General features: G+C 39.6%; 1 protein-coding gene and 1 long non-coding RNA gene across 2 annotated transcripts; both read left to right on the top strand.

Moving 5' to 3' along the window:
* The first annotated feature begins 19,562 nt into the window (after window positions 1–19,562).
* On the top strand, window positions 19,563–71,443 carry DAP (death associated protein). The gene is made up of 4 exons (XM_027681402.1): window positions 19,563–19,732; window positions 26,147–26,243; window positions 66,556–66,598; window positions 68,619–71,443. Exons 1-4 carry the CDS (start codon window positions 19,678–19,680, stop codon window positions 68,736–68,738), a joined length of 315 nt encoding a protein of 104 aa, XP_027537203.1. The 5' UTR covers window positions 19,563–19,677; the 3' UTR covers window positions 68,739–71,443.
* LOC113966545 lies at window positions 27,554–31,137 on the top strand. Its single transcript, XR_003533868.1, has 2 exons — window positions 27,554–27,667; window positions 29,571–31,137. It is a non-coding gene; the product is annotated as an uncharacterized LOC113966545 (long non-coding RNA).
* Window positions 71,444–72,089: the final 646 nt, after the last annotated feature.

The following is a 72,089-nucleotide window of genomic DNA, read 5'->3' as shown; positions in this document are numbered from 1 at the left end:
ATATCTTCCCACGCACCGCTTACATGTGACACTTCATGCACGGCTGCCCCACCTGCCCTCCAGCCAGCCCGCCAGTCCGAAGGACCCTCACGGCCCACCCACAGCCTGTCCAGCACACTTCCCCTCCCCCAAACCAGGCCGGCAAACCTCTATGTGCTGCGAGGCTTCCCCTCTCCTCTCCTATGAGGGTGCAAAGCCAAACAGGCAAAGCTCCCCCTCTCCTTTCCTGTGCCAGGGGAGGCTGGGGGCAGGGCTGCGCAGGCCCGGGGGTGGCCTGGGATGCGTGGTATGAGAGGGGGGGCCGTCCAGGGCAGTGCGCGCTTCAAACTGGGGGGCGAAACCCCACCGAGGCAGCGTGTGCTTCTGACGGAGGGGCAAGACCCATCTGCGGTCGTGTGTGCTTCCAGCAGGGTAGGCAACACCCCTCCGCGGCTGCGCGCGCACAACAGATCACAGGACAAACCTAAAGTGCCTTTGACCGTGACCTGACAGAACCCCCTCCTTGTCTGGGGATCTGTCCCAGTGGGAGGGATAGATCGTTTGGGGATCTATCCCAATCCGAGGGAGGGAGGGAGGGTGCTTGTGTAGATAGGGATGTAGATAGAGATGGAGATAGAGATGTAGTGTAGATGTAGATGTAGATATTGATGACCGTTTTCTTCTGGTTATCAATTAAAAGATTTTATTCCGTAACCTGTCTGTGTCTGCGTGGAATGGGGAGGGAGTGCAGGGCGGCAGCGGGAAATGGTACCAAGGAGATCCATCAAGGCTCAAAGGGCTCCAAGGGCACCCAAAGGGCACTCCAGGCCTGAGTCGGTGCCAGAGGTGCAGGCACTCATGGAGGGCCCCCTTCCCCCGGGGAAGCAGCCCTTTGGCATGGGAGCCAGGACAGAGGGGTCCGTGCAGGACTCACGCACACGGCCCCACGCCGAAAGCAGCCCTCAGCACAGCCTGGGCACCGTCCTCCCGCTCTGGGGCTTTAGAAGGCTGCTCCCACTGCTCCCAGTGAAAGATATAGATTAATTTTTATTCTGGAAACTGAATTTTTAGTAAATATCACAAGCTGCTGAAGCTATGTGCAGCAGGGAGGCATCTCGGCCTGACCACAAGCTGCCATTTATCATGACTGACAGAAGCCACCATCAACATAGTTCCACCTCCAAATAAACTTTTGGATTCAGCAAAGAATAAGCTATCAGGCTTGTACTTCACTTCCTGGGATGAAACTTAAAGCTGCTATCATGCTGAGCCTCAGCAGCTTCTGCCTGGACATTATTTCTGTCACAGAATGAATCCTGCTGCTCTGAATCTTCTTCCCAATGACATCCCCCAACCAATAAACTTAACTCATGAAAAAGATTACATGGTACCCAAGGGGATGGTTCAGTCATAGAAACATTCAGAGCCTTGAATGGCAGTTTAGTTTGATCTGAACATACATGCAGCATGTGGTGAAAGAAATGTCAAAGAACCTACAATTAAATACTGACCACTCGTCGCAGCTCTTGCCATGTGGGTCAACTAGTGAGGCATCAAGGACAACCAAACCGCACTAGTGTAGACAATGGAAGAGCAGAGCTAGGCCTTCTACTTTAGACAGGCAGTTGCTGCAAATAGTTTCCAGAGGAGCTTTAAGCCAGATAACAAACCCAGGGGCACCATCATTCAAGCCTGGGTGCCAGCAACAAAGCTTCAACATCCCCTGAGGGAAACCAGCAGTCCCAATCCAGTCAGCTGTGCAGTGATGGGGCAGAGAAAAAGACAATAATTATACCAGACAGAAGGGAAGAGCCATTTTGCAAGTGGAACACAGACAACTAACACACAAGCACATTGTTTCAGGGCAGAAAAAGACAAGAAAAAAAATGTTGTGAGCTAAACAGAATAAAGTACAGTACAAGCAAGAAGTTCCTGTAAACATACAAGTCTTGATGGTAAAGACCTTAGATAAATGATAAAACACTAGGTAATATTATAGTGTTAATGGTGACTGCTTGTGCAACAGTTCTGTAACATGTTTTTCTTGTACTCTGTTCTGTCGAGCAACCTCCATGTTCCAGCTAGCCCACCACGAAGCTTGGCTCTTGTTTCACCAGACCTGCCATGCTTTTAGAGACACTGTTAAAAACATAGCCTGCTTTAGGCATCTCTTCTTAGTCTTTTGTAGGCTCAGATGGAGGACTACATGAAGGCTTTCAAGGTTGGGAGTCCACAGGACACACATCAGTGAATACTAATTAGGGCCTCTCCTTTGCAGCCACAACCCGCATGTTTGGAAAATGGCTTTGTCATGACTGACAGATGCTCAGGTATTACATCTCAGGTGATTGCTTTTCAGGTCCTTTCCTTGGAAAGCCTGATACCAAAACCCTCACACATCTTTGATGCAATTGCGGATTTTCTCTGACTTAGAACAGAACAGTTGCATTTAAATTGATTTAAATATTTAATATACATCCTCTCGGAGTGAATAGCAATGCTCTCTAAAGTTTCTTAGTTATGTACCTGCAGGAGTGCTTTTTCAATCTTTCTTGTTGCTGTTAGCTAAATGTGAGGAATGTGGATTATTGCAAGCAAGAGTGTGAGCTTTTTCTTCTGGTTTGTGAAGCTCCAGACACAATTCTTTGGTGTATACTGCTCTGCCTGACCTCCTCTTTCTTCTAAATAACATTGAAACTATTATCACTGGCTCTGTCTCCCCCTCCCTATTGTTCCTTTCTTCACAAGCTCCTTTTCCCCTGACAATTCAATTTTCTGAGTTGTATAATTTTAATATTTTCTATGGTTTTCTAGAATTTTCTTCAAAGGCCATAAAGTCGTCTCTTACAGGTCCTTCCTGCTGCTGCTTCCTGTTCTTCAGGCTTAATGTGGCTTGCATAAGTTTGTAGCAATTTAGCCAAAATGAATGAAAACCTGTGTTAAATTACCAGAGCTCAAGGGCCTGCACTTCCTCTTTATTTGGGTAACTGACAGAGCCTAAAGAAGTACCATAAATATCTCAATGCTGCTCACCACGCAGAAGTATTTTAATCTTCAGACTTAAATCTATCCACAAAACATCTTTTGCATTTTCTTTCTGCTTTTATCCAGCAGCCTCAAAGCATTTTGCAAAAAACCATGTACTAGTTTTGTGTCAGCGTGTTTTAAGAGACAAATAAAGAGAAAAGTGCATGCAGTAAAGCTGATTTACCTGTGGTGCACAGATGGAAAGTGAAGTGGCTCTTTAATAGACTCACACTAAATGTCGCAGTCACCCTGCTCAGAGAAATGCACTGCCATGTACATTTGATGATTTCTCCAATGAAGGGGAACCCGCATTCTTCTTCAGCTTCAGAGAATCAAGTGCCAGCCATCTGGCCCAAAGGCCGCCCAGTGTCTCTGAGTGGTAAATCTGTCTGAACTGTGGGAAAGGATGGACACTAACTGGCAAGACAGATTTCTTCCCTGGCATACATCAGCCATCTCCTACTATTTTGAGAACTAAGTAGGACTCTACTGTGTTGTTTATGCAGCTGGAGACAGAGGTTTTTATACTTTATGCTTTCCTTCTGAACGACACAAGATTTTCTGGGACTTGACGTAACTTTCCAGGAACCATGTAATAAAGTCAGAGCAGTCAGGATTAACAGCTGTGAGTCCCAGTTGCCACTAGCTGTACTATCAGTATATGAAAATTAGATACAAAAGACTGGTCTGGGCTTTTCTTTTTCTCCTTTTTAATCTGGAATGTATTAAGACCTCTGAGGAACTGTTAACTTTGATATCAGCTGTTTCCCCAGCTGTGTCTACTTAGAAAAAGCTTGTAAAATCTGGACTCTCCCTTTGAAGGCATCCCAGTAAGAACTTGCAATAGCCCAGCAGTGAAGAAAATTCCAAACACTCATTGAGCCACTGAATCTCTGCAACCAATTCTAACACTTTGACAAAACTAAGTTCAGTTTCCAGCAAGGAAGCTTTACTCAGTGGCAGACTAAAGAAGCCTATCTCACTAGCTCAGATCTGCCTCCTCATTTTTTCTGCCCAATCACCATCCTACATTCCTTTTTGCTGAGGAAAAAAAATTAGTAAATTTAATTAAAAGAGCTGCTAAAGCAGAAAAGAATATTTTAGTCATATGATCTTCTGAGTTCTCTCCAACATCATCTTAGGTAATGGCTTATCATGTAACATTTGCTTTATTTTCTCTTTAACAGTAGGATACTTCCAAACTTGTGCATCCCATCTGTATCCATTTTCACAATGACTGAACAAATGCAATTAGTCTGCAGTCAGCCATGTAATGGTCTCCTACTACTACCACTCAGTATTTTTAGTCCATGGATTCTCCTATTTCTCAGCTATGCCTTCTTTCTTTCCCTAGCTTACATTTATTATCAGAATTGCTTTTTTCCCTTCACTGCCATTCTGTGTTATTGAAAGAATCCCATATACTTTATCTTTTCATATTTCTCTCATGGTCACCTTATTGCAACCTACAGATGGTTGTAAAAGCAGGAAAATTTTCAGTAAAAATATTGCAAAATTTTCCATTTATTTCTTCTCAAATTCTGTATTTTGCATTATTTCCTTGATCTGTACAGTCTGCCTTCTACACAGACTCCCTTCTACTAATTATTATGTTTTTACAAAGATATATGAACCACTGGAGAAGAGAAAATCTTCATGTGAATTTATTGAGAAAGGAGTTCTGCTTCCTTCTCCCACAACAGATTTCCAGTGGTCCACTCACCTCACAGCAGAATGTGACATTGATTTCTTGTAAGTCCAGATTGCACTTCTCTTATGTTCTGAACAGAGCAGGAATGATCATGACTTTGTGTATGCTCTTCTTTGCCTATGACATGCAAACACAGCAGCCTTTCTGACTTGGCTTCAACCTGTTAAAATCAAAGACACATCACTAACTCTTCTTTCGTCTTTCGTTACTAAACATGACGTGCTCTAAATTCTATTAATTTGTCAGATGGTTCCTTCATCAAGCTAAATATGATGTTTCTCTGCTGTTATGAATATCTTACCTTCCTTAATGCTGCTCATTGAATAGGCCTTTCTGTCTCTCAATGTATTTAATTCCTAATTTTTTGGTCTGATTTTGTGCTGTATGTGGAATTTCCTGTTTGTTTGAGATGTTGGTGTTTGCTTTTTACTTTTTTTTTTCTGTTAGCCAGATAAATGTTCTTATCTCTAGCTTCTTTTTCAAAGTACTTCTCTGAAAAATGGTGAATCATCAGAACTATTTCAGCTCCTCAGTAGTGAAATACTTCTATCAGGTTTGCCTCTGATGTGGACAGTGCACATGAAGAAAGCCTTCTTCACAACAGAAAGATGCACTGACTTAATTTAAACCAGGTTTTAAACCAATCTACTTTAACGAGCGTAGGTTCTTGTGTAGACCTTCTTACTTGGTATAGCATATGCAAGCTTTTCCTTGTCCTGAATTAAAAAGAAAAGAAATTGGTTTAAGCTCAAATAGGAATGTCTATCGTATTTATTTAAAACTGCATACCTAAGGAGATGGGTGCAACTTTCTCATTGAGAAAAGACTTTGAAATATACACAGTAAGATAAGAAAAAAGTATATACATTCCCCTAGAGTATTTTTCTCTATATACTATGAGTTCCCCATCCTTTCCACATTTCTGCCTCTGATTGCAAGCACAATTTTTTAGTTGTTTCACAAAACAGAAACTTGCATAAACTTCACTGCAGCTTCTGGGGACCTCAACGATTTCAAAAATGTTCTTGTGGTTACACTTCGTATTCATCAGCTCCTATTTCCTTTTTTACCCTTCTTTTTCCACGCTGCCTCTGTGGATTGTACTGCCTCTAAAGCAATTTTGAATATTTGGACTACAGGATCTCCTTTCAAAAATTTAACCAAGCTTCTAGGAATATCTTTAAAACACATCCCCACCCCACCCCCAACCCCTTCTTACCTTTTAATAGAGAAAGAATCATTAAAAAGAAATATTCTGACAGTGGATAGAAAATGAAATGGGTTTCTACCTCTAGATTTGGCTAAGTTACATTCAGAGGCAGGATATACTGAAAAGTTACAGAAATACAAGCAGCCTGAATCTTTCATTACCTTAGAGAATAGCCAAGCTTAGCAGCAGTGATTTCATCTCTAGGTCCAAAATCTTCAGCTGAAAATACTTTCCATGCTTCCTTTTGAACAGGCTCAGAAATATTTTCTTCCTTCATCTCACTTCTCTTCCCAGCAAAAGAAATTATTCTGGTTTTTCAGTCACCCTATTTTCACTAAGCATTTCAGTTTGCACCCTTAGATCAGGTTCATGTCTGTGAACCACTTAAGCAGACCTGATAGGGTGTTGCTATTTTTTTCTCCATACACATAGGCATATTTGCTATTACATTTCCTTCCTTTTGATATCAGATTAGTGAGGCTACATTAATTATTCATTCGTCTAGGTGACAAACACTCTGTGTTCAACAGTTGATTGACCCGGTTCTTGAAGCTCAATAGAGATGTTAGTTTTAGCTATACCGGGGAGGACAAAAGAGAAAAGATACCTCAGCAAGAGTTCAAATATTTATAACAGACCATTTTCATACTGCTTCTCACAGTGTTGCATGTCTTTCACTTTATGAAACTCAACATTTAAAGAATCTTTTCATTCAGTATTAGGAAACACTTTGATACTCAAACTGGCAGAATTCTTAGGTTAAATGTTCTCCTCCACTATTCTGCTGCTTTCCTGACAAGCTCAAGTCACCAGACAATGTTTCTTCCACTTAACCCCCTATGTGACAAACTCCAAAAAGGAAAAAAAAATGTATTGGGATGCTGGGTATTGTAAAAATATTCCACTAAACTGGTTCTAAGGTTAGCTGCACCTATGGGATTAAGTCATTAGCCATAGGAAAAGAATGTTTGCCTACAGAATTTGAAATAGGTGGTTGCAAAGTTTTCTACAGTCAAAGTGCCAAAAGAAACAGAAAATGCATGCAGATCTTTAGTCATTATTTATGTTGGCTCTAAGGTTTCTTCTCACTTGTTATGAGGCAGCTGAGAGACTGTTAGAATTTCACATCCTCTTGACTGAGGATTCAGTCTAGAAAAGACTGAAAACATTCTCGGGCTGAGGTCATGGAAGAGGATCTTAGCTCAGGAAAGAATGTTACCTTTCATAATATGTTTGTTTAAACACATTTTAAGGATGTTCAAAATCAAATTCTTTTCTGTCACATGAAAAGGGGAGATTTACTCAAACCCTTAGCTTTTGATCAGTCTGTCTGCATCCCAGGAAAGCAGAGGCCCTTGCGCCTGACCAGTTTGTAGGCATTCCATTTTGGGGACTCTTCACAGAGCAGTTCACTGGACTGGAGGGTGGTTCCACTGACTTGTTCAGGGTCACACACTAAACAGAGAGAGCCCCTCCTAGGTCTCCAAGTCTTTACCCACTGCTGGCGACTGCCAGCACCCTTGAAGGACTTACATTAACATTTTACAGAATAACACTCTTTATTAATAAAATTGTGACAAGTTAAGGTTTGAGAATTGCTGGTGATAGTATCCGACTGTAAAAATATATTCAAAATAATATACTAATTCAAAGCAATATATTACCAAGCTCTAAACCTCAAAAAAGCTAGTTTGAGATAATCATTCAGCTCTCAGAGAACACAGTTCTTACCCAATAGGTGTCCCTATTGATGATCTGAGAAGACAGATTCAGCTCATTGACTATCTCAGAAGTTACACTGGAGTCTTGCGCCACTTCTTCCCACTCTTAACTTACTTTTATGTTATTTACGTTTAGGTGGAGCTTGGGTGACTTTAATCATAGATCTTACTGAGTGAGGGGTGGTCATACCAGTGGGTAGTTATCTCAGGATATTGCCTGAGATAAGCTTGGGATGGGGATATGCGTCAGTCCAAAGAGAGTGATTTTGCCACAGTTGAGATTCAACTGCAGGACATCTTTCTTTATCTCCCTTGGTTTTCAGCTGTTGTGTGATTTATCAGCTAGAAAATACCACCCAGTTCTCTCCTCTGCAAAGGCTTCCACAGAGCCTGGTCACAATGTCTCCACTCTGCTCCACTCTCCATTTAGTCCCCCTTAGATTGCACTGTGTGGGGGAGGTTGGGTGTGCCGACCATGTTCCATCCAGGGAGTAGCAACCATATCTTCCCCTGTAATTTCCGTCATTTTACCTCCAGTCATCTTCCCACATCTTCCCACAAAATTTTTAACTTTCACTTCTTAAGGTGAAAGGTGATCCTTCGCTTTGGATCTTTTTCTTGACTATTAATTTCCCTTTCCTCTTTGAAAGTGGTGTTTTCTTTCTGGCAAAACAGACACAGACATCTCATTGGCTTGAGTATTAGCAAACTTAATTAATTTATCACCAATTGATGCACTTCTCTTCCTACTTGATCAAAACTGAAAATGCTTCTTAAAGTCAGTGTGTGTTATCACTTTAATCAGAAGGGTTTATTTCACCTAAGGCTTCACCAATGTACGCCCCATCTCTCTATCATGTATGAACGCTGGACATGAGCTCTACCTCATAGGATAAGCCAGGCATGGGATGTCTGAAGAGTATCCTAAGCTGAGAGTTACATTTTTAGCATGGGCAATGATTCACTTTCGGTCCGTGATATAGTTAACTGGGATCAGTGCAGCAAGCAGGCTCTCACACAGTACTTCTCAGACATTGCCACAGCAGTCCAAGGCCACTGCAGGAACAGTCAAATCCTCCAAGCACAGGTTACCTTTGCTGGATTCTCAGCATTTGTGGAGCAGTTGCCCAGGGTACAGCCCCTCAGAGCTGAGGAGACAGCAGAAATGCCCATGTGGGACAAGGACTGGGAGCAAAAGGCCATAAAAGCCACTCCAACAGATGGATTGTGTGAGATTTTTTGATTGGTATTTTTAATTTATCTTTTTCTTCCCTACACACTTGGGAGTCATAACATATGATAAATGCCCATGAGACTAAAAAGTAGCTACATTGTTATCATATATATTTCATTTGCTGAGGGTGATGTGGATGCAGCAGAACTTTATTCCAGGATTGTCTCAAGGTCAAAGAACAGAAGTAGGAAAAACAACAGGTTTTTCCCCAGCTGATATGTGGGGCTGAGCAGAGCAAAGAAACAGGGCATTTCTTCCTGAGCAATCTGTTGGTGGAGGGATTTCCATCAGGTGTTCAGAGCTGTTAGCAACATGGAGCTATTTTCATCACCGCATTGGAAAAATATAGCAATAGAGCACAGAAAGGGAGGCCAGAGCTAACAAGCATTACAGAAGCAAAAGCATGCCAAATATGGTCTTTTGAAGGTTGCACTTTTAACCTGTGCTTGAATTTAAACAAGAATTAATTGATGGACTGGGGATAGTGGCATGAAGCCTGACTCATGGCTGTCGATAATGACAGCAAAAATGCAGTTCAGTTTCAGTGTAGAGTGCTGTCTTTCAAGTGGCTTATAAACTTTCATACTGCTGTGTCAGACATAGGTTTGAAAACCATGATTAAGTTTGTGCCACGGAAAAGGGCAAACAGGATGATAATGAGTTGATGAAAAGGCAAGGAAGTAGCACTAATCCTTGGGCAGAAGGATAAGGTAGTTTGGGGAGCCAGAACTTCCCCAGTTAATCTCTATGAACTAGAGGCTGTTTCAGGACAACCCTAATAGACAATATTTCTAGCAGACTTGTCCTTGAGGGGGAACCAGGAATACTGTAACAGCCTAGAATTCAGAATCAGTAGAGTTGGAAAGAAATGGCCTATTAAAAAATAATAAATTAGGTGGCTACAAAGAGGATTATGGGTCCCTTTACTCCTCTAGGACAGATATTGACAAAAGGATGTGATGAATTCAGAAGGATCCATTTGTCCCCCCTCTTTCCTTCTCAGAGTGTCCATAAATGTCCATAAATGATGGTGGTGACCCTCAATTAGTTCATTGATGCACGTTTTCCTTGACCTGGCAGTATCAGTCATTCTTCCCCATGGCCTTGTAACATGGCTTGCAAATTGTAACACCAAATTGGTGTTTCAGCCATTACCAGCTCAACACCATAATTTCAATTTGCTGGGATTCAAGATCCAGGGACAGTATTTCTTCAAGAAAGCAATGTCAATATGTTGTCTGGTGGCTGGTACTGCCTCTGATAATTCATCAAAATGCAGTACAAACAGTGAAATGGGAAGTGGAAAGCCTCTGTCCTCAGGATTTAGCTGGAAAGGGAGGGAATAAAGAACAATAGTACATGAAAATGTGGTGGCAGGGACTGACAAAGGATTTGGAGAAGGTGAAGTACTCGGTGCTATTTTTGCCTCAGTTTTTACTGGCATGTTCTTCTCTCAGGTATACCAGGAACCCTTGTAACAGCAAGTGGAACTCAAGCATTACTCATGGTAGAGGGTAACTAGCAGAGTTAGGGATAAGCCATCAGGACATATAAGACTGGATGGGATGCATTCCATAGTGCTGGGACAGCTGGCTGCTGTCTTTTGCAAGATCTCTATAACTTTTGAAAGGACATGGCAATCAAAAATAGGTTTCTGAAGACCAGGAAAGGCACATATCACATCCCTCTTCAAGAGGGGCAAGAAGGAAAATCTAGAAATACAGACCAGTCAGCCATTTAGGACTGTAGGGTTGACTGCTACAGGTGCTACAGGTGCTAAAGAGCTGCCATTAATACAAGCTCATCATAGGTCCACACCTTTCAGTACCTGATAGGGTTATCATCTTGTAGCCTTGGCACTCAGCTTCCCACAGTCACCATGGTGATGGGGTGATCTGGGCCAACAGCCAAGCACCTACACACCTGCTCACTTCCCTTTCTCCCACTTACTGCAGGGCACAGAGTGGGAAAAAGAGAAAGCCTTGATGCTGTGCAAGCACTGCTCAGCAACAGCTAAAACACTGCTACGTTGATACTGTTTTGGTCACAACTCCAAAACACAGGACCATAAGGGCTGCCATGATGAGAATTACCCCCATCCCAGACAGACCCAGTACAAGCATGAAAAACCAAATAATACTTTGATAAACACTTGACATAGGATAACTGGTGAACATAAAACTATACTTCTGAGAAAAGTATAAAAATTGTAATACTAGCAACTAAAAAAAATGAATTTATGTAGCCTGGACAAATGGGAAAAAGTGAAAACTGGTAAATAAACTGAATCCTTGTGCAAAGAAAAATAAAATATAGATGCATACATTAAAAACATCTTATAACCTTTAGCTCTCAGCCAGCAAGTACTTTGAAAATACATTCATTAAAATTGACATAATTCTGGAACACAACTGAAAAGCAAAACTGCCCTTCCACCATTGTTCAAATGCTGCAGTTTCCTGAGGAGAGGTCATAAAACCTCCCACCCCTAAAGAATGCTGATACTTTGCATTCTTTTCATGTAAGAAGAAAGAGGACTAGAGAGATAATAGGAGAAAAAATGTGTTAGCCTTATACCCTTGAGCTGTGATGAAATACCAGTCTACTTACATTTAATTATGTTCAGTTTATAACAAAGCATTCAGCAGAAAACATCAATAAGAATGTTGACACACCGAGACTCTTTCTAATAAGAATGAAGAATTATAGTTGGAAATCTGGCATCTAGAATTCAACTGAAAAGGGATTTTGCTGTTTAGTAATTAGTTTTCTCTGTAACATAAAGTAGTGTTTCTAAAGGAAAATTATTGGGTAGATTTACAATTGAGCTATGTGCTCAGATCAGTTCAAAGATTAAAAAATTACTACATTACTCTAGACAAAGACACATTTGGACTAAATATACACCACAATATATAATTTCTTGTCCTCTGTAACTTAATTCTGTGTTCTCTGTAAGAAACACAAATAAATAATGCATAGCATAAAGACCAGAACGTTGCAATTGATATATTTACTGCAAAGTTAACAGAAATCTTAGGTCTGAAACTAAGGCACTAAGGCTTTTCCAGGAGAAAAAGTGTCTTTTAGAATAGGTCTGACTACATTGGAAGGATAAAGGAGGGTCAGGTAAAGCCTGTGTCAGGTACTGTTGCTGTAGGGAGCTGAGTATCAACTTCACTTGTGTCTTAGGAGTGGCTGCTTGTGCCTAAGCTCCAAGAGATCCCCCCATCAGGTACTGAAAGGTGCTGACCTATGATGAGCTTGTATTAATGGCAGCACTTCAGCACCTGTAGCAGTCAACCCGACAGTCTTAAAAGGTTATTTTTTAGAAGCTGGGGCCAACTATCCATGTACTTGGGTACATGCAAAATTCCCTCTGAAGCCAACAACATTTCTATGAAAGAATAGAAAGAACCTGAAGATACTGAAATCAATGAAGTTTGGTGTCATTTACCATGGTATCTCACTTGAAATATGGAAATATGGACATGTGAAATATGGACACTAAGCAACTATCAGTTCTGTAATGAGTGCTTACTGCAAAGCTTGTTAGTCAGCCAGGTTCTCAGTTTCCATTCAAACCACAAAACCCCCACATTCTGATGTCAACTGCTGTCAGAAATAAAATGTACAAAAAACCCCACCAAATCCAATATGCTTGGAAACACTAAGAATTTAAATTAGATTGACTTTTCTTCATTTTCACTTCTGAACCAACATTAATTCTTTCCTTTATTGAAATAGCACAGCTTCCACAGGTTCAAATCAGTTGCAATCTCAAAGACAGAATGGGATGGGAAACAGAGGAACAGAGGAGTGGGTAAGACACACTTGCCAACCACACCACCTAATTCTCTTGAGCCTCATTTGGTATGTATGCCCACCAATAGCTCCCAAGAGCAACCATAGTCCCCATTCACACTGATTCTGAAGCTGCAATGTAAGTCAAAAAACGTAAGAGAGTCTGCACACTTATGCTCATGTGGAGGGAAGTCTTATTGTCTACAGAGACAGAAGAACAAGATCCTCTCTAACCGGGCAGCAATATGCCCATTACCAATCATGCCAAAATACAGTTTCTTTGCTAAGTCCCACAGAGAGAGAGAGACAACAGTGCCTCGTGGGGCCTGGCTTCTGTTTTTATCTCTGCTACTAATTTGGCTTTGGCAACTTATTTTTACCTCTCTGTACTTTCATTTACCCATTATAAGGCAGTGGATAATGAAAATTATGGCCTTTATGCATAATATTGAGCTCTTTGGATAAAAACCTCCAAAGGACGACTTTTACTTTCCCTGTTGCAGCAGGTATATCCCTCCCTCTCCATCTCCCTTCCTACTTTCCTTCTTTTTTTGTTTTTCCATCTCTTTCTTCTTCCCTTCTTCCTGCATTTCTTCTATTGAATCTATAAATTGCTTTATTAATCTTCCATATCAGAATACTTCTGTAGCAGTATCACTGTGAGTTGTGTTCTAAGGCAGAACTGCATTGCACTGCATTGGAGGAAGAATGAACAGTGATATTTTGCAAGGCTAAGTCTCTGGAAACTCACAGAGGTTTATTCCCTTTATTTTGCTTTATTTGCCTTTTAGTTTATAGTGGTGAAGACATTTATAAAGACTTTAATGAAAAGTAATAAATTTTAGCTTAATGTGAGGCTGCATTGCAATGGTGGTTTCCATTTGGGTTTTTCTTAGAGGCAGAATTCTCCCATGAAGTAAATATAAATTTTTACTTCAGCTATATGGCCAATAACAACCTGTGACTGTCCTTGAAAGAAAAGAAACATACAACAAATTATGTCACTCTAGCATGCACCATGTCTAAAACTTAACACTTATTGCAAATGGGAGGAGCAAATGTAAAAAGTAGTCATTGCAGCTAACTACTAACAGAAAAACAGAAGACTTTTGTGAAAAGGGGCATACAGAACAACTTCTTAATTTTCTACAAGCCTCCTGAATTTGATTTATATCTCAGCAGTAATCCATCATACTGAGAAATTGCTTTTCATGCTGATTCAATATTTGATAACTGCTCAGAAATCTGAGCATTTCTTTCTGAAAACATCGTCATTCCATCTTTCTCATAAGATAGACCTATAGTATACTTTTTAACAGAAATACTTCCAAGGAAATCTAATAAAACTCTAGGAAAAAATAGCATTTGAATTTTACAATTACACTGTGATTCAATTCAGTAACTTTTACCACTCAACAAATTTAGCTTGCCCCAGTGGGAACTTACTCTAATTCTAAAGAAAAAAAAATGAATTATATAGGTTTTCCTGGAAAACTGAATTAGTAAATCAAGTGAGGAAATAAATTTGTGTTCCTTGACAGAGTAACAGGGCAGATCGGGTAACAATATGGAATGAATCAAATCATCAAGATACGGAGAAATCAGCAAACATTGGCAACCCAAGCAACTTTAATGAGTGAATACAACAACAGTTAGTAAGAGAAGGGTGGAAAATTGTTATTAAAGCACGTTACTCCTTGTCCCAGACTTGTTTGCTTGTTTTCTTACAAAAACTGTTTTTCCAGGTCTGCACATTACAAGAAAATCACCTTTTTGGATGGTGGCCCACACAATCTCTGAATATTTCCAAGCAAACGATAGTTCTTAAAGCCAGCATCCTTTCCTCAATCTGGCATAGCAGTGGACAGAACTGAAACAACACTATCTGGCTTTTGCTAAAAGCTTTACATATTTCCACATAAGTAGAAAAGCAAGTCACCCATCTCGTGACTGCATCAGACTAAGCCCATTCTTTTAATAAAAATCTGCAAACTCAAAAAGTCAAAATGAAGGATTAAATTCCCTAGTAAACCCTTTGATTTGTTTTATATTTTCTCAGAAACTATCATGCCACCCTAAAAATGTCACAAAGGATTGGAAGTATTTGGAGAACTGATATTTTTATTAACTGGCAGGGGGGAAAAAGGAAGAAGGAAAAAAAAATTAGCTTCTCTGTGGCTTTTAATCTTTAAAAATAGCAAAATATTAAAACATGTAGTTGAAATAAAACAGCCAACATTTCAAAACAACTGATTGTTTTTAAGCAAAACCTTTTTGGATGCATTATCAAAATTGACTGATAGTTTTCATTGACTTGATGGTTATCCATAAATTTGGCAACACCCAATTATTATTATCTGAGACAGTATTGTCTACCCTATAGCCTAAATACAGAGCAGTTTATCATGTTTCCCAGGATTTACAGCATGCATGTGCATATGTGTGCTGGAAATGACAGCAGAAATTGTGTGGCAGAACATTTAGCTGCCTTTTAAGTGCTGAGTGATCCTAGGTTGCACTATTATAATTTCCCATTGACTTGAACCCAGAAATTGATTTTCTATATGTGTCAGTATTTTCAGAAAGAACACAAAACTTTGCTGCAGGCCTCGAGTGAAAGCACCAAAATTGCGGCCACCTGTTAAGCACTGTCTATGTTCAAAATAGACATAAATGGTGTCCTAATCATAGTTCAACAGACTGTTTATTTTTAAAATAGATTACTTACTGAACATACTTGGGGCTATAGAAAACAAAAAATAAGAACCTAGTATTACTGTCAAAAGTGCTGTGAAGGCCTGACTGCCACTGAAAGTAGTTCTTCAATGCATGCTTGCACATACTTCCCTAACTAACACTTCAAGTTTGTGGGTTTTAGGGGTTTTTTTGCTGGGTTTTTTTTGTCTGTTTTTTGTTTGGTTGGTTGGTTAGTTTTGGTTTGTTTTGGTTTTTTTTTTCCCTTAACTTAGCCTTTAGGATCTGTAAAGGACTTTTTTCCTATTTTTGGTTGGGCTTTTTTTTTTTTTTTTTTTAATTCAGGAGTTTTTGCCTGCACCATCACCACAAAAGACATAGCTTCCTTCTGCTTGTTATTTTAGGTAAAATTAGTAGTAGCTGGAGAGTACTCTTTCTTGGCTATGCAGCATAATGTCACAGACACTTGAGACATCTATTATGAGCTCTTACCCATGAATTGAAGAAGTGTGCAGTGGAATCCTCCACAAAAATGCTTATATTCTAAAACATCCAGCAGTCTTCAAAACACGTTAAAACATGAAATATTCTAAGCAACCTGATTTTACTTATTCTTCCCTCAGTGTGCTGCTACATTTGAGTGCCCTGTCCTGTGATGCTGTCATTCACTTGTTTTCCAGTAGGGACTTGTCTTTGCTACAATCTCTGGGGAAAGTGTGTCAGCACCAGGCGGGGCTGATTTGGCAAAGGAAGTGACTCTACAGCCAACTTTTTGTAACATCTCTGCCTGTTTTCCGCTGAAGTTTCCCACTGTTACTGCCATTTGTGCATGCTGCTACAAACAACGGGCCTGCTGGAAATGACTAAGTGACTGAAAAATCCTGGCATTTTCTGCCTGTCATTAAGAATGCCTCTGTATTTCTTGTACATTGGCATAACTGAGAAGGATGTTGTTCACCCTGAAGAAAAGGAGGGTCAGGGGAGATCTTATTGCTTGCTACAACTACCTGTGAAAAGAGGTTGTAGTGAGGTGGGTGCCAGTCTCTTTTTCCAGTTAACAAGTGACAGAACAAAAGGAAATGGCCATAAGTTGTGACAGGAGAGGTTTTGATTGGATACTAGGAAAAGTGTCTTCATGGAGAGGGTTGTAAAGGATCGGAACAGATTGCCCAGGGTCAACTATGTTCACCATTAAACCATGTCCTCAAGTGCCATATCCACACATTTTTTGAACACTTCCAGGGTGATGCTAGGTTGATGGTCTAACTTGATGATCTTAAGGGTCTTTTCCAACCTTAATGATTCTATGGTTCTATGATTGCTACTAATATTACGACACCACTACTAGTTAGGGAAATGCATGTTTCCTTACATCTGCCAAAGAAACCACAACTCTGTTTCACAAAATTGAAGTTGCACTCACAAACTTTACAACATCATCTCATTTAGGTGCTAGATTTTACAAATCTCAATTTATTTATTTATTTTTAAATTTGTGATTTTTGTCTCCTTTTTTTTTTGCTTTTCTTGCAACATTTTAAAACCAGAAATTGAGTAAATATCTGAAATTGAAAATCTGTCCTATGGTATCATACTGACACTTCATAATTCTTCTGCAAGCATAGAAACTTAGCTTTTGCACAGGCTCCTGTCACTTCAAGAAGGCAGTAATTATATGCACTGACAAGTATAGAGAGGTCAGTCTGCAAAGCAGTGAAGATCCTTCCCTCTCCCTCCCACAAGCCTGATCCTCTGTGTGCTTGCTCCTGCCTGACCTACCTTCAGCCCTGCCTCCCTTCCCCCTGGGCTCCTCATCCTCATCTCACCCATCAGTCCTGGCTTCCACTTCACTGTCTGAGGAAAAATATTTGTTTCCTTCTACTGCAGCACTTGCCTTGCTTCACAATTCTCATGTCACCTCTCGATCACTCTCTACTCAACTTTTTGATCTCATCTCCTTGTCTACTTAGGCCAATTCCTCCTGTTTCTCACTTTCTGTTTCAATCTCTTTTCCCCTCTTCCAGTCCTTGCTCCTTCTGCACTGGAATGGTTTGCGTTGAGATCCCAGCTTCCAAACGCAACACACAGCTGCATTTGCAGGAAGCACTCTGTTTCAGCCTTGTGTCTCTGACATACTCAGGATAGATATTGTATTTTAGCTGTGAAGCCACAGTGAGCCTTCATGCAAATGCTTGTGTTAATGGCAATATGCGAAGTCCCATAACGTTAAGACATGTTGCTGGCTTTCACAAGAGCAGCCAAAACACATCTTTGATGTAATACTTCCTCCCAGTTCATCCTCACGTACCAAATCTTTGCACTGAAATATGAAATTATTACTGATTGTTAGAGAAAAAAATATACACCTGTGGGCATTCTAATGTCATAAAGCACATTTTCTTTAATTTTTTACCTATAACATTTGGTTTAGATGAAACCTGCAACAGCAAAAATTTCTATCACCTCTGGTAACCAGTACAGCAAAATCCAAACCAAACATATATGGGAAAACCAAGAAAAACTGAAAATGTAATACTTTAATTCGAGTTCAGAGGACAGTAGACAAAAAAAATCATTAAAATCTCCATTTAGGAGGTAATTCTATGCCAGAAAAAAATCTTATCTGGATAGAGTTTGACAGAGACTAGAAAGGGAACTAGAGTAATTTGTGTCAGGCTACACAGAAGGTGATAGAGCTGAAAATACAACATCAGACTCTAAAGTGCTGCATGTGTAAGAAATTAAAGTGACCCAGCAGCAAAATGTAAGAACTTAGTTACAATGTTTGTGCAACATTTGTTAAATCTAGCTGTTAAGGATACCATGACGTGATTATATTTTGGACTGCTGCAAAAAAATCCCCCAAACTTGTATTTACTCATCACATATATTTTGGCAATGGTAACACACTTGTAACAAAGAGTGATAGCAAATAATTAAAATATTATTATATTATTTTCCCTCTAAAAAATGTGTGATGAAATATTTCTACACCACTTTGGCAGAGGGGGGACAGGGGGGCATTCAACTTCTGAACATTGTACACTCATCTTCTGGGGGACTTGCTTTCTTATATCAAATTATAAAAGAAAATCAGAATGGCCTGTATGGTTTACACTTTGCTGCTAATGTAATTTATTCAAATATCATGTTCTATGCCTTTCCATGTGACTTGGAAAACATAACTGAAGCATTTGAAAAATTTTCTTAAAACGATGTGAATCAGCACTGTGATTTCAAACAAAGGTAATGAGATCTGAAGGACAGGCAGGGTTGGCACTTATTGGGGTTTTAACCCCAGCTGGCAAATAAACATCACACAGCTGTTTGCTCACCCTCCCCTGGTGGGATAGAAGGTAGAATGAGAAGAGTAAAAGTGAGAAATCTCGTGGACTGAGATAAAGACAGTTTATCAGGGAAAGCAAAGCCGCACACACAAACAAAGCAAAAGAAGGAATTCATTCACCACTTCCCACAGTCACAGGTGTTCAGCCATCCCCAGGAAAACAGGGCTCCTTCACGTGTAACGGTGATTTGGGAAGACAAATGCTGTAACTCCAAACATACCCCCTTCCTCCTCCTTTCCCTGGCTAAAAATGCTGAGCATGATGACATATGGTATGAAATATCTCTTGGGTCAGTTGGGGTCAGCTGTCCCGGCTATGTCCTCTCCCAACTCCCGAGTGACTACCCATTCTCCTCGCTGGTGGGGTGAGGCAAGCAGAAAAGGCCTTGGCGCTGTGTGAGCTCTGCTCAGCAATAGCTAAAACATCCCTGTGTTATCCACGCTGTTTCCAGCACAAACCCAAAACACGGCTCCATACCAGTCGCTGTAAAGACAATTAACTCTACCCCAGCCAAAACCAGCACAGCGCTCTCTTCACACACATGCCACTTCACACCTATGTAGTTTGGCAGGACGCAAAAAGCGCAAGGTGTGAACAAGCCAGTTAGTCGCTAATGACGGGTATTATTTGAAGCGCCACAAGCAGCCGACTCACAATCACGCTGTTGACCGCCTGTGCCACTTTCCTTCGGCAATTAAAATAACGAGGGTGTATAACCCCGTAAGATGGCACACGCCGCACCCGCCTGGGGCGGGCCCGGCGCGGCCGCGCTGGGGCGGTGGCGGCACCGCCCCTCGGGGGGCGCGTCCTGGCGGCGGCCACGTTGACAGAGCGGGAGTGGGGCCGCGCCGTGCCGGGCACTGAGGGCGATCCGGGCGCTGGCCGTGCTCGCTGTGCCGTGTCGGGGTGCGGGTTCGCGGTGCGGGAACGGCGCCGCTGCCACAGTAAAAATGTCTTCGCCTCCCAAAGAGAAAGCAGAGACGCGGGCCGGACACCCTCCTGCTGGTACTGCCGTCGGTTCCCGTCTCTCCGCTCTTTCTCTTCCCACGCCGGGGGCCGGGCCGGGGGGGGGCCGTGGCGGCCGCGGGCTGGCGGGGCCGAGCGCCTCCGGGAGAGCCCGGCCGGGCGCAGTTCCCCGCGGAGCCACCGCCCTGTGCGCTCCGGTGCCGCCCGGGGCTGAGCAGGGCGAGGTTGGCCTCGGGCGGGTCCTGCCGCCGGCGGTGCCGAACAGCCCCGGGGGGTTCCGTATCTCCCTGCTGCCCGGGCGCCGTCGCCCGGAGCGACGTGTGGTGGCGGCGCTCTGGCCGCGGGAGGTGTGCTGCGGGATCCAGGTGGGATGGGATCCTGAGCCCTGCTGGTCATCGGCGCTCCCTGCCCTCCGGTAGACTTCCCGTTGACGCGGCGACGCTCCCTGCCCTGTCTCTCCCGGAGGAGCTCTCTGGTTGTGGACAGACCCTCATCGGGTGTGTGCAGCTTGGCGTCTCCGGGCTCCCACCCGGCAGACTACGTTGTCTTCCACCGGCATCCCGCCCTCGAAAGGCGGGGGAGGCCTGCGGAACCACCGCCTGGGGCTGGCGATGGTGGGAAGAGGAACGGGAACGGAGCAGTCTGGGCCACGGAGACGATGTTTCAACAGCACAAACTGAGTGCGAGCAGACGCACTGCAAACTAGTAGTACTGTAGTAGTACGCTGTGCATCCATTTTGCCTGTGGGCGTCACGGTGTGAGTGCCAGAGCAGGCTGCGCGCTCCTGGCTGCAATTCTGGAGGCTGGCAGGGTAGGAAACAAGTAAAGCTGCTTATGAACTGCCCAGCAAAGGAGCTCTGTCGCGTTCCATCCCGCTGCTGCGTGCTCATGGGAGAGCAGGTGGTCAGGGTAGGAGCTGTGTGTCACATTCAGTGGGACACTCATCTGCTGCCGTCCGTGGACGGCAGCTCCTCTCTGGCGAGTTTTTTTTTTAAGTGTTTCAGTAGCAACTTGAAATTCTAAATTCACAGGTGGTAAGTTTTATAGTCACATCAATTGATGAGATTTAAAGCTGAATTTGTGAACAGTTGTTGAACCCTTATTGAATTCTACTCTTTTTATAATGAGGACCTGCGATTCCTCTAAACAGATATTAGAAGTGAGAAAAAATGGCTTTGCTTTGCATGGCAAATACAGTTCAGCAGTTAAGCCAATCTCTTGGCCAAGCAGAGTCATCCCAATCCTGCAGCCTCCCTTGTCATGGCATTAGCTTTGACCTGACTTCCTGTTGAGCTGCTTCAGGGAACCAAACCAAAGCATCTTTCCCAATGTTGACAGCTTTTGTTGCCATAGCTCTTGAGCTGGCTTACCTTGAGGTACACGTCAACTTCAGAGTGAAGGGATCATTAAGACCTTACATTGGTTTAGCTTTGTCTCCCAGCTACACTGTCGATGGCATATATTTTCATTTAGATGCCTTGTGACTGTATTTTCTGATGTCGTTGCATGTTTGAGAGTGTTGCTTCAAAACCTGTCTTTTGAAACGGGTGACATTTTTAAAAGACCTGAAGTGAGCCTCTGCACAGGAAACTAGTGATGCACAGTGCAAAAGCACGACTGGAGTACCGTACAGGCTTCCTTTGCTGAGTATTTCAGTTTATTTTTTCTGTGTAAAATGTGCCCACATATGAACTGAAGAACTTTTTCAGCCTTTTAAGATCATTGGCATCCCCGTTATTTTTTGTGTGTGTGTGTAAGCATGCACCAGTTGAGCTTTGGAAGGAAGGGGATTACTGAGTCTGTCTTTGAGGTTAGAAAAAACAACTAACACTATGTACAGTATCTTCAGGAAGAAGCTAACTTCCAGGATGCTTCTGCAAGAAGGTGGTTCTAAGCCGTCTGGCAGAGGAAAGTGGCCCTGTGTTCTTTTAACGCTTGGAAAATCCACAATAAATGTGCTGACTAGCAACAGTTTTTATATTTAGTGTCTGAAGCTGGGTTTTAATCCTCTATATCAAGCTGATTTAGATCCTTGAATATTAAAACAATGCAATAGGTCAGTCTGTAAGCAAGTTTTAATAAAATGAAAGTAAAAGATTTTTTACAGAAATAAATACAGGTGGAATTGTGTTCATCAATAACAAGGAAAGTTCCTAGCAAAGATGTGAATAAGGTATCTCCTTCGATAAATGGCTTAAAGGCTCAGGTTTTGCTGCATACAGTTGTATAAAGAGCCCTACCTGTAATTACAGATGTCTTACCCCACTGAGTATGAATTTGACACATAAAAGTTAGTAAGGATTAGCATCATCAAGTTAAAAGCAAAATTGGCAAATCTGTTGTTTTTCATGTGCACTGTTGGCCCTCAGTTACTGACTGCGTGCAGTCTGTTTGTTGGCTCCCTTTCTGCATTGATCTTTCACATATGGGGGGAAAAAAAAGCACTTGAAAAGACAAAGGGTAATGAAATGGAAAGAAACCTCAAGACCTCAGGCTCCTAACAGGGTGTATGAAGTGACTTTGGACTTCTTTCTGAAATTTAAGAGGGCCTTAACTTAATCTTTATTAAATATCTGTCTGTCATTGAGATCAAATGCACCTGCACGTAATACGTTTCTGAGTAGGTTTGTACAGTCCCTCTAAAGAGGTGTGCTTAATTATGCTTTTAGCTGTTCATTTCTTCTGGTAGATACTGTGGAGGGACAAAGCAAGGTGGTTGTGTTAATAGTTTATTTATGAAGCTTTACAGTAGATTCATGAAAGTAGTTATGTGCTTTTTCCTGCACTAAAAAAAATATAGCTCTGAGCCAAGATTTCTATGAAATGAAGGTATATAATAACTCTTACCTCTGTTCTCACTTTGTTGGACACTAATGTATGCTCCCTTAATCTTGCACAAGGGCATATTTTGTGTTTCCCTTTTCATCCATCTTATCATTGTAATGGAATCTGTTATTACACAGTACATAAGAAATAAATTTTCATGTTAATATTGAATACCATACTCGAGGAAAAGGGGAACCTTCTAAAACTCTTGGTTATAATCTGGATTTCTAGAAGTTCCTCCCCAGATGCTGTGACCAACGGGCTATTTAGGGGAAACCTGCACTGTGAGCGAGCTGGGGCCAGTGCCATCGCTGATCTATAGTGCTTCTCTAGGTACTTGGTACTTGCTCCAACTCAGTGGGTTTTATTTCAGAATTCAGTCTCAGAGACTGGGAAGAGTCTGAAATAAGCACAACAGTGGGGGGAGGAGAAGAAAAAGTAGAGTGCATTCCCACTCTAGATTGAAGGAGTAGTCATACCATTAAGAGGACCACAGGCTGGCATTCACAGAGCAGACAAGGTAGTCCTGTGTGACTCTCAAGGGGGAAAAAACATGACATGGTAATTAAAATCCAAAACTTGTCTCATATCCAGCAGTGAGACAAACAGACTTGTTGCTCTTCTCAGAGCATGCTGGCAGATGATCTCTTCTTTATTTCACACTTCAGAGACTGGTTGTCTCTTGGCTGTCACCACCCCGGGGAGCTGTTCCCGGTCCCCTCTTGCCTTAGCACAGGTCCCTCCTAAGCTCTCCTCTTGCTCTTTTGCACAGGAGCTGCTTTCTTCCTAATACCAACATATTGTTGTTGACACCGTCCACTTCTGGGCACTGATTTCTGACAGCGTTCTGAAAGGTGGTTTATCATTTACTTAGTTCCTTTCTCTGCAGGATTTATTACAAGGAAATCTGAGCTCTTTTAAGGGTGATTTTTAAATGACAAATCACCATGGTAAGCATCTGCCAAATTGTGTAGTAAATGCTAGGCAAGTACGCAATAGATGAATCCTCATAACTCCCAAGAAATTTTCCCAAATGGAGTGAGTTTTTCTTTAGCTTGGTGGACATAATCATAATTTTTTCTCTCTGTCTCTCTCCAACGTAGTGTAGATTAGTTGAAACCTTTTGAAAAGGAAGGTGAGTTTTGCTGCAAGAGTACTTTATCTTCTTAAGCTAAATCTCTTGAAACTAGATTAGGTATGAGCATGCTGTGTCATGGGTGGCAGAAATGTACATCAGCTATATGTACAGAATGCTGATCTAATTATTTCACTTTTGGTCTCAGAAATACACATGATTATGGCAGTTGTTTGCTGGATTCTTCTTTTGGCTTCCCAGGTCTGCACAGTAACCTCAGATTACTAAGTATTATTAATTATGCACCGAATTACTTTAAGGTGTCTATACTATTCCTGCTGATATTAGTTCAAAAAATCAGATTATAAAAAATATTAAGTTGCTGCATTACTCAGTCACTGTTATGCCTTTTAGTTATCTGGTTATTTGCTTTTTAATCCCTGTTAATTCTTCATACAGACAAATCTGAACATGTTAGCTGCATATCTTTTCCAGTGACAGATAAAGAGAAAACAAGTGGCTGGTGGCCTGATGATATACAATATGAGAAGAGAGAGATTTTAGACCACCTAAATTAGCACTAAATCTTCAGGTACTGATTTTTTTACTTTTCTACGAGATGGTGAAGGACATGGAGATGTGTGTATTGTTCAGAGGTGCCATTTGTAACTCTGACAGATGTTGCTGTGGAGACAGCATCTTCCACAAAAAGTAATTTGAAATAAATAATAACTGATTGTGCAATGATGTTAAATATAGACATTAATTCAAATTATTAATTTGTAAATTAAGATCAATAAAACATACCAATCACTTTCATTAACTGAGATATTAAAAGAAGACAGCACTTGGCAGAACTCTTGGTGTTTGCTTTTGCAAACAAACTGAAATTCCTAAGGAGCTTGAATCAAGAAAAATTAATTGGAATTTTAACTTTGCTTCACTTTAGGCAACAAAAAATATAGCTTTTAAACTGCCTCTCCTTCCTTGTCCCATGTGAAACATTTCTCACCTATTGAAGTATAAGTTTTATGCTGGAGACAGAACACAAAATGATTAGTGATCTGGGTTTAGGGGTTGTTTTTTTTGATGCATGGTAAGAGGACACAATTTTGATAGGTTTTGAAAGATATTTCTTTAGGTTTGTCTGTTGATTGCCTAACTTTACTTAATGACCTTTATTGAATCAGAAGTTTGCCTTTCAAATATCATAAAAAGCTTAAAATCTCTTTTTAAAAAGCAGGGCCAAAGAGCTGTCACTTTCTCCTAGGGCAGGTCAATTTCTCTTTCCTGATTGCCTTCACACAGGCTGTAGAATTTAAGCGCAGTGTTGTCCTTTCCATTGCTGTCCTGGTTAAGAATTGAGCACTAGACCTGTGCCTAGGTTTCAGGGATTAGCACTGAACTACTGTGAGGTGCCCTAATCCCTCTGTGGCTGGACACAGGAGGGCTGTCAGAAGTACAGCTTCCCTCAGCCATGCTGGCAAGGGCTTCAGCTTCTTCCGATGGCTGCTCTGGCATCCTGCTCACTCCAGCTGTGACATCTCTGCCGAGTCTGACTAAGGCTTGCTCTGTCAAGGCAATGTGAAACACAAACCAGCGGGTCTGTAGATGGTTTTATTGACTTCTGACCACTACAGTGGTTTTCTTATGGGGTTGCTGATGGCAGTGTAACCCATCCAGTTAGCTAATGAGATGCATCATCTTGTCCTGTGCTGTCCTGTAAGCGTGTGTAGCAGTGGTTGAAGAAAAAAAAGTACACTGTTGAAACAGAAAGCAGATCAAGAGCAGCCTGCCTGTTGCTCTGCTTCGTAGCTGCAGTGTTAAGCCTGGCTTGGTTCCTGTTTTGTATTGCGATTTGGAGTGGATAAGTGATGAACATAAGTGGATTTGCTTTCACTTCTTGCTTTGTGTTTCAAAGGGATGCTTTCACATTTGCATCATTTCTAAAACTAAATGATGCAAGCATTTGAAATGTTATAAATGCTAATATGTTTTACAAAACAAAAAGCTCCATTCTAAATGCAAGTTAACGGTCCTTCTAAGCTTTCCTTTCTGTTACACTATTTGTAAAGTACTTTTTGTATAAATACTATTATTATAGATGTACTTTTTTAACTTGAAATGACAAGTAAGTTTCTTTGACCCTTCTTGTTCTATCGGAGTATTTAACATTCATGTTTGTGGCCTTTTGTGCAAGTCATTGCCTCAGTTTCTTCTTTGGACTGCTGCAAGTTAGTAGGAGGTGGAGGGGGAGTTAAAACAGCGTTGAGTTTTCTGAAATGACATTGAAAGCAGATGATAAAATGACCTGCAGCTTCTCAGGATAAGCAAAGATGGCATGATGTAAAAGAGAATGGCAGATGTGGTCCTGAAGTAGCTGTTCCTCAGGCTTGCTGCTTTTTTACACTTCAGGCCCCTTTTTCAAACTGTGATTACCATTAAACTACTCTGTAAAGTATCAGAAAGCAAGTGGGGAGGGTCATGCTTATAACTTTCTTCTTATGGTATTTTGACTGAGGTTTGTTTTGTCTGTTTAATTTTCATTCCAGTGAAAGCTGGTGGGATGCGGATTGTGCAGAAACACCCACACAATTCTGATGCCAAAGAAGAAAAAGATAAGGATGACCAAGACTGGGAAACCAGCAGGTGAGCACTTTGATTTGGTGCATGTGCTACAGTGAATTTTCATGACCTTGAGCCTTATCACCAGTTTGCTTTCCTTGTGAATAGCAAACCAAAGATACAGTTGGTTTTGTATCATAAAACAGTAGCAAGTTAGACACTCCTTCAAGAGAATTGGAGAATTTGGGAATTTTCACATCGCTGAGCCTCTTTTAAATGATCCTGCCAGGTAAGAGAAGATTGGAGAAAAAAGTACAGTTAAAATAAAACCTCAGCTTTCCTAAAATGTCTGAATTCAGACTGTGGAGAAGCACATTTGGACATAAGCATTACGCTGTCAATTCATATGAGATGGTCTTGCTGTGTGCTGGGTGATTCCTTTTACCCTTTAGCCCCTATCCTTTCTCTGTGAGATATTTGACAATATGGTGCTTTTGAAAAGACAAGTAAAAATAAATGATGTTAATATTATCTGGTTTTATTTTAGATGGGAATCTATCAGTTTTGGTGGTGGCAAATACTAAGACAGCACTTACTTAGCAGTTTTAAGTAGATTTATTGGATTACTGCTGTTTAGAAAGCAGGGAGGTTCAATGAACTGTTGCGGTATTTCTGTTCCTACAAAAGCCACCTAGTTTTGTGCTGCTTTCCTTGGCTAGATGTTTTTCTTTGTAGCCAGAACTATATTTACTTGAAATGTTTATCTACTAACTTACTGCCTGGGATTGTTCTTGGTATTTGCTCAACTTAAAAAAACCCTGAGATCTGTTCTTGTGCTTTGGTAAGTAGACTGACTTATATTTATTTTACATGTAGAACAATGGCATTGTGACAATGTCTGTGTAAATAAGAACAAAGATGTTTGTTTACTAAATCACAACTGGAATAGGAAACACCTTTGTAAGAAGAGAAAGGTAATTTTAATTAATATATTCAAATATAATGTAGGAAAATGATACTTTATGTCCTTTCTTCATCAATCAAGTTGGTCATCTTGTAATTCTGCTCAGTGGCATGTAAGTTGAAAGAGTCTGTACTGCAATCAAGTTTTGACTTAAGTAAGAAATAGTGTCTTGGGGTCAGTTTAAACTTTGCTTGGGGATACATCATTTTATTTAAGGTGTGGCTGTGGTGGGTTGACCTTGACTGTACAACAGGTGTCCATCAAGCTGCTCTATTACTCCCCTACTCAGCAGGATGAGGAGGGAGGAAACAAGATGGAAAAAAACCCATGGGTCAAGACAAAGACAGTTTAATAAAGCAAAAGCAAAGCCCATGTTGCACAAAAGCAAAGGAAAACAAAATATTTATTCACTATGTCCTTTCAGCAGATGATGTCCACCACTTCCTGGGTAACGTAGTGATTGCTCTGGAAGAAAACATGGTAATAATGAATGCTCCCTCTCTCCTCCTCGTCCTTTCTCCCAGCTTTTATTGCTGAGCAGATGGTATGGAATATCCCTTCGGTCAGTTAGGGTCGACTGTCCTGACTGTGTCCCCTCCCAAGATATTGCCCACCCATAGCCTGCTGGTGAGAGGGTAGTGTTGGAGAGGCAGCCTAGGTGCTGTGGAAGCACTGCTCAGCAGTGGCCAAAACACTCGTGTGTTGTCAGCACCTTTCCAGCTACCAGTGCAAAGCACAACACAGAAAGGGCTGCTATGGTGAGAATTAACCACCTCACCCAGACCCAGCACAGCATTATGTACCTTCTTATTCTTATCTTTTCTTGGCATGCTAGCCTCATGGTGAGGGTGCCTGATTAGGATCCAAATGAGAAGACTTCTTGTATCTGTTCACAGATCTAAGCCTCTGTTACGATATAGCACATGCTTTATTCCTTTCTTGGAGAGAGATTATGTTTCCCTCTCTCACTCAAATAGTGCGGGGAAAAGTTAAAATTTAATCTTGATATTTGTGGCTGTGTTTGCTGTAGCAGGTGCTGTGGCACAATAGAAGCCCATTTGTGGGCGTAAACGGTGCTGAGGACCTTATGTTCATACTGTGTGTGTTTTGGAGATAAATTAGTTTGGTTGTCTGGACTGAAGGACCAGTCCTAGCTGGCATGTGTTAGGTGTCTCCTTGGTCTATGTGTTCCGCTTTAGCATTATCTTCAGGGAAACCAGGTGAACTGGCCTGAGACCAATCCACAATGTGAAACAAAGCCTGGGCAACAGAATGATTGGGAGAGGGGTGCGCTCCTGATCTGTAGATGCTAGCAAAGACACACTGTATCTTAGTATTGTAAAGCATGTCTGTGAGCAAATTTTATGCTGTTATGGCAGAGGAGATAGTTTAATGAGCTCTAGAGCTGCCTTATTAACTAGAGAATAGTTAATAGTTAGAGTTACACATCATAAAATCCATTCCTTTGTCTACTTGATCAGTTGATTGTCAAAATATGTACTTAGAGTGTGCTCTTTGCTTTGGTTTTTATGTGGAGGATACATTGTTGGTCTGTATTAGGCACTTGTGCATACAGTTTTCTCCAGCCTGTATATTAATACAGAAAGCACTGGGCTAAACTATTTTATTTCTTTGATCTAATCCTCTTTAAAAAGAAAGCAGCAGGGGGACATAAGGAGCATCGTTAGGTGGGAACCAACATGAGTTATAATACAAAACAGTAAGTTGTAAACCAACTTGAGAGAAGTTGTTTTCCTGATAGAACAGGAACCTTTTGTGTATATAAGGGAAAGGGTTTAACGTGCCTGTTGTAGGCTCCTGCTCTGGTGGCAGTACAAGCTATAGATGTGAGCGAGAAGGTATTTAGCCAAAGACAGAATAAGCAAACTTCACAGGCCACAGTATATGAAGTTGTTGTTGTTGTTAGTCAAAATTAAATTATGTTTGCAGCATGTCAACTGCTTTTATGCTGGAAGGTGCAGTCCCCCGGAGTTTGTGTCCATTCCTGGTGATTCACATCGCCCTTTGAATATCCTTTGATTTCTGATGCTGGTGGAGACTGGTTTATCAGGAGATGGGGATGGGTTTGTCAGGAGAGGAGAAGTGAGCATTCTGTTCTGCTTTCTCCAGCACCAACGTATTTGTGGGGCTTTGCTAGCTGGTATTTTATGTCCCTTTGCTAAGCAGATGTGGAGACATCTGTGTTTTTAGCTTTCCGCTCTCATGTTTTTAGTCTTTGCCATTTTAAGGTAGTATTGTTGATATGATGCAATCTCTACTCCCTATTGCATTTGAAGTTAAAAAGAGCAAACAGCCCTTCAGGAAATCTGTATCAGGTGATATGGCCAGCTGACAATGATGTAGGAGAAAAGAATAAAACAGAAGAGTAATTTGTTTGTGAAGAGGGAGGGTAGAATGACTGAGTCATTATTTTAATCTCATTGCAGGCTTACTCGAGGACAGATTAGTGGAACTGAGAGTAAATGGAAGCAGAAGAATTCAGTCTCTCCCAGGGTTCTCTGGAAATTCTGAGAGCACATGTGCTCCCCGTGATGGCACAAATCCGAGCAGTTGCTCAGCAAGAAGGCTTTCGGCTAGGGTTCACAGAAATATTTGTGGGTTCAGAGACAGCATTGTTTTTGCAGCCTGGTTGCAGAAAAAGTTGTTTTGTCAATGTTTCTATCTAGTCTTAAAGTAAACAAAGCTGATACAGGTGAACACCCCTGACATAGCTACCTGTGCTGTGATAAAGGTGACTTTAACATCCACTAGTTATATCTTCTTTGACATTTATTTTTCTCAGTTGTTTAGCAACTTTTAGCTCATTTCATGAAGTGATAGGGAGACTTGTCATAATGGTGATTTGTGATCACTTAAAACAGGATGTGGTAAGACAATTTTATACAAATTTAAACCTTTCCTGCGAGGCAGTTCTCAGCCTTGAGTGGTAGAAATAATTTTATGTGTCTGGTATAAATAGAGTTTTACTTAAAGAGGAATGGCTGGATATGATTATATGGAGAAGACCTGATGAAAGAAGGGAGAAGTTGCATTGTTTGGTTTAGGTGAACTAAAGACGTGGCATCTCCAAAAGCCAGTGGCACCCCTTTGGTCAAGATGTCAGTAGTAAACTAGACTGTGAGGTGGGTTTCAAGACAAGAGTGACTTTGATCAGCCAGTTGGAGATAGGATACTGGCTGGATGACTTCTAGACTGATCCATTACTGATTTTCTTATGTTTTTGTAATTGCTTATCACTTCTGTTGATTTGGATTTTTTTATATGGTTGCAGTTTTTATTGATTGAAAGTCATACTGATTGCTGCCAGAAGGAGTTTTTTTGTGGTGCTAGAGGAAGGTGAAACTTATAATTAGAAGTATGGTTATGAATCAGAATCATCATTTTTCAGGACTGTATGTTGTCATAGAAATTATTTGGAATAACTAGGCTACTCATAGTCTTGGGCTCTATTAAAAGCCCATTAATGCATGTTTAACTGAGATTTGCAGTATCATGTGCATTCCTGAGCCAGCATCTGACTCTTGACGTAATAAATACTCCTGAAAGACAGATAATTTGAAGTGAGAGCTGCTTGTTCAGTTTTGCACAAGAGATTCATTAATTGTCATTCTGGGATCTCAAGAAGAAGGAACTGTAATTATCTATCAGCATCAGGATATAAAAAAAACCATTTAAAGCAAATATCAGGCTTATTTTTAACAAACAGGGTAAACTGCAAAGGCTTTTATGTTTAAAGACTTTCATGCTCTTTTGTTATATTTCTGAAACAAAGTGGGTAATTACAGTGATTTAACTACTCAATATAAATTCACTGGAGTGGTTTCTCTATATATGTAAATTGTATGTGGTTTGTGTCTTAAACTTACCTGGAGATTGTGAACCACCATTATGTTTGACTTACCCATCAGCTCTAGAAAGAATAAAGTATGCAGCCTGGATTTTAATTCAGTTTACAATGTGTGCTTTAGTTATATTCACTGGGTGAAAGAAAAAGAAAAAAAATGAGAGGGTAATTTAGAATGTGGTGACTCAAAAGCAAAATCATGCTAATGAAGCATATGGGTGCTCATATGTCAAAGAGCTGCTCTTGGTACTTAGTTACATGGTGAGAGAGGAGTTGCTGAAAGCCCCCGATATCCTTTAGCTTAGTGTTACTTGTTAAGTCTGAATATGATAGTTAAGCTGAACCTCCTTTTTTCTTTTGTAAGTGCAGTGGAAATCTCAAATTTGTCTGCAGATACATGCTTTCTTTAAGAGTAAATTTGTTTTTCCTTTCCCTCACTTTGCTCTGTTGCAACTGACAAGAAATAAGCTGCAGGCATTATTTCCATTTTTCATTTGCCACTGCAGATTCTGCTGTCACTAAAACGTGTTTGATTTTTTGCCTCGTAAGGACCCTTGTTGACCAAACTTCTGTCAGAGTTTAAAAAATATAAAGTGGATTATATAATTAAGCTATTAGAGAAGGTTTGTATGTTTGTTTACACCCTGAATATGGAAATACTTGAAACTAGTTCTACTCATTGTATTTTACCCTATTGTTCTGGTTATTTTAGCTGGAGCAGAAACTGTAGAGTCAGAGTTCTGACCCTTTAACTTGGGAATAACTACTCTTCAGCACAGCTAGGATCTGGGAAGTGATGTCTAGTGTTCAGCTTGCTTGCGCTCAAAGAAGTAGTTTCCACCGTGGTAGGTAGTCTGATGATGTAGAGTCAACAGGTGTTTCACAGAGGGAAATCTTAAGAGTTCTAAGTAAAAAAAGAAAAAAGAAAAAAAAATTACAGCTTGTTGAACATGTAAACCAAACCCCTGCGAACAGGTAGCATTATACTTCCATAAATACTCAGAGTGAACAGCCCATTAATGTTTCTCCCATGTAGTTCACCAACATAAAGCTGAAAAAGACCTAGCTACCTCTGTTCATGCATCTGTAAAACCAAACTACTGGAAATGTAAGCTGGCATTGACTCAGCATGGTGAATATTTAAGGTTAAAAGGAAGAGGCGGGTCAGGGCAGATAGACTGCTACATCTTCTGCTTAAGTTTTTGGAGAGGAAATGTGCAACTTTGGTGGATAGAGGAACAACTGAGTCTCCCCTTCTGGCAACAGAGCCGCTTAAGTGTTGGCTTCTTGCGCTATTGTGTCAGAGGTTCAGGTAGCTCTGAAAGAGTGAACTGATACTCTACAAACATCTGTCATCAACATACAGATCCTCTTCCTTGACGGAATTCAAATTTCTCTCACTGTATTTCTAAACCGCCTTCCCTTCCCCAACCCCCCCACTCTTTGGAGCCTAATTCTGTTACCTCTATGAACTGATACGGCTTTGCACAGAGATATGTTCACAGACAATGTATTGTCATTTTACACTTGATATATAAAAACTGTAACTTGATTATATGTGTGGATATAATGGATACGAATCAAAAATTTTTATTCCTGTCCTTGGCCTTTGAGCTCTCATTACTCAGGTGCGGAGCTTTGGAAGCAATTGGGCTGTTTAAAAAAAAAAAAAAGGCAACTATATTTTTATAATATTATTAAGAAGAATAGTGAACATAGTGCAGTAAGGGAAATAGCCTCCTACCTTCTCCAAAACATCTCTATTTTCCGAAAAGATTCTCTGCTTAGGGCTTGTTGGTTTTTTTTCCCCTTCCTCCTTCTTATATTTATTATTTTGGATTTGAATTCACTTAACAGTTAAGGGAGTGGCTTCTTAATGGTGCCACACTCTTCTCCTTTACATAAGTAGCATTGCCTTCAATGCATTTTTCCGCTTTATTATTCATCTTTGTGTCTTAATCATTTGCATAGAGTTTTTATGATTAGCAGATACTCAACTCTGCTAAAGTTTATATGTGCACAATTTGTTTAGTTATAAAACCCGAAAGTAATATTGGCCATTTTCATGTGATTTTCAGGACAATACCTTCTGCAGGTGACCAGTTACATGGAGAAGCAGCAAAGTAATTGCTGTGACCAGTGTTGAACCCTATCAAATGCCTATGCAGTTATAGACTTAACTGTATGGAGAGAGAATAGAATGTGTAATACTGATTTTTAAATGCAGAACTACTGTAAAGCAAGAAAATAGGCTGTGAATATCTCCATTTAAGTACTGAAAAGATCTGTGAATGTAGGGAATGGAGAAGAAGCTAGGCAAGATTATGAATGAAGCATTCTCATACAGAAAGATATGAGAGTCTTCTGAAAGACTGTTTCTTGCTTCCAATATTTCTTGATGATTGAAGCTGTAAGTTGATAAATCCATCAGTGTAAGTGCCAGTTATGACATTATATGGATAGCTCTTTTCATATTCCTGAAGTACTGTGTGCATGTGTGAAAGAACTAAAAAAGATCTGATATTTCTCCCCCTCAAAGTGAATAGGAGATACGCCATCCAGCTCAGCAAGAGCCAAGTTCAGTCCCAAAGAAACATATGCTGTCTTATGAAATTAGCTGGAAAGCTGAGATGAATTGTCAGCCAAGATGGTGTAAGAAAAAAGATTTTAAAAGAATGAAAGTCTTTAATTTGTATTCTGTGTCATGAGGAAGGTGAGAAAATCTTAGTCATATGTGAGAGAAAAATGAATGGCAAGTAGTATCTTCCAAGTGGCACAGCTTAGTTAGCACAGCATTTCACATCAGTACAGAAAAGTAAATTATCTTAAACTAATAGCCTGTGTGGTAGGATTTTACTTAGTTCTTTTCTTTTGGTATCTTTCTGAAGTATTGGAATATGCATGGAATGAAGGTCACTATGCCAGTCTGGAGGCACATACAGCATTGAAACAGATATTACACAGGCATTATAAAGCACAAAAATTTCCAAACTCAGAAGTATAGTCCAGTCCATTTCACTATGCCAACTAAGCCTGAATCTCTATTATTTAGGTGTTCGGCAATGCTGAGAGTATTTTTAAAGCTAAAGGTATGAATTTTTACTAGAAATAGCTTGCAGAGGACCAGATGCTTCTCATTTAGTGTCAAAAACCTGCGTTTGAAGTGAAGTTACCATGAACTGAAAATGAGTAGGAGGTGTGTGCGATTGACACCATGTGTGCCAAGGAGGGGGATATAGTTCTTCATGTAGCACCTTCTCTCCCTGAAGTTTCTTCTGCCTCAGCTGCATCAGGCACCAAACTTTGAAGCAGTTTAATATTAAAATAAACTTGGAATTATCATTTGTTAACTTCACTGGGCCAGACAGGAGGAAATTCATTTCACTCCCAGGACACAGGTACTAGAAGCAAGAGATACATGAGAGATAAATAAAAATGATGCTGAAAGCATTTGTTATATTGTCATCATCAGAGCTTTATTTACACTGCTGTAGAAGCTGATAGAGCTGTTCAGTGCAGCACGTTGCTTGTTGGAGGAGTGTTCGCTGCAGTAGGCTTGTAACATTTCAATGATTGTGCCTTGGTCACAGACATTCTGTTAAATAAATGGCAATTAGTAGAATACTTTAGCCACATTCACACAGATCTTAGTTCTGATGAATTTCAGTTTCCTTGGGACTCATTCCTTAGAATATATGTAAGGTGGTGAGCCTGGTGCTCAGATTGGAGCTTTGTTCATAGGGGAGCTGGCTTTGTTGCAGGCTGGTGACAACCAAAGTGCTTAGTTCTTTTCCCTAACAAGCTTGAAATTTAACTTTTTTCTTCTTTTTTTCAGATTGTTAGAGCTATAATTAAATACTAGACTAGCTGTCAATTATGGCACACTTCATCAAGCACCTCATACTGCAGTACTGAATCAGAGTCCTTGAGATCAAGGTACTTTGCAGTGCTGAATGTTTGTCATTGCTTCTCAAAGCCTATTCTAAAGCCTTCTTTTCTATTGTAAATAAATAAATAAATGCGGGGCTCCAGGTATTACAGGCTGAATTTTTTGCTAGAACAGCTGAGGTGCCTCTTTTGAGAGTATTTGGAACTACTGAAAAATCTTCAAAATAATTCAGTAAGCAAAGTTTCATTACTCACTGTGTGCATCGTTGTACATGTTGCTAATAAGCTTGACTGCCCTCCAGTGCTGATGGTCACTCTCCTGAGACTGTAACCTCGTGTGAGCATTTAGAACGTGCCTTGGTAAACTGTGCTTACTGCTCGGTGATTGCTAGGATGATCAAGAGTACTTTGCATTACTCTACTTATGAAAGCTACTGCTGCCAGATTTTTATTTTTGATTCAGTCTTTCGTTTTTGCATGCAACATAGTAACATGCTAATGTGCAACACGTTATTGTTGCTAATAAACAATTTGTTTGCACGTGATATATTCGACTTTTGACTTTGTGGAGCATTAGTGAATTAACCAACCAGTTAATGCACAACTCTGTTTGGCTTGTTTGTTAAAATGTTGCTTTTGTATGGGAGGTGATGGAATGAAATTTTAGTAAACTGAACTGAGTATTTTTCACTTCTGTGTTTCTTCCTTTATTTCAGGTATCATGCTAACTTGTGATTCTAGAGGAAGAGTGTATTTAGCCATGTGTATGCTGTTTTATATCAACAGCGACACTAATAGCATTACCACAAATTTTTCCACATAAGGCTATTTAGAAGGCTTTTGAGTAAATGAAATTTAACATTCTTATTTATTGCTTTGAAAACTGCTGTAGAATTAATTTCCTGTTTTCAGAGATTACACAGTTCTGTTTCTGTTGGTGTGTTTGAAAGATTTTATTCTTGTTCCAGTTTACAATAGGGAAAAAAGGCGAGAACCAAACAAACTTCTGAGGAGTAGAGCTTTGTTTTCTGCTGTTTTCTCCAAACATAGGCCTTCTGGCTAATAAGACTGGTTGTTCTGGTTCCTTCCCCGTTTCAGGATGGTTTGGATGACCTCTATATGGCTTTGAAGTTTAATACTACATTTTTCTTTTATGTCTTGTAAGCAAACACAATTGCAGAAAACTTGCATTCCTGTTGATAACGTATTATTTATTCCTGCTGCTGCCCTTTGGAGGATCTCCCTTTATGACACTTTGTTCCCCAGTTCAAGTTCTTATTTTGTGCTGTGTCCTACCCTTGAAACTATTTCTCTGTTAGTGATTGCCAGTTGTTCTCTTCCTGTTGTATTTCCTAAAATCACCTTTTTTTCTGAGAAGAGTTCTAATGCTGAGAGACCTCTGCCTACCTCTCATCCTCTTATGCAGAGCTGACTGATAACTTAGCTGGTGTGGTGATCAGGACTTGGCTGTTTTGTGAAAGTTTTATGTATCAGACAGAGAAATAAAATATGCTTTTTAGGACCTGCATATTTCTAATAGGAGTAGTTATGTAATGGTCATGTATGTTTTGAAGCCAATGATGTGTCGTTTCTGTGTTTGACTATTCCAGTTTCTGATCCTCAAGAGTGTCTCCTGCTTTATCCCATGCTAACTCAGTTTAATGAGAGGTCTTGCTGGCATTTTTGGAAATCTGTGCATACCAAGTAGGCTAGATTTATTTTTTTTTTTTTTTGCTTTGGTAATTCCTTCAGGTTTTAATACCTTTTACTGGGAAGAGGAAGTTGCCAAGTTAGTGTACACTGTTTTTCCCTGTCATAGGAGGAGGAAAGAGAAGATAACTGCTAGCAGTTAATGCACCAGATTTTGTCTTCCTTTCCACATTTTTTTAAAACTTTTGTAGGTTTATCACCTGATGGCTTTTTAAGACACTATATAGTTCATCCTTCACTGTATAATTCATACTTGTCCCTGCCTGTTGCCATGTCTTCTAAAGAAATAAAGAAAGAGTAATACTGTGAAGGAAAGAGGAACTTACAACCTCGTTATAATCCCTGCATCCTCTGTTTTAAAGCATATGGGTGTCTCTGCAGGGCCAGCATGAAGCTCTATCTGTGCAGCACTCCCCATCAGATGGTCTTTTCGGGGCAGTGTACAAAAAGAGCTGGTGTACAATGAGCCCGAGGAACTCTTCCAGTATCCAGCAATCCAAATTACTGCTTAGAAACTTGCTAATCAAATTACTGCCACTCCACCTAGTTACTATTTCTCTAGCCTTCTTTTGACCAAATGTACATTTCTCACCTTGATAATCACCTTCCCATGAAGGTAGCATCACAGTCCAAGTAGCGTGAGCTGCAAAAAGTGTTTTCTTTTTGAAAGCCTGGTAACGTTTTGCCGTATCCTTCAAGTCTTGTAATAATATAAAATAAAATATAAAACAACTCTATTTGTTTCACCTTCTCCTCCTTCTCTCCACTGTATATTTTTCCTTGAGTTCTCATTTATTTTTGTTTGGTTTTGTGGTGGAATAATTAGAATTGCAGTGTGGAGGGTAAAAGCATGCCACAGACTTACACACTGGCATAGTTATATTTTTCTGCTTCTTTTCGTTCTGTTAATAGTTCTTGAGTTCCAGTTGTCTTTTTAACTGCCTTTTACTTAAATGGCTGATTTCAAAAATCTTTTCCTGGTGATTCCAGCATTTGGTCTTGAGTTTAATAATTGTGCTACAGCCCACCATTACGTAGATACAGTTAGGATTGTTTTTCCCAGTGTGTGTATTCTGCGTTTATCATGGTGCTATCTTTTCTCTTTGCCTTTATTATTCTGTCATTCCTCTGAGATCCCTTGAGATTGTTTATATTCAGGTTTTTTTTCCATTCTGAATAATTCACTAACATTAGCATAAATTGTCATCTTACTGTTTAGATCTCTTTTCAAGTTTCTTACAGAATCCCTCTGTTAACCTCTATCATTATGATATTTGATTTATTCCTATGCTCTATTTTCAGTTTCTGATCCTCAAGAATGTCTTCTGCCATATCCCATGATAACTGAGTTTATTTAATGAGGAGCCTTGTTTGCATTTTTTGGATTTCTCTGCATGCCAAATAGACTGTGAAGTTTTTTTCTTCACTTGGTCATTCATTCAGATTTTAATACCAGTCATATCAAATATTTAGCCAACAAACATAAACTCTATTTTGGGGTAACTTTACAGTAACTTTACCTTGAAAACCTTCTCATTCTCTCTCTAGAAAATCCTGAGCTAAAGTTTTCTAACACTATTATATGCACTAAGTGGAATGCAAAAATGCAAAAATATGCAAACAGAGGAATTAAGTAATAGATTCATCTGCTGAATCTAAATCAGCATTCATATTGCTGAAACAAATGAACTCTTCATTTGCTTGTTTTTAGTATTTCCTTTTCTAAGCTATTTTAATATACATATATAAGAGAGAAACCTTGGCAAATAAATAGCTTCTGTGAGATAAATGGCATCCATTTCTTTTTATTTGAACTTAATTATGTTACTACAAAATGTGGTGAAAATGAAGATTATCCAAAGGGACAAAGTGTCTGGAAATTTAACAGTAAATTTCCATCAGAAGTCATCTTGTGTTTTCGCAGCCTTTGCTAACATTGGAGTTATTGAATCCTCACAGCTGATGTTTAGTCTGCCATAATTTTGGTGAATGTTTACTGCCATGAGATTCCATAGCATGTCTCCTCTTTCAGTAGGGAAGGCAGTGTTGAGCCAAGCTTCTGGGCAAATAGTCATGCATTAGGATTCAAATCCTAATGACTAAAGCAAAGCTGTGCTTATGGAATTGGTAGACTTATGACTTAATGTATGCAACCATAAAAGCATTGATCATTGTCAGTGACCTCAGTAAGGAAATAAAGAGTGAAATCTTTAAGTCTGCTGATGATACAGAGCTGTCTTGCTTGATTTAATGCCCTACCAAGGGTGAGGAACTCCAGAAGGACATCACTAAACTCTGCAAAAAGTTTTGGGTTACGAAAGCCAATGGAAAATTCATGGAATATGGTTGGTACTATAGGATAATACAAGAACACAGTCTCTGGCTTGGCAAGTTCTTGAGCAGCAGATTTCTAGAGAGTATTGTCAGAAGCACTCCTTTGCAAGCTCCATCTTTATTTCCTTCCCCATGTGTTCATTGCTGCCCACTGAGAGGCAGGAAGGTATGTGGTCTAACACTGTAATTGCAGGCTGACTTAACATTAAGATCAGTTGCCATTTTAGTAAAGACGTATTGGGAAGAAATGGTGATCTCATCAAAGGTTTGTGTAGTGAAACTCAGTGAGAAAAGTATTTGGGAATTTGGCTTCTTAGAAGCCATGGTGGCATTAGTTGGTTGTGGAGGCAATCTGGTAGTACTGCTACATTAAGCTGCAGAACGTTTGTGGTGTATGTTTAGGGACTTAAATTAGAAGCACCTTCTAGGAAGGCATTTTAAAACTTCTAAATTCTAAATTATTCTAATAACTTGCTGCTTTTCTTAACCCTGTTGTAAGTAGCATAAGTATGTTAGACTCTCACATGGTGTCGACAAGCCTGTCTCCATAGCCTTAGATAAAGATCCGGTTTCTGTATCCTACACCCATGTCTGTAGCATGCCTTTAGGCTCTATAGCGAATTCAGGGAATGACTCTGTGTTCCTCTCTGGATTCACCACTGTTGCAGATGATATTAATAATACCTTTAATCATGCAAGATTCCATAGGCAAAAAGGGCTAGAAAAAATGTAAATCTAATTGCTCAGGGATAAAACTGATACTGTTTACAGTACCTCAGGAAATGTCTCCTGGCTAGATTCTGAGAATTAGTCTGGGGGAGAGTGAAGTCAAGGCATACATACGTTTGTTTGTTTTTTAAGATTTGATTGCCAAAGAGTGCTTCCAGGAATTCGGTTTTGGCTTAACAGTGTACGAGTTAACCCCTTAATTCTCCTAGGCTTTCCTGAAGTTTGTATCTGTTATCTTTACTCTGTGGCATAAATTGGATATGATTAATTCTTTCCTTGTTTCTTCAGACTATAGTCATGGACATAACTACACACTGAGCTTTTCTAGCAGATACAAGAAAAGAATGAAAAGCAAAGAGAGGAAAAGAGCCTCAATTTATACATATTTCAGTTTTATTTTCTTAAGATGAAGGAACATAAGAGTTGCAGTGTTAGTTGGTGATTCATGGTCTGCCAAAATCAGTTTGACTGACAGAGGGGGAAAAATACCCACCTAGAAGCCATGTTTTAGCTTTTGAAATATGGAAAAGGAAGGAAATGTAAGAGTTCGGTAAAAAAAGAATTTTACCACAAACCTGGCAGAGATTTTGTGGAGAAGTGTCTGTGTTTTTCCAGATGAAAGCTGAGAAAACAAACTGATAAATATAGGTGAAAAATTTAAGTGCCACATGTTAGTCTAACTAGCAGAGTCACTAGCAAATAAATTCTAGTGAGACTAGTCGATCTTTGGATGGATGTCAAGGCATGGGTGGTTTTGATGTAAAAGTTTAATTTGGTTCTGTACATCCGTTGCTTACTTTCACTTCCCTAAAGTAAACTGTTGGAAGAGATGAAGTATCACTGTATGGAAAGAAACCTGGAAAATCTTTATGCAGAGTAGAATTGCTTTACTTCAGCGTGTAGTACTTGGTGTTCATGACTTTCCATACTCAGTAATGTGCTTCTCTTCACCCACGTGCCCCCTGCAGCCCTGGTGTGATACTTTTCATTTAGGATGCAAATCTGTGGTCCATCTGCTGCTAGGCATTTTGAAATAATTTGAGAGTGTAGTTCTTTTGGATACAAAGTCCTGGAAGTATTTGCATTTGGTGGAAGTAGTATTGGCTGCATAAATATTGACTTCCATGGTAGCACTCCTCAGCTGGTAATTACAGACAATTCTGGAATGATCAGAACTGACGTCTGTCATGTGCCTACACAGTGCCTGGGATCAGAGTCACTTCTTCAGCAATGTTAAAAAGTAAATCTCTTTAAGCTAAAGCAGCAGCAGCATTTCCTGAGGCAAGAAGAGTCTTCTGAAAGCATGCACCCTCTTGTGTCTTTGTATTTAGTAGCTTTCAACAAACTACTTTCTGTTAATTTTCGTGGGGCCTTTGTAATCCAAACTTTTTTTTTTGCAGAGTTTAGTGATGCCCTTCTGGAGTTCCTCACCAGTGGCAGGGCATTTAACTTAGGGGGTGTCAGCTAGGCTGGTGAGCAGCACTGGTGCTTGGGCTGTGGCTGGTGCTGCATTCTGGAAGGAAGATCATAAGCACCAAGCACAAAGTTTAAACCCAGCTTGAAGCTGGCAGGTGGGACTGACCTCAGGAAGGACCTGCCTGTTCAGTTCCATTCTTGGGCCACTGTGATTTGGAGCTCTTTCCTGTAAGGTTCATGATAAGCAAAAACCTCCATTATTTTGGTTTTGCTCATCTTTTCTAGTCTTAAACAATCCAGGAGTTGTAGCTAGGGAAAGGGTTTTATGATCAAATACCACAACAACGTGAGAAACCAATGAAAATTCTTTCAGTTGCACTATAGTCCCTGCCTTGCCATGCAGATTGAAACACTTCCAAGCAGCTGGCAGTAGTGTTACTGTCTGAAATATTCATGTGGAATAGTATCTTGACTAGATTCCTGTCTCTGGTTTGCTGGTGAGGAGAGAAAGAAAGGTGGAGGTAGGAACAGCGTGCTATCAGCAGGGTCAAGCAGCTGATCAAACAGCTAAATGTCTTCTGCAGCCGGAGCTCTGCCTCTCTTGAAAGCGCTGGCCGTGGGCTAACACTGTTTTGTGCTGGTTAACAGATAAAATTACTGAAGTCTGGGCTGCAGCCAGAGTGAGAAATAACTTCCTTCCCCCACTTCTACCAGCTAGGAGGAATCTGTTGCCTGAGGTTATTGACGGAGAGTTTGAGTGCTGTGCTCTACTTTCCAGTTTAGCTGGGAACCAGCTTCTAGTGCTTTTGGGTTTGGAGACTATACTGCTAACCCTCTAGCTCCAACTTGAAATACCTTCTTGAGGAGAAAAGAATTAAGAACCTTGTGAGGAGACGAAGTTGAATTCTTTTTCTCCCCTCATGTTTTTGTAGAGGTGAACGATTCTGTTTATGTGAGCCTAATTGTCAGTTAGAAACTACAAACAAATTTATGATCTTGTCATAGTAAAAAAAAAAAAAAGGCAGCATAAATGTTTACTTCTATAAGCAGCCTCTGAAAAAAAATGGGTTGTGAAATGCTGTTGGATTGTGTTCCCACCTGTCTGTGATCATCCAAGAGAAATTGCAGGCAATTATTCTTTTGCCCTAAAGGCCATTTTAGCTTTTGTCCGTGGGTATCTGCAGTGTCTCCTCCTCTGGGTAATAAAGCCTTCAGGAGCTGAGGCACATTTTAAGGACAGCAAGCTGGCTTCTACTTAGGCCAAATGAGATGAGATATTATTGAGGAGCCCTGCAAAGGCAGTCGGGTTGCTGTTACACTCTTAGGGTAAGCAAAGTTGTGGAGGTGCCAGCTTCAAACACTTTCCTCATTTTTGTCTGCCTTTAAACTTAAGACCTTTGCTCCCTAGTGCAGCAATATCACCACTGAGGTACAAATGTCCTGCTGGTATTGTGTACTCTATCAGGGCCCACTGAGAAGCTACATCTAGTGCACAGTTCCATAACATATTTATGAAGTAAACTTCTGTATCTAAAGTTAAACTATGCCACTGCTCTGGTAGCTCTGTGGAGAGCTGTGTTGGTTCTTACTGAAGTTCATGAATCAAATGCAAAGTTTTGGGTTTTATGTGTAAGTCTTGAATGTTTTTGTTCTTCATTACCTGGCATGCAGTAAACACAGCTGCTGAACTTGAGTTTCCTTAATGAAACATGCTGCAAGAATGCTGTGAGGAGGCTGTGAAAATCTGTCTGATATACTCCAAGTCTGTTAAAAAGAGAAAAATCAATTTTTCCAGGTAATTTGGCACTTTCTGCCTAAGCGAGCAGAAGGACTGAGTTGAGGTTGATCACAGGCTGGAGAAGGGAGCCAGTGTGAACATTGTAAAGTGCAGCATTGCCAAGTGCAGGGTTCTGCACCTAGATTGAGACAATTGCTAGTATTGCTGCAGGCTGTGTGATGAATGGACTGAGAGCAGCCCTGCAGAGAAGGACTTGTGGGAATACTGGTGGATGGGAGGCCGAACATGCACTTGCAGCCCATAAGGCCAATCATATCCTGGGCTGCACCCTACCTGGAGTACTGCATCCAGCTCTACCACCCCCCCCTTCCCAAGAAGGACATGGACCTGTTGGAATGAGTCTAGAGGAGGGCCACAAAAATGATTAGAGGGCTTGAGCACCTTTCCTGTGAGGAAAAGCTGAGAGAGTTGTGGTTGTTAAGCCCATAGAAGAGCAGGCTCCAGGGATTCCTTGTTGAGGCTTTTTACTTATAAAGGGGTCTTAAAAGAGAAATGGGAACAGACTTTTTAACAGGACAAGGGGCAATGGTTTAGGCTGAAGGAGGGTATGTTTAAATTAGATATTAAGAAGAAATTCTTTACTGTGAGGGTGGTGAGGCATTGGAACAGGTTGCCCAGAGAAGTGTTGGATGCTCCACAAACCAAACCATTTGGTGGTTCTATGTCTACAGGGAATACTTAAGTTGTTTTCTGTTTTGGGGGATGAAATTTCAGGCCGTTGAATAGCTTGTTACTGATTTTTTTAAAGCCCCCCCCAAAAAGAGTATTTAATGAAGCACATTTGACCTAGAAACTTGATGTCATTGCAGACAAGAGCTTTGGAGTGTTTTATTTATTTATAAACCATCTTCCTCAAAAAAATACCAGCCTCCATGTGATACAGGTTCTTGTATAGTTTGCTTGCTGTTTTATGTCTGACACCTCTTCCTGAAGGAAGATGAGGCTGTGAATAAGAGGGAACACTGGCTGATACCGAATTAAAAATACCAAGTCTTCAAGGCTGATTTTCCTGGCATTTCTTAGAGTGTTTCTTTTCATTTGATATGGGAAGACAGCTGTTCTTCAGTGTCCTTGGTTTCTGGTAGCTAAACATCAAGTGTCCCCACTGTGTGACCTTCATTATTTTTCCTGAATCCTGGAGGTACTTTGTAGACCTCACTTACAAAACGGTAAGGGCATGGAAAGACAAAGAACCTGACAGAGGATAAGCATTGAAGTGTAGAGGATACTGTGCTTACTGAATGTCAGTTCCTCACAGGGGATTGTCATCCTTATTTAACAGACTGATGTAGAAGAAGTTATCTTGTTTCTATACAATAGTAGCAGCTTTGCTAGGTAAGTGATGGGAACATCTAAGTCTGGATTTCAATTTTGTTTGCTACTTGACGGTAAGTTAGAGGTTCACTCTGTTGGTAGTAAGAATTTGTGGAACGATAGGAAGAGAGTATCTCAAAAGCTGTGTTCTTGATGGAAGAGGTATTTTGAAAGAGAAGAGTTATGTGTTTTAGTTAAATTAACATGTGTTCTTTCACCAAGAGACTGCCTGTCAGGTTTGATTTGAAATGAAATTAATTGTTAGTCTGACAGCTTGATGTGCTGGGAAATGCGATAAATACATTGGTACCAAAAATCGTTTTCGGCTCTATTATCTAACCGTTGTTTGACTTAATGAGAAAGGAAGAGCTGAAACATGCATGTTTTTAGGAACAGCTGCCTGTAAGTTTTGCTTATGTAGAAATAACACAAGTTTTTGTGCTCTTTTCATCAAATGCTTTTAAAAACTGTTATACTCTTGTTTCATAATCTTTGCTAATTAACATAGGCATAAAAATATTGCTAGCTCTGCCAACATGTTAGTATGTTTATCCTGATGTTCTTGGTTCTGTTAATGGTTTTTTCCCTACTCTAGCATATCTGGAACAGAGAGCAATCTCAATTCCCTAAACTACCAAGATGTAGAACTAAAGAATTAATTTGCATTTTTGGTCATAAGAGATTTCATTAGAATCACTTGAACTTTAAAGAACTAATTGCCAGCTTATTTTACAGCTGGCATTAAAAGGACAGCAAGGTCACTTTCTCTGATCAAAGTGAAGACTGAAAAGAACTGCTTGGCAACTGGCATAGATAAACTTGGAACCAATTGTATGAATCATCAAAGTTTTATTGTTATCGCTTCAGACTAGTGTAATTAGGCATTACCTTTTGAGCAGTCACAGAATGCAGTCGGTTCTCTCAGAAATTAAAAGCAGCTTACTGTATGCTGTTGTGAGACTGGCTTTGAAATAGAAAAGGCAGTGATTTGTCAGGAAGGTAAGACTTCAGGCACCAATCTGGACTAAATGCTGTCTTTGTAGGCAACTATCTTTACTGCTGCCATCAGTTTCTTCTCTTTGCTTTGTTCCAGCAGTTATTTAGAAGAAGTGACATAACGTTTATCAGCTCTTGCCTTGTGACAGCGGCCAAAACTGCACAACAGTACCAGAAAGATTTTTAGCAAAACTTTCAAATTAAGTTGACTCTTAAATATATGTTAGCATTTGTTTCTTTCCTAAGGAATTGCTTTTTTCACTCTCTCTTTGCAATCTGCTGTCATCTCTGGGGGGGTACGGGTTAGCAGCAGCAGGGAAATGTTCTGTTTTCTGAAGTTCCTTTTTGATCCTGCAACAAGAAGTAAATCAGCAGAGGATCCTGGCTGTAGAAATATGCAGGGACTAAAGTCTCCAAGCAGTAATTTATCAGAGCTAGATAATAATGAGAAGAATTAAAGATCCTGAGGGGATGGATTTCTTTCTAGGACGAAGAAGGGAGGGTCAAGGAGTTAGGCAGAGACTCTTGGAAGAAAAGATTGCAGTTGTCTGAAAAGATAACGGGAAGGTGATTGTCTGAGAGAGAGAGAGAGAGACCTGTACTGTGCTAGATAGGGCAGAAGACTGAGTGATAGGCCTACTGAAATTAATAAAGACCTAGATAGAAAGAGGGAGAGGAAGGAGAGGTCAAAATGAATATTCAAAGTCGTATGGTAGAAGGGATAAAATCTGAGAAACAGAAGGGAGTGCAGAAATATGTATTTGCTTCTAATTCTGCTGCTCCTGCTCCTTTGTGGCCAGGAACTAGACACAAGGTATTAGCAGAGTGTCTTTACCTCATGAAGTGCTTGCCAGCACAGAGGATGATAGCTCATTACTACTATCGCTTATACTTCTGACTTAATTAACTAATACTTCTGGTGAATATAATTATCTACAAGCCTTCATCACTGTGCTGGTTAGTATGATGGAATCTGTTTTCCAACTTCACTTGTTAAAAGCAAATTTGGAGATTTCATCCCATCTAATGAGCTATGTGCAACCCTGCACCCATTGTGAAAAGGCACTTCAGAAGAGCAGAAAAAGCTTTCTCCTTTTTCCTTACCCTGCTGCAAGAAAGATTTCAGATAGCCTAAATAATATTACTAGGCCAAGCTAAGCTTAAAAAACAGAAATTAACCTTCGTTGACTTTTGGTTTGGTGTTTTCTTCCGAAAGCAGTGAGAGCTGCAGAAAACTTGCCTTTTCTTTCAGACTTGAGAATTCAGTAACAACTGCTTTAGATTTAACTTTTCTTAATTATTAGACCATCACGCTGAAATGACACCAATCAGAAGATCCATATGTGTAAAAGTTCCCTTAAAGTAACAGTAAGGCTTTAAACAAACAAACTAAAACCCCCAAACCTAAGGTTTGGGCTTAAATCTGTTCCTATCTACATATTCAATGACAGATTTTAGTTGCATGATCAACTTTCCAAGTTTTCTTCAGAACTTGCTTTATTCCACAGAATTTATGCCATTAAGCAGCTACTTGCCTAACTTCTTATAATCCCCGTTGAATTTCCTGTGGCTCCAATTCCTATTTATTACACTTTAAAAATCTTTTTTCACAGCAGTCTCTGAATAATTTCCTCATGGGCTTTTAGACAGTGCTTATAAGTGGTGCTTTCAGCATCAGTTTATTTTTAAAACATTCTTAAGGTGTGAAGAAGCTGAGTTTAATGTTAAAGTTCAGAGAGTACAGTTAAGTGGCTGGCCAACTTGACCCTAAGACACAGTCATATTAGAATACTTAGCTTGCATGTAGCACTTGGTATCTTCCAACTGTACCTCCTGTTGCTTTTATTTTCATTGGGCCTTCTTTTGTTGAATTGAGGATCTCAAGTTGGACACTATAAAACAAAAAGAAAAAATATATAATCTGTGAAAAGTTTGGTTATGTGATTTGCTAAGTATAGCTTTGGCATATTCTCTGGGAAATGACTAGACTCCTTTAGTCCTAGATATTTTCTTTCTTGAGGATTCCCTAGCTTGTTTGCTAAACCCTTTGCACCTGTTACAGCAAGGAGACCTCTTGTGTAATCATCAGTGATCAGCAGAGGTCTGTTTGCTGAAGAAAGAAAGGGTTATATGAGGGTAACATATAAAACAAATGAGTTGAGCATTCAGTGCAATTTGTGAACTCTTGTTTATTAGAGACAAACTGAGTAGAATCATCTAAATTCCATTAAGTAACATTCGGTTCATACATGCCCTCATCCCTCCCTTCTATCGGTTTCTCAGCCTCTTTCATTTTAAACAATTTACATACCATTAGCACAATTTTGTTTTCTACCTTGGTATATGCTAGGTGGGAATGTAAGTTAATTGAAAATGTTTTAAGATGTACATTTACACCAAAGGCCATGATGAGACTTCAGAAATGTCTCAGTTGATTGCCAAATTGGATGGGAACAGATGAAGTCGATGAGATGAATAGCGGGGAAGTGATCACTGTATACGTTATTTAGTCATTAGCACTTTTGCTGAAGGTTTGCAATTGGTCGCTCTTAGGAACAAATTTCCAAGTGCAGATTGCTTGGTTTGAAGTTTTAAGCTTCTTACAAATCACAGCATCTTAAGGCCTTAGGCCATCATGGGAGCAGTGCTGTCTCCTCAACACCTCATTTTTTTTGCCACACACACAAATGCCAAAGAGAATGTTCTTGACAGAGAAGCGACAGGTGAGACTCTCCAATAAGCTGCAGCAATGCCACAGCTTCTTAAAGTTGCTTCCACTCTCAACATGGCAGAGCAACTTACCTGCCCTTGAAGGCAGTTACTCAAAGAGTTAAACTACATCCCTGTTTTTCAGAGGATCAGCACTTTCTGTGGTAAATACTTCTACCTGCAGAGGTTAGACAACCTTGTTCTATGGAGGAAGTCAAATCCTGGTTAGAACTGTCCCGGTTTTGCTCAGTCACACATGAATATTTCAAGACGTATCAGGATGAAGTTTTAGTCAGTTAAGAGGTAATATGGTCTGATTTATGTATAGCTAGATGTGTTCAAGTAAGTAATGTTGTGTGAGTCCCACCCCGTGATTTCTACTGTACATTTCTTCAAGATCTTTGTTATTTGCATTTATCTTCCCTTAGCTGAATTGCAAGAACCAGTTTATCCCAGAAAACAACCCTTAGCTAATCAGTCTGCTATCTTAAGGTAACTGGGAGAAACAGAGGTAATTTTACTGGGTTTTTTGAAATTTAGTGGATAGTAATATAGGCCATGCAAGATTATCATCTTCCTGTTTCAACCAAACAGTTTAGCATCTCAGAGAGCGCTTCTTGCTGTGGGTAAGGGAGTCATTCTCATCCAGACAGCCATTACCTTGGATGAAGCTCTCCTAAAGTCATCTGCAATGCATAAACTAATGCTGCCAAAGTACAGGACAAGAATAGCTGTCCAGCTATGCACTGGATTTTTTTTTAAACTGGTTTAATAGACCTGAGCACACAGAATGGTAGAAAGGCTAAGGTCTGAATATCTGTATTGTTGTGTAAATGGACAGCAATTTTAGTTCAGAGCTTTGTGTTTTCAATAGAAAAAGGTTGGCCTTGTATCTTAGAGTAAGAGAAACTTGTTATTCAAAGTTTTGATATTGACCTTATTTATGAAATGTGCATTTCTTCCTGGCTATGGAAATTATCTCAGCCAAAGCAAACTTTAATGTGAAGAGTATTATGTATTCCTTTTTAAGGGGTTGTTGCACGTTCCTGTGACCAACCTATAAACACGCAGTTCATAGACCCTAATTTAATTTGTTTGCCATGGTTTATTTATTACAGTTGTAGAATTATTTTTGTGGTGTCACTTTTATCAGTGGTTCCCTATTCTCTGCTCTCACAACTGGATTTTTAAAGTGTTTGTATTTGTAATTTAGTGTGGTAACTCTGACAGAGTTTGTTTTTTCTATCATGTTTCTGGTCTCCCACAAAATGGGATTAAACAGCAACCAGCCAACCTTTGGACAGCTTTATTTTAGGGTGAAAAGGCTAATGGGGGGGGGAAATCAGTTTACAAGTTAATTTTCATGGGATTTGACTAAAATGCTGCTGTGTCACAAGTTCACTGGCCTTTTGTTAAGTTTTTAATGTCTCTTAATCCACACAGTTTCTGTGAAGATGAATAGTGTCGACTGTAGAGGGCCATTGCTTTCCAGTTTGTTTACCTTCCAGGCATTTTAGATTAATCTTCCCCAGACATTTTAGGTGCTCAAGATTTGTCTAGACTTTACATCAGTGATACAATACCTTTTTTGTGTTACATGTACCACTTACTTCAAATAGGTCTCTGTATAATAATTTCTGGAGTTTCCATACTCCAGAAGTCTCTCATCTGTTAGATGATTATATTAGAATGGTTGAATTGTTTTATGCAGAAGTTGACTTCATAAATGCAAGGAAGGGGGAAATCGAATTCTACTGTGCAATAGCACTATGTAAAAACTATTTTTGTAGATAATAACTTTTAAGACCGTAAAAATGTAATACTTCTGAAATCCGCTATTCTGCTATTTTTCATAGAGAAATGTACATGCATATAGTTAATTATAAACCATAAAATGTAACTGTGGATATCTTCATGACTTCATGAGTTCATAGTTCTGTAATTATCTTTTGTATTTATTTCAGCATAATCACTGCATAATCTGTCTCAAAAAGTTTTGAATGCTTTATATGGAACTATATTTGACACAAAATATTCAGCTAAGTTAAAAGATAAATAAAAATAAAATCTCTTGAAGAATAAAATACCTTATTCATAATTTTGACATTTCAGTCCCACTCTTCCAATAGCGTTTTTGTTTTCTTGAAGCACCTAACAGAAACTCTTGGACTAATGAGAAAAAAATTCCCAATGTTTATAAGCACTTCAGAAAAGGCAGTCAGAAGGAGCCAGAGAACTACGGGCTGGTCAGTTCCTGACAAGATGATTAAGCAGCTAATCCTGGAAACCATTTCCAGGCACTAGAAACCATTTCCTATCACAGAAGTGATAGGAAAGTTAACATGGATTCACCAAAGAGAAGTCATGCTTGACAAACTCAGTAAACTTCTGCAATGAAAATATCAGCTTGATAGACAAGGGGAGACCCTTGGATATTGTCTACCTAGACTTCAGCAAGGCTTTCGGTGCTGTTTGCCCTAAGATCTTTATAGAGTAGATTTGATGAAGTATGGACTGGATGATCAGACAGCAAGGTCAATTGAAAACTGACTGAATAGCCGGACCTAGAGAGCAGTTATCAGTGGAAGGAAGTCTAGTCAGAGGCCAGTAATTAGCAGTGTACCCCGGGGTCAGTGCTGGATCTGGTTCAGTCCTGTTCAACATCTCCATTAATGGTTTGGGTGATGAGGCAGACTGTGCCCACAGCAAGTTTGCACATGGCACAAAACTGGGAGGAGGGGCTGATATGTCAAAGGATTGTGTCCCGTTCTGGGCTCCTTGGTACAAGAGAGAGTTGGAGCTACTGGTCAAAGTCAACTCAGTGAAGGGCCACAAAAATACTGAAGAAACTGGATCACCTCTGCTATGAAGAAAGGTTGGAAGAGCTGGGACTGTTCAGCCTGAAGGCTCGGGGAGAGCTTTTCAGTGTGTATAAATACCTGAAAGGAGGGTGCAAAGAAAAGGAAGCCATGCAGTTTTCGGTGGTGCCCAGTGACAGGACCAGAGACAACAGGCACAAACTGAAATACAGGAAGTTCCCTGTGAACATCAATTAAAAAAAGTGTTTCCTGTGAGAGTGACTGGACACTGGCACAGAGTTCCCAGAGAGGTTGTGGAGTCTTGATCCTTGGAGATATTAAAAAGCTACCTGGATGTTGTCGTGAGCAGCCTGTTCTAGGTGGCCGAGGTTGAACAGGGGCTTGGACACAATGATCTGCAGAGGTCCCTGGCAACCTCAACCCTTCTGTGGTTCTGTTGTGGACTGCTCTGTAATTACAGTCCTGTAATTTGTTTTATTAGTTTTTTCAGTGTTGTTTGTCTTTTAGACTTGGCTCTTTTAGTTCTCAAATCATTGAAGGCAGCTTTGGTTTATGAATTTGTAGATAGTATGTCCAGAGAATGTTAGGAATGAGTGTTTCCAATACTCTGAGCTGACTTAAAGACGTAAATTGAAGAAGTGATATAATCCAAGACAGAAATTTAAAATCAATCTGAAGTGTAGTGGCAGACCTTCAGTAAGAGGGGTCTTAGAGGGAAGCACTTGTCCTTTGTGCCACTGTCCAGGAGGAGCCACCCAAGCAGCTCATACTAGAGACTGGATGATCCAGGAGAGCCATCTAGCCTTTTCAGAGTGTGACCTTATGCAGGCATCCCCCACATGTTATAAATAGGGCTGGTGGGACATCATGTAACCAGCCCTTGATTATCTCTATAACTGTACTGATCCAAACTGTCTGGCCAGAGTTCTGATCAATAAACTGCTAGTGTCAGATGAGTGCAAAACTAATAAATACATACAGTGACATTCTCCATGAAGGAAGAAAAAGCCAGTGATCTCCAGAGCGAAACAACTGCCATGGGCATTTGAACCTCCAGAGAGAGAGCCTGCCCTGAGCACTGACCTAGTGCATCAAAGCAGGGATGAGAGCATTATCGTGGCCTGGCATCTGTTTATGGGCACTGCTACCAAAGCCTAAGCTGCGGTCAGATAAACCACAAGGGAAGATACTGAAGTGCAGGTCCAGGGACAAGGTCACATTAGGAACAGTGTTTGAGTTGCTTGCATTGCCTGGCCTATGATCTTCTGAACTGTCCAAGTCCACATTTTGCACAATACTGTATTTCTTTATCATTAAAGCCAAATTGTTTAGAGAGAAAAAAGCATGTGTGAGATGGTGAACAACTACCTCTTTCTTTCTATCCTGTTTATGTGTTCATTTGTTCTCAAATTATTTTCAAGTTTCCACCAAGAATTATGTCAGACGTTTTCCTGTTGTCATGCTTCTGTGACAGTGATGCTGCAGGCTAAGTCACGCATTACTGAAAATTCAGAAATGATTTCTCAAGTGCAGATACCCTGTTTGACATTCTTCACCCAGTTTTTGTGGTACAGTGTTCCTGTTTAAATCAGTAGAAATTATTAATGCCTAACCCCTTTGGAAATCACAACAGGGTATATTAATGAAAATACGCAGAGTTCAAGTTTACAAACTGCTTTTCAAATTGTCGCATTATGTGCAGAATAGCTGACAATACTGAATAGATTTCCTTAGATTTTCCAAGGACACAAACACCACCAAATTATACCTTCCCGTTGGTATGTTAATATTTTGATCTGATCTAAACCCTGACCTACCTGAAATAATTACAAGCCTTCCTGAAGTTCTAAATATGCATTTCCATTAAAAACACCACTAAAGTCACACCTGTCAGTCCGGTTTAAGTTTTTATTTAATTTGTTCCTCAAGTTTACCATACCTAAAAGAAATGGTAACAGCTGATAAAATTACTTCATATGCCAAGAGTGTCAGTGAGATAACATTTGATGAAATAAAAATGAGACTTTCTGAACACTGAGTGGTTGATGAGAAAGTTATGAGAGGCTGCTTACCAGTCTGTGAGACCTAGAGAGAGAGACAGACAGGAATTACTTCAGGGTGGACTTTCATAATAATGAGTTGGCCTAGGTTGTGTTTTCTGGAGTGTTGCCATTCAACACCCTACTGTTACTTGAAGCTCTGCAAAGCGAATGCAGACTAAAATTAGCATGACTTCTGCTACTTCCATGAATGATCATAGCTCTCCCTTTGACACAATGCTGGGTATATGCTTTTTGTCACACGTTGTGGTTGTGTCATGCCAACACAGACAGATACAGAGAATGGGCAATTTCTTATGCGTTTTTCTTGTGCTGTGGATGGTGTGGGCTTCCTATTTCAAATGCTCAATTCATAATCTTTTGATTCATAGAAGATTGAGGATCTCCAGTGGACTATGTAGAAACTAGGCTTCTGGAAATAGCAGAGGTACCGAAACTCATCCATAGATGCCTGGTGATTGATTACTGCTAATAGGTTATCAGTGCTTTCCACAGGAGTTGCAGATCTGTCTTTTTAAGATCTTTCAGAAAAATGACAGTGCTCCTTTTCCCTGCATAGGCTACAAAACACTTGGATCATTTCTCCATGTGGCATCAAAAAAATGGGAGGGGGGGGGAAATGCATACATAAGACTGTAATTAGTCCACCCACACAGAAAAGGGGGAGAAGAGGAAATATTTGTGCACCAGTGTTGTCTCCCTTCACATGCTTAACAAGATCATAGCCGAGCTCTTTGTCTGTGTGAGGTGGTAAGCCCATGGCAACATGCCTGTTACTGATATCCTGCAGTATCTACATCAAAGCACTTCATAGGCAAATCAATGGCATCTTTGCATTGTCTTTTCATGTGCTTTCTCTAGTGTTACTGTTGTCTACAAAACAAGATCGCTTGTTCTTGTAACATGAAGCATGTCCCTGGGTATCTCTTCTGCCCTGTTATCTGGGCCTGTCACAGGAGCTCACACACTGTTTTTGGAAATTTTTCCTGATGCTTATTCAGCAGTACTGCCAAAGGAGAGAATGCCCGTTTTTCCTTCCTTTTTTTTTTCTTCCCCTTTCCCTTTCCTTTTCCTCTCCTTTCAGTTTCCTCTCCTACTGTACTTTTGCCCTGTACTCACAAAAGTCCTTGGAAAGAGTGGACCCTTCTCTTCTTACTTCCACTCACAGATCAAGTAGCATGATTACACGCTGTTTTTTCTGAACTGTGGACTGTTCTATTATCCTCTCTGTGTTACATCAGGAAGTGCTACTGATCTCCAAAGCAGAGCTTCACAACAAAACTTGCATTTCTCGCTTAAAGCTCCTGTACGCTTTTTTTACTTTCTACTTCTTTTGATGTGTTACAGTTATGAATGAGGATTGCTGCTGTAAAATTCATGACAATTTCTTTATAACTGGAAGTAGCTAGAAGAGATCCCTCTGATAGGCAAAAATGAAATTAAACTTCAGTTTGCAGCTGGCCATTATGTAGCAGCAATAGTATTGCTGTCATCTGGGTGCCTAGGGTATGTCTCCATGGGCTTCTTCTGCATGAAGATTTTAAATAAATATGACAGGAGCCCAATACCCTTCTGTCAATTTTAATGTCATAGCGGCGAGTACTCAGAGCAAGTATACACAAGAGGTCTGTCTCCTCTCTTGACAGTACAGGTTAATAATAGGAATGCCACATTGGTTAATACAAAGTTTTGCCATAAATATAGAGGATGAAAATTAGAAAATTATTTGGCCTTTTGATAAATTAAGGATGTTCTCTTTACACCTTCTCTTTTTGCTTTTTTCTTGCTGGTGATAAACTCAGAATGAATGGGTAGGTATTTGAAATAAAAGCGTGCAAAGCGGTTGTTGGTCAAAAATTTACACATACCAGTTTATAAAATGTGATCTCAGGAAATAATGTGAAAGGAGGACAAGCAGTATGTATCAGACATTAATTTGGCTTCTTGTGTTCTTATTTTGAGTTTTTAAGCAGAACTGTCTTGCTGTGACCAAAAACCTGTAGTAGTACACGATTAGCATTTTTTCAGCCCCCATCACATATTGCATATTCATTGAACCACAGCTTTATATGTCTGGGAGCAGACTGAATTGTAGCCTCACCACTTATTTGCACCTACCGTGGTAGGTGCTCTGGGAATCACTGTGAGACTGAGAAGTGACCACAGATAGATACCATTTCCCAAAATACATTATTGTTACTTTTAGCTTTGTGGAATTCCATTGACCTTTGCTATTTTACATTTTGCAGCTTTCTCTCAATTAAAAATTCAAATAATATCTTTCATTTTCAGTTAAATGAATGCTTGGATTTTTTTTTGTGCCCAGTTTTTAAAGATTATCTGTATTGTAAGTTACCAAACCAGAATTTAGAGCCTTAATTGAGTCTGAGATCTTTTTCAAATACATGCATTTCTGTCAGTATGATTTCTCCTATCTTTGTCTCTTATTGTTCACACTCTTTCGTGGTATGTTTTTCTGATGTGAGCAGGGCAACCATTTGAATCCTTTCTTGGTATTCTTTGACTTAGCAATCTTAGGACAGTATATCTTTAATTTTCTTTGATTAAAAAAAGAAAGACAGTTAAGATCCAAATTGGTGCAGTTCCTCTAAAGTATTTTTAAGACTCCTTGTTGCAGAGGTTTTCAGCTGTGTCTGAGATCATGTGAATTCAGAAGAGTTCAGCTGAATCAGGCAGTGCATCATCTTGCACTCCAGCCTGCAGCAAAATTTTAGCTGCTACAAGTTCCAAATTCCTGATCTTCTCTATTTACATGTGAAGTGACTATGCTGTAAGTTACAGATATGTTTGCTCAGGAAAGCATTGACATATGTTATCCAAAGTCATCACTTCTTAGAAAATAAAGTTTGATGATTAACTTGTTTGATGATTAACACTGTTGCACAGTTACTGTGTTGTTATTAAAAACAACCCAAAAAAGTATTGGTTTGGGAACTAGCCCTTGGGGGCTTAGAGGTGTTAGAGGTAGCTAGAGATGAGGAGAAGAACAGCATCCTTAGCTCCCCTGTACCCTCTGCCAAAAAGTACCATTAAAAATTTCCTCTGGTTCTTGCTCCTGCAGATCTTGAGCTCCCTCTAACCTCTTCCTTTTGTAATGAAAACTAAACAGGGATATTTTTTATACTGAACTCTTAAAATAGAAAGCATTACACAGATGTTTAGCTCTATGTTCTGGGAGATTGAGGAGTCTTAATGGTGGGAAGGGAAATAAAATGGAACCAAGACATAAATAATGGAAAATACACTTTTGTAGTGGAAATGTCTCATAGTGACAAAATATTTCTTCAAAGTGTGAAAATTTGAAAAGAATTAAGCTATGAGTAAGTCACACCACGTTATGAAAAGTTATGTTAATGTAGAATTTACAAGCTGTACACCTAGTTGTGTGTATGATAGAAGGTGTAGTAATTGTGATGATTGCTATTTTCACTTTTTAATTGTTTGAAAATCTGATTGTGGTGTTGTTTTCATTAATCTTTGCACTGACATACTGGGTCTCCACTGAACTGCCCAGAGTAAAAATTATCTTTTGAATCAGGAAAGATCTCTGCATTTGCCTGTTAATGGGCTCCTGCAACAGGTGTATCCTGCTTAATTAATAAATAAAAACCCATTAATTAAAATGTTTCTTTGTCCAAATACACACAGGATGACAGAAAAAGATTTTTGAAACATACAGATGAATCAAGGAATCTTTAGAAAAAGTTTTTTTGCTAATCTAACCTAAGTTGATACTTAGATAGGTAAACTTTTCAAAGGTGAGTAGGCTACTGATTTCTTAAGTGAGCTGCTTTGTTATAACATCCAGACAGTGTCCAGAGGTACTACTCCCAAGCAGTTGTTTTGGAAAAATTGTGTTCTTGCTGAGGACACCCTTCAGCTAGAACTACAGAAACATAACTTTAGACAGTTCTCCAGCCAGAATTGTCCCACCAGGTAGTGGATGAAATAAAATTAGTAATTTTTAGTGTGTCTTTTTTCTTTTTTGTTGTGCTGTGTATGGCAATGTATTGTATAAAATACTAGTACAAACTACCAGTATAAAGTACCAAGAGTACTGCTGCTATTTAGTAAATGTAAATTCAGCTGAGACTGTGCATGCTTATTTTATTTTCATTCCGCAGAGAGGAATCTGTTTGTCCTGTAGAAGCAAAGGGAAGAAGCAAAGCTCTGTGTGCATCACAAACAGAAAAAATGCAATCTAATTGTGCTCTGTATGGTAGAAGGTAATGTTGCCAGGTGGTCAGCTGCCATGCTGCAGGTGCTATAGTACTTCTCTAAGGAAATGAACTGCTTTCACTGCTATTAAAGCAATTAAAAGACATTCAAACAAATGGAACACCAGGACATGACAGATCTAACAGATTGAACTAGAAAATTAGTAGTCATGCTTGTTAGATTAACAGAAAAATCACTAGTGGTATTGACATTCAGGAGTTTGTAGTTGCTTTAAGATTTCTATGTCCCATTGAAGTGAATGGGTACTACTTTAGGACTATATTCAGATTTAACAACACATTGATCTGTTACCCATTTGCGTTGTCATGGCTTCTATCACCACTTTACAGAGATAGACATTTATTTCGCACTGAGTGAAAGCTTACCATCTAAGAACTTCTCTTGACATCCTTCAGATTATAATGCTTTGAATCCCATTGCTATTGATCTCCTCAAGGTCATTTTCTCTGTGTTTGCTTGGTACTAAGTTCCAGTCCCATTGACAGTGGAAGTTTTGCAGATGATTATAGTTATATCTGATATTGACCTTCTAGATTAAGCCCTTAAGATAAATATGGAAGGAAGAAACAGCCTGTTCTAATTGTGTTCAGGTGACTGGATGTTTAGAGATGGAAAATGAAGATGCTGCCTTTCTGACCACTACAGCTCAGCATAGGTGTAGTAATGGTAATAGAAGAATGAAGGGTTTGCTTCCTCTTGGGTCAAGGGAGGTCAGTTTCTCTGTGGAGAAATTATATTTCTCCAAGTTCTCCAAGTTCATTTAAACAAAGGCACACCTGTCTGAACCCCTTCGAGAGAACTTTGTTCTTTGTCTTGTATCACATTAAAAACCTACCTGGGCTAAGTGTATTAGGGGTTAGAGGTTTTCTTGCTATTGAAAGTAAGCTGTTTGAGTTAAAAACATTTTTTATTTCTGTTGCTTCTTTGTGAGCTCTGAATGTAGGACTGCACACTTAAAAAATGTTTTCTCTGTTTTCTGTGTCTGAATTAAGAGGAGTTCCAGGTCTCTTATTCCTATGACAAGATTTATACCTCCACTTGCCGTTGGAGAATAGGGAGAATTGTGTCAATAACTTCAGTAGGGTTGTAAGTAAAGCAAGTTCCTGGCCAATAACAGCCAGCTCACACAAGCTTCAGCATGGGATCTTATACTACCAGAGTATCTTCATCACCTTCCATGACACCCTTCATTGTGCTCAGAGCTTTCCCAGGAGTGGCCTGTTGAAATGGGGGAAAACTTCATCAAGATCTGTTGTGCTGCGGGCAGAGTCGTTTGCAACTGCGGAATGGAAACCATGCAGAATGCACGGTGTAAATTTGGGTTGAGAAGGCTCCTCACAACAATTGTGTCTTTGTGGAAGATGATGTAGTATTTATGCATGTGCAGACACATGTATGCACATTAGACTTCGTGTCTGCGGTGCCATTTGGGGTAATAACAAATGGTATTGCAATGCTCAAAGCAGTAGGAGAGTGAAAGGTGCACATCTACTGAAAGATTAATACCGTGAAACATTGGAAAGCAAGATTCAGGTTATGAACTCTTAACAGTCAAGGTTGGGAAATTCCAGGCCACAGCTGCGTGTCTGAGACAAACACATATTCACCTGGGCAGGAGTAAGAAGATTTTCTCCTTCTCGTTAACTTCTACCTTCTTGTATTTTGCTCAACGCACTGACATTCTACTACAGTGACATGCTGTTTCTCCAGTTCCATGCCATCTATCATCTGCTGGGAAATAGAGGAGCTACAACAGCGCCACAACTGGCTCATGTGTTTCTGTAGCCGAGACACTGGCTGTAGCCAAGACAGGCCCATGGTCGTGATATTCGCAGCATAGAAGTGTGTTGCTGTCATGGGAACATGCATAGGGATGCACTTCAGCACTTGACAAATTCATGGGAGACTCGATCCTTTCTCCTCTTGTGCCATGTCCTTGGTCATTTTGCAAGTTCTTAAAGTCTACTTCTTTCCTTATTTTAGAGTTTCCTTTGAGTAGTGTCACCATTTAAGCATTACTTGCTTTATGTCAGTTTTCATACCTCTATTTTTTTCCACAGTTAAGTGCTTACAGATTTTTAAGCAGGCTAATGCTGCAGTCACTGCCTGTGAGAAGTTTGTTGTTGGTGTTCACCAGGAGCTACTGTAGCTACTGCAATAACAGGGTTGAACCTCAATAAATCAACCAGCAGTTGGAGAATTGCAGACTATTTCTAAATCCTCTGAGTCGATAGAAAAGGTGAAATACTTAAATCTTCATTTTGTGATCAGAAGACATGAAAGAGAAATTTATTCTCTGATAGCACTATCATGTACAACAATATAGATAAGAGATGGTGGATATATTTCTTAAATAATTTTCTTTTATGGCTATTATATGCACTAAAACCAAAGATGAATGGGAGGCTGGTGAGGTTAATCAGGCCATATGCTGCAATGGGTTGATAGTAGGAACATGGGTTGAATGTAAGAATAATGAATGTCAATCAGTTGCTATTAAATGTAATGGCCAGTGATTTACCATCTCATTAAAAGATTGGGACACCCAATTCGCTTGTATGTGAATAGCAAAACAAATAGTAATTGAAATTTCCTGATAGGGCATTGAGTTCTTGTTCTAAACTTCCATTAATTTTGCCTGCATAGGAAGAGGAACAATTTAGCAGAGTGGAAACTATTTCATGGGGCGTATCAGAGCACAGCCTAGTACATGGGGACAAGAAAATTGTTTTCCAAAAGTAGAGTCTATAGGTATGTGTATGAATTTTGTGTGTGTATACATATTGCATTTTAGCAAGATTTGGCATCAAAGGGAAATAGTGCTTTTTACTGCTTTTAATATTTGCTGCAGCGTCTGGATTCCTTTGAGGTGGTTCCCTACTCACTGTACACACGAGACTCAGAGGTTCAACAGTGCCATCCTGTGGATGATCTTAAAGGTCTGAAAGCTGCTGGCAGATAAATAAATGACCTCAACAGGATAAATTATCATAGAATATCAGATACTGTATGTCCCCACGCAATCAGCTAAAATATTTCCCTCTGGTAGTCAGTCAGACTAATTATTACTTTTCTGTCCAGAAAATTAATAACCTAAACCAATTACAACCAATGGAAAAGTATTTCAGGCAAGCTGATGAGCAGTGTGCTTGTTAGTTTTATTCTCTTGCTGAGAAATGTGTTTTTAATCATCTCAGTGTGGTTTTAATCATCTTGAAATTTATTTTTGCAGACAATGCCAAAATCAAAGGCAACTGTAAATTCAAATAGGCACCCCTATAAAGAAGTATCTGGACATCTTTAAAGAGGCATTAGAGTGAAACTTAGTCTAGTTAACGTTCATGTTTCATAACCAGAAAATATGAATTCCCAAACAACCTTGGAGATTAAGCTGGGTGGTTTGAACAACTGGCCACAAAACTTTTAATTCCAGAAATAGAAGGGCAGGATTAAAGTCTGAAGTTTTGTTGACTGAAGATGAAAATCTGTTCGGAATACTTGGGGAACTTTCTGTTTATGCCAGGGCAAGGTAGAAAACCACAAAACTTGCTCTCATTTGGGAACAGTTGGGGAATCGTTGAGTAACTGCAGATCACACTATTTCATATATGGTTTTCATTTTGCTTGCTTAAGCAAATTGTAAGGAAAGTGCATTATGTTTATTTGGAAATGAGCAGAGAAATAAAGGGCAAGCTGCTGAGTGGAAGGTTGTGATCGTTTTTCAAGTCGCTGCTGTTTTGGGGTGCTGAATGGGCAAGAGGTGTGCTGTCTGTGTGCTGCCATTACCTGTGGATCAGGGAGTTGAGCGCAGCTCCAGGTTCTGCACTGTATCTCTTTGGTTTGCTGGAATTTCTCCTTTGCTTTCTTCGTGGCTGTCATGGGAATTTCTCGTTTGCTTTCCACAGCAAGAGGCCAACTACAAGTTGCAGTACATACCACTCAATGATTTGATTAAAACAAGGAAACACCAGGTTACAAACTCCAGTGTTACTCTTTGATAGTTAAAAATTATGACATGATTTGTGATTCTGAAGTCTTCAAAAACCACGTCATGCTATTATTTATATATTCCATATGTCTGTTTGCCAGGCTTACTTAAGACAGCAAAAGGTGATCACCAGGGATAAAACATATCATTAATCCCCACGAGTATGAAAAGATAAATATGAATCATTCCCATTTAGAAGATTAGTTTAATGCAGTTTTAATTATTTAACTTTTTTTTTAACCTACTTTGACAAAAAAGTCTTCTAGCTTAACAAAAGCCTTGCATCTGTACAATTCTGTCCTTTTTAGAGTAGGTTAATATGTTTTCAGTGTTGACGAAATGGAAATGTTGGTATTGATGCCTTATTTGCAGGAGGTTCTGCACTTAATTCTATGGTATTTTAAAGGTATCTGTTATTACTAGTTTTAAATGTATGTCTTCTACAAGTGTCACTCTCTACTTATATGGTAAAGAAGATAAATGAGAGCAGTATTATCCACTCCTTTGTATACTGTATGTAAATAGTTCTAGCTCTCTCCTTATGTAGAAGGTTCTCCATGCTCTCAGCTATATTATCTGTCTTTATTTCTGCTCTAGTTCTTCACTTAGAATATTCCTGGCCTGTACAAAGTATTTTGATTGAGGTATACTGTGAAGTATACCTCATTCCTTTTTCTCATTCTTTATTCATCCTGGCATGTTATTGTGATTTTTCTGATCACCAGTGTACATGGAAGATTTGCCTTCCACACTGTCTGGCTGGGGTAAAACCCATTTCCCATTTCAGAAGCTCTTATAGTTCATGTGGAAAGGAACTGTGCATATGCATGGGTCTGTTGCCTGATTTGTCGACTCTAAATGTAGCCTTTATTCTGGATTGCACTGTGAGCAATGCTCATAGTCCTTCCTCCAGACTGGATCTGCTATTCCAACTGCTGCTGGAAACAAGCATCAGATCTGATCTGTCCCATCCGGTAATGATGCAGTAGGCAATTTAGGTGCTGCAAACGGCAGAGTGGCTGCAGGTGTTCATCCCCACATGGCTATGGGAATGTGCTCCGCTTTGTTCTGTATTTGGGACCACTCTGAAATAGCAGTGAATCTGTGTATGTATACGTGCACAGCCTCTGCTCGTGTGTTTGCACATTCACTGGATTTAGAGATAGATACAGTTAGCTATAAAATTTCCTGTTAAATTAGAAAACTAATTTATTCAGTTGCTCTATTTCAATGGACTTGGATGAATACTCAGCTGCCCTATGTATGTTCTGTGGCCTGTAGGAGATTTCACAGTAATTCCAATGCCACTGTGTTTGTCTTTACAGTATGTCTGTTCAACTAATCCCCCTAAGGTGAAGGAATAAGATTTTAATATTATTAATGTTTCATTTCATCTAGTTAATGATATTTTCAAATATTTTATCTTCTTTATGATTTAGTTGCCATGTCAGATAAAGATCTTGGTTAAGCTAAATATTACGAAATAATAAAAGTCTTTATTTTATTTGAATACAGTCAGGATAAATGAATCCAGTAGAGGATCTGATGTTAGGCAGGTACAGCACTGCACATGTAAAATCAGGGTAAGTTCTCTGAATGCTCAGATCTTAACAGATGTGTTCTTTTTCTCCATATGTTACAATAAAATAAGGATTTGCTCTGAAAGTATTGACACAAACACTAACCAGTCTTGGCAAACATGCTGTTTTGTTCCTTACACAGTATCAGCTGTGGCTATTAATTAACTTTAAATAAATGCATGCATTAAATAGCTGTAAAGCACATATATGTATAAACAAAATCAGTTTTTGTCAGAAAGCAGTAATGGTTTTTTTGCTTTCTTGTTTACTGATGCCTAGACAAAGGAATGCTGCATCTTCAAAGCAACATCTGTCAAACTGATTTTCATCAGATTAAGTATATCCTCAGAGCAACCATCACAGCTTACAAAATACTGGAAATGTAGGTTGTGCTTTGCATAAAACACCAATAGAATTTAAAGCACTTGAAAGTGTTTTACAAATGTAGCAATGATAGGCTGTGCCTGTTCTCCATATTTGCTTCTATTTTCGGGAGGTTCTTGGGAAGATAATGAGTGATGTTGCAAAACTGCAGTCCCAGTAGATGTCACAGAGTGCAATTGCGGAGTTATGGTCCTGGCAGCTTATCTGCCAACCACCACAAAAGCCAATGGTTTGGGAGTCTGGCAGTAGAGATTGAATTTGTTGTGACGAAGTTCATCTGTGGAAAGATTTCTCTCATTAAGAATGAAATTAAAGCATGAATCAGTGACTGATTATCCAGGCCTTTCTCTGATCCGTTGAATTCTTCATTAGTATAGATGTGCAATTATATATGCTCTGGCCTGATTCTGGTTCTATAGATCATCAAAGATAATGAATAATATTAAATTTTTAAAGATTTTTTTATGGAACAATGTAATCTGGTAAAAATGGAAGGAAAGGCAGTGGCTTTGACATAGAACATAAATACTGACACACTCAATCATTTGCAATTTTGGCCAACTTTCTGTCTTTTTTCCTTCTAGAGAATAATTAATGCATGGAAATGAGCTTCCTGTTAGACTGCTGTGTCTTCCATAGGAGTGAAGCATTTTGCACATGTAATGAGTTAAGTACAGAGGTGAAGAAGCGTCATTACAGTGTGCACCCACAGCCGATTGTGGAAAATCAAGTCAGCCAGAAACAAATGCCAGGATTTCTGTAGAAGATCTTTGTACACGGAGGGTAGAGGCACTTGAGCTGGAAGCCAGGACAGTCTTCCCATTAGTTCTTCCATTTAAAAGCTGTAAATCTAGCATAAAGCAAGAAGAGTACAGTCAAAAATCCATGGAGAGGACAAAATAGGGGGAATGTCAAGGAGAAATCTGTTCTAGCTGCATCTGGGAGGAGATACGTTTTTGCAGCTCTGATTTCCTATTAGTTTGTTCACTGTATATCAGCACTAGCCTAAAATGTCCCACACAAACCCTAGGTGAGTCAGCGTGAGGTGTTTTGGTGCCTACCACACACCCGTGCGATAGCCCTAATGAGTAGCCTGTTTCTAAGGCAGTGTAACTAAAGATGGTCACAGAACCACTTGCATACAAGCAAGGCTAAATATGTTATTTCATGATAGAGTTTAAGATAAGTGCTTTATATCTGAAGAATATAGTCTTTACCCGGAAAATAGTATTGCTGATTTTTGTCGTCTTTATAAAGAGGTACATAGCTGCTTCTGTAGTACTATCTGAAACATAATCAGATTGGATTTTAGATTAACTGAAAATGATCTTTGTAGGATCTTCAGCCTAGTTCCTGAGACAAAAAAATATACAAGTAAGTTAAAGTAAGTACAGAAATGTACCGAATATTCTAACTCTGTCCATCTCTATTAGGTACTCAGGGAACACTGGCAAGCTTGGGTCCTTTGAATGCATGACATTTCAATAGGAGACCAGGGTTTCTGAGAGTATTTTTGCGATTTGCAGTGGTAAAGGTTGTGTTTGTAATAACCATTATGCAAGAGATTACTTCTGGTTGTCACTGTTGGCCAGAGCCATGGAGCATTGAACTGGAACATGGAGCAAGAAGTATGAAACACACAGCAGATAATGCAGTGTGATAGTCAGCAAACAAATCATGGCGCATTCAGCAAATACAGACCCTTTTGGGGAAATGTTGATTTGAATTTCATGCATCGTCCAAGCATAATGAACACTGAAAGGTCATGGTAAAAATATAAGAAAAAATCCATCTGACTTGACTTTCTCACTATCCAATATCATTAATAATGCAATGTCAAGCAAAAAACTGTGTCTCTGAGTGTGACTAAAGCCAGATTCCATGTATAGTTGAAGAATAACTTGTCAGGGTTTTTTTTCCTATTTATTGTTCATTTTCTTTATAATGTCATGGTGTTAGTTTGTGAACCGTACCTTGAGCCACTGCAGGATGTACATCTGTGTTTTCTCAGTGAGTTATTTCTTTGAGTTTGTTACTCAGCATCCAGAAAGTCTCATGCAGACTGTAACATACTAATTGGCTCAGTACAATTAGGATGAAATGAAGGTGTTTGCTGTCTTTGCTTGTTATTAATTTGTACTGACAGAAAATTAGGTTGAAAAAGTCTAATACAGCTATCAAAATATTATTTCTTATTGCAGGAAATATCAGTGTTGCTCTTTAATGGAAGTATTTTAGAGCAGAACTCCCTTCCTTTTTCCTAATCCTGTCTTTCTGACTTTTTGAAAATTTCTAGAAGGGATTCTGAACCTTGTTAAATAACCAGAGTGCTCAGAGACTGTGTAGCAATACCATGACTTAAACAAGGCTCAGGCAATATTTATGAGTTCATTATATCAAGGTGTAATACTGTGCTGCTTGTTATCTTAACTTCACATAACATTGTGTTAATAAATTTTTACAAGCTGTGTACTTGTTAAGTCCATCATAATAATCACTATCATTCCTCTAATAAATCATTTGATTTGTGTTTGCTTTGTGTTGTTCCAACCTTGTGAGACATAACATCACAGGGTAGAAACCCTTCTCAGGTTAATGAACCACCTGCTCTGAGTCCTCAGTGACAGACATGCTCACCTCCTCACTCTCTTTCCCTTTGCAATGCCTCAAGTTACATGGTTTTCTTAAAGAAGAATTACCTGTATTGTGGAGATTTTCTGGAGCTCCAGGTCTCAGTCCCTCTGTAGACTGTGCAGATATATGGTTTTACTTGTCCTGGAGACCAAGTTGCAGAGTATCTGTAATTCACATGCTGGCAATGCCACCAGGGTGAACAGCTGGTGGCTGTGCTGTGGCCTCCAGATAGAGGTGGGCGCTTCAGTAAATCGGTGACCCAGGGAAACCAATCACTCATGCTGACCAAGCTTCAGAGTCAAGTTCTACGTATGGAAAGTCTGTTCTTGTTGGCAGGGATGGAGGGTCTGCAAATGAAAAAGCAGGATACACTTTGCTGTATGTTTTTTAATATTTGTTTTATTGCAGACACGATTCTTCTTCTTATAACAGAGTAGATAACTATCTGCTTGAAAATCTGTGATTTGAAGTACTGAGTGTTGTTTTTTCTGAGACTCAGGTTCCTAATTCATTTGATTGACAGATGTAAACTTGAAATTTATTTCATTCTCTAACACAGCAGTGAGTTTAGTCCAGCTACAGTTTCCACTGTGCTATACAAATACACTAAACCTAAAGTACTGCTGGCAGCGTATATAAAAAATTTGAGGATTAAGAAACCAATGCAAACAAAGACCCTCAGCTTTAAGTAAGAAACTGTTGTTGGACTAGCCTTTTACTGCTGTCACAACCAGTGTGAAGTAATAGCAGCCAAAATCTACAGGTTTGTTTTTGATTGGAGTAAGTACTAGTAAGGCACTAGTCATTTGAAGAGGCAATTTGTCTTGTCTATTTGAAACATTCCTTAACTGCCAGAAATGCCACCTTTTTTCTCATTACATGTGTGATGTACTTTTCATTTTTATGTTCTAAACAACTGGTAAAAATAATCCCTCTTATTTTTTTCAGCCCACCTAAACCAGCGGTGTTCATCTCTGGTGTCATTGCTAGGGTAAGATTATCATTACATTTCTCTCAGTCATAGAAAAATTACTGTAGGCTTTTCAGAATTATCACCGATCAGAGCAAAATTGATCTTTTTCATACCCCTTCCTCTTCTGTGTGAAGAGGCTTTATGTTTTTTATATTCGTGTAAGGCCTGTTAAACATTCTTCCTGGGTTTGTGTGAAATTGAAACTATTTATTGAAATTACTTCCACCGTTTTACTTTGAATTTTAGCACTTTAAGTTTATTGGATAATCTTTTTATATCTAAGTTAGTTATTACTGCACTAATTTCCTTTGGAAGCAGTTGCATGTTAAATGTGCTGCTATAGCTTGATCTGTGATGAGGAGCAACACTGCTGTCTGTAAGGATACGTGTTTGAAGATGTGTTTCAGGTGCCCTTTGTGTCTTGAGGTACTTGGGGATTCAAGGTGTTATTCCCTAGATTTAAACACTAGGCAGGACCTAGAAATCCATAAGCTAAATAAATAAATATTAAGTAGCCATTAATCATATGATCATTAATTTGTGGCTCGTGTATTGTGACAGGGTTTTTATCATGGCTCATGGTTACCTTTATCATGACAGCCTTACATCACTGGGGTGTGTAATGTGGTTGTGTCAGATCCTGTAGGTGGAAAGAGTGAGCTGATGCCATTTTCCTTAGCCCATAAGGAATAGGCATTCAGCAGCATTAGGGAGAGAATGCAGAAAATGTCAAGTCTGAGGAGATCTTTGAAAATTGGAAGCAACTTGGAGTATAGAAAAAAAACAAAACCAACCCAAAATGTAATAAGTTAACCTAGTGATTTAAAGAAAAAAACCAAACAAGTTAGAATAGAAAAGTAGAATTTGGAGTAGATTGAAATAGGGTCAGGTGTGAAACATGCCATCTGAGACATCAGCTTTGTACAAAATAGCCCTGTGTAAGGTGGTTGCCCTGTGAGCTGATAGAATGCAGGGAGTTCCTGGTTTATGATATGTTTGTCCTGCTTTCTAAAGAGAGAAGTTGTGGTGCTATTCTCCCAGTGTCGCTGAGCACTGATAGTATTTGTTTCCCGTTGCTTTTTGAAAACCTCATGGGACTGACCCTAGAAGCGGCAGTGGTAAATAGGTGACGTAAGTGTTACACATGAACTAAGGCTGCCCAACAGCAGCACGTGAGAGCTAACACTAGCAGCCCTGGTTAAAAGAGCATGTTAAACTTAAAAGCCAACCTCCCCTAAGATATGAGCCACAAGTACTTTTAGATCCTGCCTTCCTTCCTACAGAACTGGCGTTGTTCAGCCTGCAAAAGAGAAGGCTATAGGGTGACCTAATTGCAGCCTTCCAGTACCTGAAGGGAGCCTACAAGAAAGATGGAGCTGTCTATTTACAAGAGTATATAGTGACAGGACACGGGAGAATGGTTTCAAACTGAAAGAGAATAAGTTTAGATTAGTTATCAGGAAGAATTCTTTATTGTGAGGGTGGTGTGGCACTGGCACAGATTGCCGAGAGAAGTTGTGGATGCCCCATTTCTGTAAATGTTTGAGGCCAGATTGGAGCAACCTGATCTAGTGGAGGATGTCCCTGCCCATGGTAGGGGGGTTGGAACTAGATGATCTTTAAAGTCCCTTCCAACCCAGGCCATTCTACGATTCTGTGATTCCTACAGTAGGTTTTCTTGTGCAGGTAGTTTTTCATGCTGCCTTAACTTATTTTTAAAATAGTCTCCTCTTTTTAGTGGCTTTGTGAAAACCAAACAGGTCTGAAGAGAGGAGTGCTTGGGGGTTTTTTCCCTTGGGTCACATTAAGATGCTATATTCTTGGATGGTGTGTGTAGCTGGAACAAGTGAGACTTGTGAAAGAGAAAATTTTAAGTTGCCTAAAAGATTGGAGTAGTAGGATGTGTATGGGGGACTTCAGAGTAACATGCAGCACTGTTTTCCATCTGCTTTTCACATTTTAAAAATCGTAGATCCATTTGAACTGGAAAGCACACTTTTAAGATTTCTTAAATTTTTCCTGGTTGTTCTTTGAACAGGGTGATAAGGACTTCCCTCCAGCTGCAGCTCAGGTGGCTCATCAGAAACCACATCCTTCTGTGGAAAAGCTTCCACACCCACAACATGTCAAACAGCACATCCATCAGCCCCGCAAATGATCTGTCCATCAAGATCTCAGCCAAACTGCTGTCAGTGAATAAATTTTCAAGAGAAGACAAAAACCCTTTAGGATTCACACTGTCAAATCAGTAAAATTTACCTCTAAAATAACATGCTGTTTCTTTTTCTTTAGTTGTCAAGGGTTAATAAGAATGAAGACATTGTTCAGTTGTTATCCCAGATGGAAAATTCTCTATTAAGTATTTGCTGATTGGGATGCTTTTTAATAATATTTTCTTATTGCCAAGATAAAAACTTTAGTATGAATAATATGATTAATGAGCTTATAACTTTTAGTTGTGGCATCACCATAGCAGATAGTTAATGTAGTTTTATTCTAAGCCAATAGGGAAGAATGGCCCTTTGGTCCTGGTACCTGTGCCGTTCGTTGTATGTGCTGAGACATAAATTGGTGGTTGTCTGGATTATGTAGAACTGCTGTAGTGTTCAGTATCCTACAGTGTTACACCCCAGTGACTGTGCCCTCTGAATTCAACTAGGAAGATGATAAAAGGGCCCCAAAACCTTCTCAGGTGGGCAGAGTTCCAGCTGAATCTTCTTTACACCCCTTTGCACTTGCACAGGCTGGCTGAGGTTTTTCCCTCTGGGGGTATTAAGAGGAGAGAGAAACCAGAGTTACAAGAACGCTGCTGCTGTAGGCAACCAATCTCTGATCTCATGGGTTTCACTAAGGGGCTGTATTTTTGAGGTGATGATTTCTCAATTGCAATAACAAGTTGGAGGAGCTCAGTACCCTCTGGAATTGAACTTAAAGTAAATTGGTGAAAAATCTGTTTACTTTTTTAAGTTAGAATTTGATATCACCATATGAAATTAAGAGGTACCGTTAGCAAATATGTTTATGACACAACCTCTGTTGCACATCATATTTTTTCCTAGTTGTCTTATTGCGAAGGACAGCTGTGATATGGGGGATTAAAAAAAAGCTATTTTTCAAATAGAGCAATTGTTTTAGTTTTGGCCACATAATTAAATCTTTTGATTGCTAAGCTCAAAATCACGTAGGTCTATGATTTTGCTTCTGTAACTCACTTCTGTAAAAAACAGGAAAATTATTTTTTTACATCCTGCCTATGTTTTTAAAGTGTCCTTCTGTTTTTAGTTGACTACAAATACCATATGGCCTTTAGTACCCCTCAGGTTTATAAAATTTCTTATGGTGTTAAAAAAGTGGGAACTAGCACTGCAACCATTCACCTGGCAAATCAGTGAAAGTTTGGGATCACTTTGGGCTTTACTAATTTATTTATGTTTAAAATCAAATAGTATTTAAAACCAGTGAGGAGAGTTTTAAAAAAACATTATTTTTAAAAATTTCTGCAGATTAAATCATTATTTCCTGAGCAGCTGATTTAAAACAACAGCAGTGAAATAATGGCAAATATGGCCCATTTCACAAGTGGAATAACTCACTTCATGTAAGTGAGAGGGACCTGACATTTCCATCTCTTCATAGGCTTGAAATGGAAATGATGTTTTGCAAATTCTGTGCGTGGATATATTTATTCTACACCCGAGGAAGGATGTACAATCTGTATATGCAGTCCTGAATTTCAGTTTAATTAGATAACCGTACTTGCCTTAAGGAATGAATGTAGTTTATAAGAATAATTCTGTATTAAAATATGCATAATTTTTAAAATATGCTTTCTGTTTCTGATGTTGGTGCAGCAGAAGCCTTGGTTGTAGCTGCTTATGAGTGTACAAGTGATTCACGCATGAGTAACTCATTCATAAGGGTAGCGTTTGTTAAGCCTTGTGGAATATCTACACGAGATAATTTGCTGGCAGGAATGTTTGCAGATTCAGGACAGGAGGTGGTTGATGGTGCAGCCAGGAGCTGTCAGTGACCTGCATCAGCAGTGAAACTGATCATCACAGTCACTTGATGCTGGTACCTGCTGCTTTGGGAGGGAGCTGGGTGGAGTTCAACTCTCCCTTGTGTTGTGCCTACATCTGCAGTAGTGTCAAGACCTCAGCTGTAGTCAGTGGTGATGCAGTCAAACAGTCAGTAGAGTTTAGGTATGACATTGTTGACCAAAGAGAAGTGTCTTTCAAGATGAGCTGGATCACTCTTGGCTCCACTGACTGCAGTGGAAAACTAAACCCAAGTGTAGAAGCACAGGATTAGGTGGGACTGGATACCTCTGCTCCATGTCTTGTAATGAGTGGTAGAATTGCTTCTGAAAGCAACAACACATTTCCATTGCAATACTAAAAGTTAGGAACATGGATGCGTTTGAATTACAAACTACTGCTCCTGGTTGTTAATGCAATATATACAATATACATAGAAAATACATGAAATTTGTCTTTGATTACTTAGATAAGTAAGTTTGTACAATGGAGTATGGCTCTTAAGATAGCTTTAGTGGCTTTTAGAGTGCAGGAATTCCTATATGGTTAGAAAATGTCTCTGTATGAAAGCCTATTATATATCGTTGGGAAGTTTCCATGTTTATACATCAGCGTCCTTACCAGAGCATTACCTTGCTCGAAATAAAGAGTCATAACTGGTGAACTGGATTTCCTACTGATGATTATTGATGCTTTTAAAATATGTTACAATGACATATAAGCACAGAAGATGTTCAGATGTTATCTTGAAATGACTGCAAAATAAATTTTCTGTAATTGTCAATGTGGCAATGATGCAACAATAAAGCATGAAGTTGTGTATTGGGCTCTTTTTTTCCTCTAAGTACGATATAAATCAGCAGGTTGCAGCTTTTTGGGATTTATGAGGTTTTATTACAGACTGCTGCACGACTGATAACATTTTATAGAGAGTGAAATTTATTATGAAATTTTATGGCACAGTGGATGAGCTGTTTTGAATAGTCCAGTTTCATGTAAAATAAAAAGTAGATGCCACCAGCTAGAACGAGAGATGCTGTTTTCCACTGTGAGATTGGAGATGGTAGCTCAGTCTTTGCGAAGCTATAGAATCTAAGCCTGGTGATAAATCAGTATGGTAAAGGAAATGAAATCTAACATTTTCCATTGCTTTTTCAATACCTAATCTTCTTTCAGAAAAAGAAGGTATTTTAATCAGAAGAGGTGGCAAACTTTTCATAAAGCTGCATTCAGCATTACTTAGCGCATGCCATAACACAAGTGATTCACAGAAGAATTCAAAGAAAGTGCTGCAGTGTGTCTAGAAGCTTTATGATACTTTGGGCATCCTGTATTTAGTATATGTGTAGTTGTATATAATACAACAAATTTATTGATACAGTGGAGATATGATAGACTTACTGTTTCAGGACTATTGCAATGTTACATCCTTAGACTGCAATCACATAATCATAGAATTGTTTAGGTTGGAA

This window comes from Neopelma chrysocephalum, unplaced genomic scaffold (assembly GCF_003984885.1).
Source record: "Neopelma chrysocephalum unplaced genomic scaffold, ASM398488v2 Primary Assembly neopelma1_22b, whole genome shotgun sequence".
Lineage (NCBI taxonomy): Eukaryota > Metazoa > Chordata > Aves > Passeriformes > Pipridae > Neopelma > Neopelma chrysocephalum.
This window is presented reverse-complemented; position numbering and strand designations above follow the sequence as displayed.

Coding starts and splice junctions, on each gene's coding strand:
- DAP (XM_027681402.1), top strand. CDS start 19,678: ATGTCTTCGCCTCCCAAAGAGAAAGCAGAGACGCGGGCCGGACACCCT. Junction 26,244..66,555: donor CAAGACTGGGAAACCAGCAG/GTGAGCACTTTG, acceptor TATTTTTTTCAG/CCCACCTAAACCAGCGGTGT. Junction 66,599..68,618: donor TCTCTGGTGTCATTGCTAGG/GTAAGATTATCA, acceptor TTCTTTGAACAG/GGTGATAAGGACTTCCCTCC.